General features: G+C 52.3%; 2 protein-coding genes across 2 annotated transcripts; one reads left to right on the plus strand and one right to left on the minus strand.

Moving 5' to 3' along the window:
- Positions 1 to 24,741: 24,741 nt before the first annotated feature.
- On the plus strand, positions 24,742 to 25,068 carry IUM83_19475 (Extracellular dioxygenase; the record flags this gene model as incomplete). Its single annotated transcript, XM_067944526.1, has 1 exon — positions 24,742 to 25,068. The coding sequence occupies one exon, from the start codon at positions 24,742 to 24,744 to the stop codon at positions 25,066 to 25,068; it is 327 nt and encodes a 108-aa protein (XP_067797799.1).
- Positions 25,069 to 32,474: 7,406 nt separating this feature from the next.
- Positions 32,475 to 49,611, minus strand: IUM83_19476 (Immunoglobulin-like fold; the record flags this gene model as incomplete). Its single annotated transcript, XM_067944527.1, has 2 exons — positions 32,475 to 32,624; positions 49,447 to 49,611. 2 exons carry the CDS (start codon positions 49,609 to 49,611, stop codon positions 32,475 to 32,477), a joined length of 315 nt encoding a protein of 104 aa, XP_067797803.1.
- Between the last annotated feature and the right edge of the window lie 8,021 nt (positions 49,612 to 57,632).

Below are 57,632 nucleotides of genomic sequence, written 5' to 3' on the forward strand. Positions count from 1 at the left end.
TTGTGATCAGCGTTGATGTATATGGGAAGTACCATGATTTGTTAAATTGGCGCATTTAGCGCCCTTTAATAAAAAAAACGGAACTCTGTATACTATAGCGAATCCCTGCGGCTCGCAAAAAGGTTAACCCTCTATTTACTATGCTATACGAATTTAAAGCATTCAATTTAAAAGGTCGTAAATTCGCCCTTCAACGAAATCACGATAATGCGGTCGCCTTGCGCACAGCCATCTATTCTGATTTGTGGGTTCCATAGTGTGGGAATCTACATCTTGCCATTTGCATTCAGCATGATTACATGATGATGGCACCCCGCACCGTTTCTAATTTGTCATAAAACGCTGGATTTTGTTAAGGTTCGTTGGAAGTGCGAAACATGCGCCATTTTGATGAGGGTAGTCGTACCTTATTTTGCAAAACGATTCGAATGGGTTATGTACCACTTTGATGTTTTTGCACCTAAACCAGTGAATATGTGGTTCTTAATAAGATTGATATCGTATTTACCGGAATTAAATCCTAAAAGAGAAACTTGCTTACATAAGTCATCTAATATATCTATATGGAACGGAAATGTAATGTCTTACCTACAAAGGCGTTTAGTTTTGGATTCTGCCTTTTCTTTTGTCTAACATTTTGTAGTGTAACACCCTGCGTGATGTCAGGGTTGGATTTAATTAGAGCTTCAATTTCGCACCAGGAAAATACCAACTCGGTTGGACTGCTTCCAACATAAACCAGTGTTGTAACGGTGTTTAGTTTTTTTGAGTAGCGTATCTAACCTCACGATCGGCACATATTCTCCGTTCGACGAACCGTTCAGAAGCTCCCAGGTGCGTGCGGCGAGTCGTGCTACCAATGATGCTGCTTGGGCTGATGCTGTGGTTGTAGTTGTTATCTCTCCGTCTATCGATGAGTTGCTGGCGTGTGACGTGTGGTGTGCGAGAGATGTCGGCGTGCAGCTCCTTTTGCAATATGTGCTAGCTGGCGATGACGAGCACCGTCCCGCGGCGCGCACTTGGTTGGTATATATATATGTATATATATATATGTGTGCGTGCTGGGCGGCGCCTGCTGGTGTGTGTGTGCTGGCTGTGCCCGCTTGGAGAGTGTGCTGGTCTGCGCCTACTGAGTGCGTGCATTGTGCCCGACTTCTGTGTGTGAGTGCTGCTTGCTCCTGTACAGGACTGCGAGCTGGGGTGAGTGTGCGGGCTGGGCGGCGACATTCTCACGTGCGGTGAAGCGTGCTAGTGGCGGCGGTGGTGTCCTACTATCGTGGCTGATGTCAGGTACCTGATGCGACTAACCCGCACCAATGGATTCTTCAGGTTGAGCACCACGCCTTCGGGTCTGGTGGGTCGAGTTCAAACCTCGACATGGCATTAAATATTGTGTTTTGTGTGCGTGTTGTTTTTACTCTTTTCAAGCAGGTTGGCTGGCTACGTACGCATACTTCGAATAGAATTGTACGTATTGCACATGCTGTTGACCATTTCGAGTATTGCGGGAGCATTCAGGTAAAGCGCAGGAAGGGTGGGAGGGCGGTATTGGGCGTCGGGTCGACGACTTCACCTTGATAGTAGCACTCGAGAAGGACGGAAAGATAGCCTGCCTTATGAAACGCACACATAGCTTTGACGATCGAGCTGACGGCTGCAGACAGACTGCAATCCTTGGCTCGCCAAGTATTCAAATTTTTTCTGATTCGTCTTCAGGTGTGAACTTCCGCCTTGTATGCTGGCGAAGACGCGTCCAGCTTGAACCCAGAAGGTAAACACAGCCCTATGTATGCTACAGCGTGTTACGACTCAAAAAGTGTGGTTTTGTTAACTGTCGCCAATTCGTACATGCGTGGTACAGCAGTGAACCACTGGAACCACACCGTCGATAGTGCCTTTTAGACACGTTTGCGCGCATTCATTGGCTGTGATTGTTCAGGTACGACCCGGTAGGGTTTGTTTGCCCGTCAATAGAACCTGTTTTCGCCCCCAAAGCTGTCAGTTTTCTGTTACGCGTGTGTGGCGGAGCAGTAGCTCATCGAGCTGCTGCGAAAGCTTTTCGAGGACGCGGATCACGGTTTGGGGAGATTTAGCGGCTGTTTCTTTTTATGCAGGTGGACTGAAGGTAGCGCGGAGCGTGATCGACCATACCCCCAGCTCCGACCGCTATGTAGAGAACACCAAGGGCGTCGCGGTCGCGGACAACGTACATGCTGTCGTTTCGATGGCGCTCCGTCTCGGGGAAGTTCAAGCTCAATGTCGCCATGAAGACTTCGATCACATCCTGGTACCCGAATACGCTTATCAACACACCGGACATGCTGCGCTGGTACGTGACATCGTTTGCCCAGTCCGCGTCAGAGAAGGCTTCGATCTGGTGTCTGCTTGCCTCGAACGTTAGGACGTAGTTCTGATGCCCTTGTAAATACTGTAGCTTTTTTTAGTAGCTTTACCCACTGCTCCGGCCGTTGGCCAGTGCATAGCTGCGCGGCTAGATTCACGGCGAAGGCTACGTCGGGTATTGTCATTCGACTGACGTAAAGTAGGGCACCGACGAGCTCTCGATACGACAGGCTCGCCATTGAATTTGCCTCGGACGACGTCGCTGGTCCCATCCTCTTCTCAAATATCCTTCCAACAGCAATTGGGAGGTTCGACGGCTTGCACTCCTCTGGAATCGATGTCGTATTTCGGCAACTTGGGCGGACTAAATCAGCAGGATGGCTCCGCTCCCGCTGTTGGTCACCTCCGTACCAAGCAACATGGTGGACGCGCTGAGCACCATGATATCGTACGGTTGCTCAAGTGTCTTAATGATTCGGTGCAGGTCTGCATCCTTCTCAGAAGCGATGAGAATATCGTCTACGTAGAGAGCCAGTATCAGCATGCCGTTACCTTGGCTTTTCTGACATAGATGCAGTTGCCGGTTTTTGTAGGTCCGAAGCCAATAGTGAGCAAGAAGGCATTTATCTCCGTGTACCACTCGGTGGCTGCCTGCCGCAATCCGTACAGCGCCTTCCTCAGCTTCCAGACAAGATTCTCTTTGCCAGGCTTTTCAAAGCCTCAAACTCGCGTCAGGTACACTGGCTGCTTCAAGGTGGCTTTCAGATAGGCGCTAGGAAAGTCAGCCTGGCATAGTTTGAGTACAAATGTTGCGGCGATGGCAAATACTAAGCGAATGGCACTGAGGGTACTGGCGCATAAACGTTTTAATAATAATGGACTGTCGATCTCCTCTTGCACAGCCTCTCACTTTGACGATTACCACGCCTCCTCCGCCAACCATAATACGGAACAGTAAAAGTGTAGTCCAGGGCTAGTTCTGCCGCATGAAGCTCCCCTAACGTGCCGATTGCATTGTCCTCCAGTGCTTCGATCTCGCGCTCGATCGCGTGTCACCACTGTGGCCACTGCTCGGAGCGTCTAGCCTCCGCCCCGTTGCGGGGCTCAATTAATATTTGAGTGGATGCTCGAGCTGCGGTGCCAATGGAGCGTGCAGAAAGCCGTTCCGATCGACGGCGTAAGGTCAAGTCATCGTATCCATTGATATCTGCGACAGCCTCCAGGGCTAGATAGTCCTCTAGACCATGAACACCTCGGTATTCAACTTCGCCTCGCTGGGGCACTTCGTCCTCACCCAACTCGTCTTCCGTTTCGGGGACGTCCACGTCTTCCCATCCATCTTGCTCCTCGAGTTGAGCCGTCGCGTAAAGCATATCCAGGAACCTGTAGTCGCGGGGAATGCGATCTGAGGAGTTGGTAACCTACTAGAAGCATTGATACCCTTACGTTCGTACTCATACCCAACAAAGGCAGCTTCGGACGCCCGAGGTTGGAACCGTAAGAGGTTGGATCTTTCCTTGGCAGGAATGTGGACCATGACGGCCTCTACGATTCGGTGCAAGTCGCTTACCGTTGGCTTGGACTCATGGACGCGCTCGAAAGGAGTCATGCCCGACGATTACTTGTGTATTACGCGATTGTGCAAGTAGACGGCGTGTTTTATGGAGTATTCCCACTGAAAGTGCGGCAGCGTTGATTCAATGAGCGTTGGTTTAGCCATGTCACACACAACTTCCGGTTTGCTTGCTGCGATCCCGTTCTCGAAAGTCGAGCATGCATGCGTTGTTTGCAGCCTCAGGCCATGTTTTATGCAGAGATGTCGGATGTCTTGACCAATTAATTCTCCGCCGCTATCAGTGCGCACTACCTTTAACTGTCTCTCGTCCACGTCGTGTTGCCGTTCGATGGGCACCAATAATTCCTTCATCGACAGCGACGTCTCGCTTTTGTGGCACAGGAAGAATCACCAGAGGGTCGATTTCGAATACAGGAGCATCATCTACCGCTTATCATCTATCGGGCGATATAATGGACCACATCTGTGCCAATTCATTAGTGCGTGTCTGAGAGGCAGCCCGTAAGATTGTGGGAGGCCCCCGAATCCACTAGGGAGCTCCACCGCTCTGCTGGCGCCTGGCGTCAATGATGCTTCTCCTCATTCGTTCCCGTGGCGATGACACTCATGCCTTCGACGCGTTCTGGGTGTCGCTTGTAGTACTTTGGGTTGTGGCACATCTCGTCCCAACTCCTTGCAGCTGCTGCAGGATACGTGCGCGAATCGTTCGGGATCGTAGTGATCAGGGTTTGTGGCCTTGCGTTTCATTGGTCTTTTCACTTCAACGTGTGCATGTGCTGGTCTCCTGACAGGGAGGTGGCGATTCTGCTGACTTCGCCGCCTGAGATCATCGACTACTCCATCTGAGTTGGCAATGGTGGTGAGTTGAGCGACGGCTTGCAGGAGTTCCTGCAGCGGGTTGGCAGCCTCAATGTTCACCATAAGTTCGAGCTTCTCTTGCTTTACTGGGTACGCGTGTACACAGAAGCATCGCTTGTCGTGCATTGGGTTACGCGACCCGACCACCTTTGACGAGGTCCGCCATTGTCTACAAGACTCTAAATCTGTTAGAAATCTGAACTACTGCGAAGCTTTTGCAGTGCCTGTATATATTTGAAAGTGAGTTGGACAACTAAGACTGTCGTGTCTTTGGCTGTATAGAGCTAGCTCGCTATGATACGCACTGGTTCCTACCTCATTGAAATTGCACATACGACCTCTACGCACACTGTATCGAGTCGACCAGAATTTTACTCAGCCTTGGTCGTTATGCGCCAACATCTTTTGCAGGTTCTGAGCTACGCATTGACACTGTGGCGGGTACAGATCCGCCAGACAATTCTTAAGATTGTCAAAGTAAGAGAGAACAGTGTTTTTGGAACGCACTACTCCTTGCCTTCCTACTTTTTTCACTAGTAACCACCCACATTTGTCCAGAATTATTAACAAACTCTTACCTGTACTGTTCGTTGCAAATGCGATCGTGGACTTCTGTGAGCGTCACCTCCTTCTTCACGAGAAAGGCTTCGAAGGACTTCACACCCGTCGCTCTGGTTCGCTGGCTATTGACTGGGGCGAGCGACGCCACCGACATGCATTTGTTTTTAGAATATGTTAGGAGGTCGCTAATTGGTCTATCCGATAGCCCAGGATTTTCGCTTTTTGAAACTACATTAACCAAATTTAGTTTTTGGTCGTCGGGTCTCGTTGTCTCGGGCTATCGGCCGTAACTGCTCTTCTACTTCGAATTTACATGTGATGAAGAGCGCTAGAGGAAATCAAGACGCCGCTGTTGCCCTGTGCTCGTCACTGAAAAATCCTCAGAAACTCGATTGGGATACTTTTGATAATATCTCTCTCATATGCTCACACTCATTATTGGGCTGTTTCTATTGGCTGGAACCACCTTACAAACGTACATATACTTTCCTGTCATTAGAATCATAACGTTATGCTACCATATCACTTAGCTTCTTGAAATTGGCCAAGTTATTAGAACTAATCATTTTCAGCATAATTAAACATACCTTGAAGAAGATCTTCTAGAAAGCTATTTACGAAGCATTTAGCGTTCATAGTTAAGCATGCATATATAAATTGTGTAAAGCTTAGGAAAATCAATGGCGAAATGGTTATTAGATATACAATCCATAAAATTATTTCTGAATCACCTAATTAATTATTTCTACAATAGCTGATGACTCTGGTTGCATTAGTACTCTTGATTTTTTACGGTATTTGAAAGCCAGTAAAATCCTTATCGTCCGTATACCTCATAACCTTAGCATCAACGTCACGTTTTGAAACCATTCTAACATGTGTAATAGCGGTCTTAGAAGAGCGGCTACAGTTGACTTGGTGGTTTTCAACAGATGGGAAATTGTGCAAGCTGCGCGTCTATTTTAAATGAACTAAAAAAAAATATCGCCAGCTGGCTGCCTTTAGCCTAGCTCACTTATGGATTTGCCCACTGATAGAATATGGATGCTTTTCCCTTCAAAGACACCTACGATAAGGAGCTAGTGAGCGAAGTTGCCGTTGCGAAGCCTTCCCGTACGAAATACGGTACCGTATGATCGGCATGGGAGCAAGTTGCATCAAGGGTGGCGTCTGCTATCTAGAATACCGTGACGGTTAAGCATGGTGCGCTTACTACTAAATAAATGGAGAAGTGGTGAGATGGTGGTTGCGACAGGGATTTGTATGGGGGTCTTCGACGCAATAAAGAACGGAGTCACTACAAGAGCCTGTATGGGCAGCAAGTGGTACTCGAGTAGGTGTACACTGTAGCACAAAAGGCCAACTCAGAGGCGAAGAAAGGTAACGACGCAAATTTGGAGATGTGTGCTTCAGAAATAAATGCCGAAAGTAATCGACATATCAGAAGTAAATACTAATCGTCCGTATTGAGATTGAATCCTAGTACGGAACTATGACCCCCAACTGATATGTGCAGACGCTTAGTTCCGTGAAGTTCGTATCACTGCATCATCGTTATCTATATGCGTTTGGCGATAAAGATTGTAGAAATATACTATATTTTATAAGTTGACCAAAACTAATTATTTAATTATTGAGAATAATTTAATATGGCCAATCTAATTGTTACTTTAGTTTTACTTTATATACCTATCCTAGCGATACTTTATTATGATACGTAGTAGGCTTTAGAATATTTTTGTGTTTCGTAACTATCGTAGGCCTTAAGATTATCCAGGTTTTTTGTTAATACTCTTGTGGCGGCTTCCTTTATATATGAGCGAGAGACAAGAAAATAATTGTCCAAACTTTCTGTCTAGGAAATGTAGGATGTTTACGATTTGGTGACCCGGGAATCAACCACGACCGCCAGATCGTAAACACCATGTTTCATAGCTATCGTAACCCCTTTAATCATCTTCCAAGACGTATCCTCTCGCATTAATCAAACCGTTCTAGGCAGCTTAAGCGGACTTCGGTGATCTCAATCTCGTCATCACGCAAGAAAAAACCCAGTAGGATAATGTCTCAATGCCACGGAGGTGTAATGACTCCTCAATCAATCATCCACACCGGTTACAGCAATCGTGCCACCGAGATCTACCGTAATAACGAAAGAGCAAATTAAAATGCTGCGCGAACTTGCAACTTCAATCCCGAACTCAAACGGCAAGTGGGTAAACATTCAAACCGTGTACCCGAAGCTCTATTTTCACCTTTCTTTCCCAAACAACGCACTGCGTCTGAAGGAGAGTGAGCAACTGCCCTATACGATGCGAGGCTCAACAAATCGGTGACACCATACGCCACCTTATCGTCAAGTTTCTGGCAGGTGTTACAGCCAACGTTATCTTCGTCAGGTCGCGAAGATATCGCGGCTGTCAGTACTCTTGGTATCCCCACCCTTCTTGTCTCGTAGATGGCCATGGACATCCGTAGAAAAGTGCAGTGTGCGTTCCCAGATATTTGTCTAAATTTGAAATATAGGGATCAACAGGGCCCAAAAAAACGGTGACATCCGGTCAAATCCAGTCGGACCTGTCCCGGATGATTCCCCGGAATAACGTATACCCCCCCCCCCCCCCCCCCCCCCCGCCCGCTATAGCTGGGTCGGTTTAATTTAAACGGATAGCTGGAGGTTGATGGTACCGCAATATTGTACATGATGGTTGTGACCATGGGGCACTTTGACGCAACGGCCATTTGCCTCTGCCGAATCGGTTGGAGTAGCGCGTCCTCCTTTTGCCCGAGCAACCAGCAGACGCTTCATAATCGAGTTCATCGAGACACTGTGAGTTGAAGAACGCAGATCGGGTTAGCCAACCACTCTTCGTGAAAGCAATCTGCTTCGACAAAAGCTCTTGTATTGTGGTGCTGTAATTCAGTGGGTTTTCCTTGGTCTTGAACATTGTCTAGAAGCTGGTTGATGGAGAATGCTGTGTCGAGGAGCGACACCCGAGCTTAATAGAGCAAGAAGACTGCTGACAACTTCCCGGTAAGGCATTCGCTTCATCTCCCCGGACTCGACCGTTCTAGGAAGATACGCACAGGTGGCCAGCCGGGTGTAGGGTATCATCAGCGTAGGGGCTGATCGAGGGGGTTTCATGACAATGGAGGGCCTCATCAATGGATGCTTCTTAAGATAGTCGGATTTCGTTTACTGTCGCTCCCCTCTGACCTTGTACTCGAGCTTCAGTGCAGCCATTAACCCCAGGACTTGGCTTTCGACTGGGAGAGTTACTTGAATGACATCGACATACAAGCATACTAATACCAGACCATTATCCACACCCATATAGTAAACACTTTTGTCATCTCCAGCTGAGCTAAGGCCACAGCTCTTGAGGAACCCGTCGATTGCTTGAATCCATTCGCGACCAGCTTGTTTAAGGCTGTGCAGTACGTTTTGAAGCTGTCAACCCTTCTTCTACTCTCCCTGTTCTACGAATCCCTTGGCTTCACGCACGCACACTGTCTCCTTGAGCTTAGTTATGAGATAGGCAGCTGGCGCGTCGCTCTGACGCACGTGCACTTCATTTTGATGATCAACACGAGGAAGAGATAAGGTCTCCAGCAGGCCCCAGACTGTCAACGTAGACGGTGTGTGAGCCCACTAAAACAAACGTTGCATTCTCCTTGAGAGCTGAGATCTCCTGGAATATGGCGTTTTCTTAGAACAGCAACTGATGTGAGAGCCGTGCTTCGGACATTGACAAACATTCTGGAATGATCTCTGTTCAGTAGATAAAAGCGCACCCGAAGCATCTTGCCGATATGTATGCGTTTGGAGCGACGTCGTCTGGACTACTCGAAAGTTTCGCTCACACGCTCGAAGGCATTCAGAGCTCATCTCGTATCTCTATGGCGTGCCGAAGCGTCAGCAGCTCTTGTCAGGCGGTGTCGTTATTCAGGCGGCTCCGTATCCATAGTTTCGTCTTCTGTATTGTTGCGTTGTCCGGTGTCTCGTCGTCGAGGTTAATTTCCACTACTAGCATGGAGTTCAGTGTGATCACATCCGTTGTTTTTTTTATGGGGCGATATTGTCCTGGTGCGTAGACTAGATCCTCGTGTCTCGTCGGTGAACGGATGAACGCTTGAATCTAGCGATGTTGCTACGCCCGCTGACTCGGAAGGTTTTGTGTCGTATCGGGTCTGGCGTGCTCACAACGAGTGCTTGCTCAGAGATGCGAAGACTAAGGCTTCGTATCAAACAATCGCTCATGTGTGGCGGTTGAGTCGCCAAGTCATGGAATGTGCCGTCGAATGTATGCGGCATGACTGAGGCCATCCTCCCACATATATTGAGAACGGCTACTGGCAATGGGTATTTCTGTAGCCATTTCAGGCACCATCCTGATGGCTCGTTCTGCGACGCCATTTTGGCTGCTGCGAAATCCCGTGTGTTGATGTCAAAGCCCTTCAGCAGCAATCCATTTCCGGAAATTGGAGTTGAGGAACTCCGTTTTTGCATCCGTTCGCACCGTTTTGATGACGTTTGCGGGAACATTGGTTTGCATCTCGAAAAGGTCAGGAATCGCTCACTTGCTTCACTGTTGTTGCGCGACTAGTATGCTTTAATGTAATTGTGCCAACGGTAATCACGAAGTATTTATTGTCATGGTAGAATCTTTTCACCGGTCCGCTAAGGTCCATCTGCCACACGCCCGTATCCATCGCATTACTGATGCTGCGGGTTTTCAGAGCCGGGGTAGTCGTTACTTTCGCTACGGAGTAAGCTCCGTAAGTTGGTAGGTTCTCTCAACCTTGACTACTACCTACGCCGCAGACGACGGGGTTGGATGATAAACGCGGGCGATGCGCAATGCTATGATGACCCAGACTCCGACGGCATGCCGAGAGCTGCATGCGCGTTCGTAAGGTGATCGTAAGGGTGCTTCTAGGGGTGCTGGGTAGTGAAGACGACATGGCAGTGATAACACTGTTGGTCTCCACAGCTCGAACATAGGGTTGTACTTCTTCCACGAATTACTAACCATATGTTGTCTTCGAAGCGGCCGACGTGTCCGGGGTGTACTAACTGATAAATGGAGATCAGCGTAGCAGAAAATGTCGTTACATTGTACACGTTGTTGACGGCAATCGTTTTGATCTCACGATACGAACCGTGCTTGGCCAACACAAGAGGTTGTCAATTTTCCCACCGTCATAATCCAAGTAACTCTCCCGTCCGTAACAGTGAGCTTCACAGGGGGTCAGCGTGCGCAGGGGGTTCATGTACGTTGTGTGGTCCGTTAAGCGGAACGCCGCACCCGAGTCAATTTCGGTTCGCTTTTACTTGACCCCATCTTTTTCAGGCGTGTTTCCTTTCAGGTCAGCCATTGCAGTCGAATCGATGCTGCACCCAATTCAGGGAAATCTCAGCAGTTATAGCAGCGCACATTGTCAACTCCATCACCTGATTGCTCATGCCATCAAAAAGCACTCGTTTTGCGATTTTGCGCGCTGTGAGTGACTTCGCGTTTGTACGCGATGACTTGCGTTGTGAAGCGGGATGGTATTCTGGTCAGGTAGCTGTCCTCGTACTTGACTACCTTGAAGTTAGTTTGGTCATGCGGTTTAGGGTGTATTTTGTGCCTTTGGAAGAGGTGGTCGTCACCGTCTGCTATATACGTTAAATGATCGACAAGTCGATGAAATTTCGTCACAGCTAAGATTGAGGTTGGTAGCTTTTCGGCGAATTACTTCAGCGCGTCTGCATACTTGAAGTAAGCCCGTTTGACGAAGGTGTGTATTACGTGACGTGTGGTGATCGCTTCCGCCAATCCTCCTGGCACGTGTTCAGCAAGCGCTGACGTACTGCTGATAGGTCTCAGCACGCATCTTCAGTTCTACCATGAGGGGAGTCTGCAGTTCTTGTCCGGGGAGTTTAGACAGGAATTTTTGCGCGAATAACTCCCCAGCCGCTGGAAATGTTAAATAGGGGTACGTTACTCTGAGATCCGAAAACCAATCTGCCGCGTCTCCAGTCGGTGACACGGTGAAGAGGCTGAGCCACGGGAGATCGGACCAACGATGGGGCGATTCTTTTTGGGTCAACGGCTGCGCAGGTCAAAATTGTATCAACTATGGACCAACACCTATTTTGGGGTCAACTATGCATCACCTTTGCCTAAATTTGATCTATTAAAAAACATGTAATTGTAGAACCTCGATATATATTATAATCTATCATTTATTATGTATAATATATATATATATATATAAATATATATATACCAAGAGTATGTATTAGTAGCATTTGTTTTTGTCGTTATAAGTTTTAGTATAGCGATAGGGCGTGTGCCTACATAGACAGGTGTCTATGAGGTGGTGTGAGTTCAAATCTGTAGAGGAGCGTGATGCTTGAGGTAAGTATCGCGTCAAAATCCTCCGTCAGGCCTGAAACATTACCAAGGATTTGGGTCGTCTGATAAGCTTTTCTTAGGAGGAGTGAGTCTCATACAAATCAGGCTGACTAAAGGTTCACACGTAATAACCCACCGTGAGAATTGGATCGTTAAGGCATTTGGCGGGTGATAATTAAGGTCCCTCCCTGGTCACAAACGTCTGGATTGGCAAGAAAACTCTACTTTACCATTTTTATTACAAATTACTAGTTTGCACTGATCAAGTCATTTTTTGCAGCAGTACAAAACAGTTAGTCTTACACTTTTTGAAGGTGCATTTTTTGTGAATTGACTAAATCATGAAAAATGAGAGTGAAAAATATAAAATAAAATGTTCTTATCCTAACTATTCTGCAAGTTTGGTTCCTAATATTCAGGTGATATGGACCTGGTTGAATAATTACCTGAGTCAGATGCATCGAAGGCAGAGTCATTGACTTCCAAATCAGTCAGAGTCAATTTCAAACTCGAATCAGATTCAAAACCTGGAGCACGCTGGGAATCGGCACGAATTGGGGCATGAGCTCTACGGTTCGAAATGTCTCCCTGCAGACGAACATTTTCGCGACTTTGCTTCTCGATCACATCGATGAATTGAGTGATGTAGGGATGAGCTCCAGAGAAGGGTGAATTAAGGGTGGGGCTGTAGCGTTCGAGTGTATTGCTAGTCCGATTTACGACATCCACGCTGACACGGTTAATGATCCACCACTTTGGGATAAACATGTGGATCCAGACTTTCTTGAAATATTTCCAAACCTTATTCCGGTTGGCCTTAGCGTAACTGATTCCCCTGTCGCGGCAGTCGCGTTTAATCATCGAGCGGATATCATGGACACCTCGAAGAGTGATATTCAAGCATGAGTGTCATCCTTTCCATACAACCTTCACGCAAAGCCAAATCAAATTCAGGCTCTGAAATTTTCAACTTCACCATCTTCCAACGGAGGGTTTGCTTCAAGTGATGCAAACATTCAACGATACTTGATTCTGGAAATTGGTTTTGAACGGCTTTAATCATTGCGAACTCGAAGTTGCACACACCATGTGCTGGAGCCATTTTTTTTTTACAAGATATAAATGTTGTAGAACAGCCAATCGTAGACTTGAGACTTTTTCCAGTCGTGAGGATGCACCAAACTGGTGAGTAGAGCTCGGGTATAGCGTCGTAAATCATCACGATAACCAAGTCGCTGGCACACACCAATACATTGCGTCGACAAAACTTGAATTCTTGTGCGGTTTTATGCGATCCATGAGCTGCGGGTGAGCCCAACCTATCAGTCGATGCTGCACTTTGTTTTATAATAAGTCACATGGAAGAGGAAGAACTTCAACTCAGCACTCCCTTTTACGTCCCAAAGTGGTTCTAGCTCCAACTGACCAAAAATGCTCCCAACCACAGAGCTTCGCACGGGTCCACCATAGCCTTGCGTTTAGGTCGCCCCGCGCACTGTTTCATTACAGTGCCGTAACATTGGTCGCGAACCCTGTGCAATACTTCCGTCGTAGACAATGTGGGATCTCGATCACAAATTTTATTCTAACAAGCAACATCCCCTCGATCGTTGATAGGTAGTGTCGGTCTAGTCGGTGTTTGCCAAACGTTAGGGACACAATCGGGCATGTGATCACCGTTCTGTGCGGTGCCCAAGCGTCCCACAAAGGCTTCGCTCCGCACTTGGTATGTCGGTAGGAGTTGCAACGATAGTGGTTGGTGTCCGTTCGGACGTTGAAATGGTACCAAGCCTAGGAATAGTCATTAAAATGGACCCCCCCCGTTTCCAATCCTGCGACGGTGCGATCAACTGGATAGGCGCAATTTGCAGAATGGGAATAAAAAATATTGTCCAATGATGGTCGTTGAGGATTTGGACATCATTGAACTGAAAAGCAAAATTTCTCCACCAACGCTTATTTTCGGATTGGAACGCGCATGGCAACACTAGACCTGAAAAAGGCTCGATGGGAATGGGTTTCGGCTCGGTTTGCCACCGAACAACAGATTCGTGATTTCTCTGCCAGGGGTCATGCGATCGGGAGTCTGAAGCGAGGGAAAGTCAAAGCACCGTCGCCGTCGTCAGAATAGGTTGCGTGTTAGTTTGAGTACGAGGACCTGGTGCGGTGCCGACTTGGTCTAGATGGCTCGTCCCCTCCGAACCTTCCGGGACTTGTTGGTTGCTCCTCGTGGTGCCGCTACTACGATCGCCTGCACGAGTTTCGGTTCGCGTAGAGGTGGTACCTCCCTGTAGAGCCGGGTTCCATAGGCTGATTGTGCTCCCCGTTGCGAAGTCGTCGCTCCGCCCGTTCTGAAGAGCCCTGGGGTCCACTAAAGCCTGGGCTCGAGCAAGCGTTGGCGTGCGGTGCCCATTGACCTTCCTTGGGGCTCTTGCTGATTCGCCCTGACGTGGCGTCCAGAAACCTCGCTGGGGTGGCTGGAGCGGCGGTGATGCTGGCGCTACCGGTCGGGGCTGTTGCGCCGCTGCTTAGAGCTTGTAAGGTTGGTTATCCAGGGCGAACAGCGAGAGATGACAACTCCTTTTTAGAGTCTCAGGACTCGTAACCTGTCGGAAAGAGAGAGTGAAATCCGTAATGAATTGGTGGTATTATCATCTCTCCTGGTGGGTACCTCCCTGTCTCTTAATGAGTACCGTCCCTTGCACGCGTCTAAACCCAACTTTATTTAACTCTAAAGTCTAAACCCAACTTTGTTCAAATCTAAAGTCGAGCGATGTCGCTGAACGGTATGCCGGCTGTTGTAGTGGCTTAAAGGTGATGCGGTTGACAAATGTAAGCCGCGGCAACTGGGCAACAACACCACGGCCTAGCATCACGGTTTGATCTAACGCCAAGATGTCGGCGTGGTGGAGCAGGGGATTTTGGCCATCGTTTGAGCCACTCTTAAGGTTATGCTGCGAAATGTACAAGTCGAGGACGCGTATTCCAACTTCTACCGACAGCGACCGAAGCGCAAATTTTTTAATGCGAAATTAACTTCTTACAACTGGCTGGTACTTACAATACGGGTACCCTTACCACTGCCTTCTCTGAAAATGCCACTTCCACGTACAAGTTGCCCCACTTGATCTGCTCCAAGCTGTTGCCCACGCTGCCTCGCGATTCGTGCTCACTGCAACTAATACCAATAAGGCCTACAACTCGAAGGGCTGAAGCAAACCTTACCTTCATTTCGGCTAGCTGACGAATGCTCCCTGTCAACACTATACATTTCATTGTGCAATTGCTTCGACAACAATTTATTTTCTACCTCGAATTTATTCTATCGGTGAAGCGCTGAACCACGTGAAACGGGTCTTGGTGAACCTTTGATGAGCTACCAAGCACATCTTCAGCAGACACCGAATTGTATTCGCATTGTCCCAACTTGCTACCAAGGGTGTGGCTATTAATCGAGCCCCTGACGTGCTGTTGCAGCCGACGTGTCTCGTCATGGTTTTCCGAGCGATCTAAGCGCCGGTCAATGATCTGACGACTCTCACTCTGAAGCAGCAGCAACATTTTTGCATCCGACAGACTCCCCCTCTTGCCTGTACCCCCAGACCAAACTTTCAGCTGCTTGCAGGATTTGACTACCAGATTGGATAAGTCTTTGTACCGACGCAAGTTCATCACAATCACAATCCTCGGTGAGGTGGGCTTGAAGAAAGGACATCACGCCTTTATGCATATTTCCATAAGCGGCGTCGAAATTCCAAAGTTCTTGGTAATCACATAGCGAAAATGAATAAGTATGCACACTTCACGCTGGATGTAAGCTGATGTCACCGTAGAAAAAAGCCCTTGTTTGTCCCCTGCACACTAATATTTATTGTAGAGTAGGTGACACTTGCTACCAATGTCCTCGACAGCTCTCTGTTTGTACACCTTGACCCGATGTGTACAAGAACACTGGGGCATGACACAGTATGACACCTGGACTGGGTTTGTGCACTCGTGTGTGCCGACGAACAGGGGTCACTTGAACAGGTGATAAAGCAACACCACACCTCCAATAGTCTCCGGATACTGGACTACAGGGGGAGGCCCCACTTGCTCAGTACGTCATGTATCAGACACTTGAACTCTTGCTGTACTAGGCGCGACTCCATACAGGGCGGCTCACCTACGCCTGCACCTACATTACTTCCATTGCTTCTCCACTGAACTTATAAACTATTAACAATACCCAGCGGATTATCTGATTTCGATGTCGGATATGTAGTGGCCTGTCGGCCCCAACAATGTTGGGCCACCATATCGTTTGAACCCTTTCGTAAGCGGCGTTATCGTATCACCAACCGTCTGTCAATTCGCTAGTCTATTTTATTTTGAACGGTTCTCAAGAATTGGACAGGATAAAATGGGTCTTTAAGACTCTGAGCTAAGGTTTATGTTCACAGCGGCAGGTTCTAACGCTAGGGTTTACTTCACCACGTCGTTTAAGACATCTGCGGTGTCTTATTTTAGGACCCCACTTCTAAAGGATTGTGTGGTATGCAAGGTATTTCAGCAACTGTGACGATGCTGGCTCCAAAATCGGGGAATAGCCTCGCGGCTAGACCTCGATCTCAGACCACTCAACTCAAAATCTGAGATTAGATCTCAGGTCCCAAGCTGGGTGAGGCGTGTGTTCCTCACTCTTGCAATCCCTTGACTTGGTTCTTCCTAAGGCTACGCTGTGGGCCCAGACTTGCGTCGGCCACACCAGCTGCATCCGAACTCGACAGTTCCCAGATGCCCCCAGACGAAGCTTGCTCCTTGCTTGGAAGGCCCTTGTACGCATGTGCTGAGTCCGCTGTGCCCCGTTTTCTTGAATATAAACACGTTCACTCCACACACACTTAGTCCACTTCTCTTCTCAGGCCCTTGGACTCTGGGCCTTAACAGCCTCCTCCTTGCTCAGCGACTCCGGCTTCGAGTCGCTTCCAGTCACGACACCTTCTCCGGCGGCTCAGATTAGAGCCGCACAACGGTCGTCACTCGCACCTCAGACCAGAGCGGCCCCGAGAGTTGGCTCGGTCTGAGCCTGCCTTGATCCAGGGTTCTCGCTCTGCACCCTGGGACTTCCGCGCACCACGCCTTGATGTAGGCGACACAGCGAAGCAGGGAACCACTATCCCAGACTATTCGCGCCACACGGATACCACTAGCAACCCCAGAAACCACTATCCCAGGTGTTGCTCTGCCGAAACCTCAGAGCGGAGTACCTTCCGCCCGAAAATATGAAGCACCGCCAGGAAACCAGCCAACCAGCACGAAAAACCAGCAAAATCAATATCCCGCGTGTGGAAATACAACAACGAAGGCAAACCGGGCCGAAACACGAAAAGGCTTGGTTGTTGAACTTGAATTTATTTGGAGTTAGCTGAGCTTGACCGTAGAACACTCGTAGCGACTCCACTTGACCTTGTGCGCGCCGCCGGGGACAGGGACTTGGTCCCTGTGTAGCAACACGCCCGTCGGCGCAAGACGAACTCCGCAGCTTGCTGTCTTCGGGGCAAAACAAACTCTGATTATTATCATGCACATGCACATACAAAGGGCCTATCAAGTAAGGGTGCAAACATCTCCTGGGTACACCTTGAACAAGGGTGAGACTCCCACTAAGCTACTGGCTTGGCGGCGCCCGAGAATGCGCGTCGCTGCCTTGGCGCCCTTCCATTGGTCTGTCTGGGTCAGTCATCACTTGATTACACTGATTACACCTGGGTGCAAATCAGTGATATCCTGATTACGCCAGGATCTTGTGGCCGGGATTGGGCGAACTTGGTCTGTCATCACCTGATTACACTGATTACTCTGGGTACAAATCAGGTGTAATCCGGATGACGCCAAGATTCTGCGGCTCCCGTTGGCCCAAATCCATAGGCGACTGGTCAGGCCGAATCTTGTGTGCCCGACACCAGGGGCCGAAACGCCACAACGGGGCGACCCTTCAGAGTGACCTTCCAAGCGGCAACCGCCAATTTGAAATAGCAACTACCGCAGCTCCCAGACCGGTAATGTAGCCATCGCTTGTGTACCCACTTCATATGTGAGACCACGAAGCCGCACTTCAGGCCCTGCAGGCACGCCGTAGGCTTTTAGTCACGTCCTAGGCTCGGAGCGTCAGCTGTCTTTCACCAGTTGCCACTTATCGTCACGAACATCGTGCACCCAGACACCAACTTGCGCCCACAATCACCGTGTCTCAGTTTTGGCACAAGTTGAGGGACTGCCGGGCTGAAAACCTGAGCTGGGGGCAAAAATACGATGTTGATTCCATACCCCGGCTGTCCGACCAATTTGACGTGTCTCAGTTTTGGTTCGAATTCTGGGACTCTGAGGCTGGGAATCTGAGCTGGGGGCAAAATTACGATGTTGACTCCATATCTCAGCGGTGGCACCCCAGAGCCGAGATGAAATCAGACGCCGCACGCCACGCCCTCTTCCGAGATCCCAGACTGCACATCTTAGGGTCTGGTCCACAGGCAAACCTCAGACCGAACTCCAAATCACCAAGTCTCAGACTTTTGCCACCACTCTCAGGTCTCAGAACTCCGGGCATTCCAAACTGTAAGGTCACCAATCTGAGACCTGGTGTCTGAGACTTCAGCAACCACGGGACTTCAAATCACAGACCCAGAAGGCCAGGGCTCCGTTCTCCGCCTAGAGTCCGATTCAAGGCCTGGAACCTCAGATCTGTGGCCATTAGAGCGATTCTCAGACCTCAGACCCCAGACCGAATTCAAATCTCAGACCTGGGGATCTGGGGTCGCTGCAACTCGACGTTCGCAGAGCTCAGTTTCCAGATATAGCCAGCACAACTTGAAGTATGTACAAAAACCAGACTTGGGTCAAGAAATATCCACGTTTGAAGTGACATGTCGCCGGTACGTGATAGGGTTTGGGCTTCTGACTGATGGGTCCTGGCCTAGAATTGGCTCGGACCTCGTCACACGACAGCGCGTTTCGGGTAGGCATGTCCGACAAGTATGCTGCCACCAGCTGTACTCCTCAATGCTCTCTGTCTCGAGCTCTGGGGAGATGGCACATCGAGCTCCGCGACTCAACTTTATTCCCGTTGAACGCCTCTGCTCTCTGTCGTCGTACAAAACCAGTGAGACCGCCAGTTGTGTATTGGTTGTGTAACTTGAGGGGGTTGTCACCTACGAGCCCCCCCCCCCCTCAATCGCAAACATTCTCCTTGGGAAAAAAGTGTTATTTCATTAGTTTTCTATACTCGTGTGCACTCACTCGCTCGGACCTACGTAGATAGCTGGATAGGTTATGAATCAAAGTCACGATAGGTCCACGAGCGAAGAGAGCAAGAGATCAAGAGCAGCACTGCCCCCACCGACGTTTCTGCCTGCTGGGTGTTGCAGCTGTTGCATCACCAGCAACTGCAAGTTTGGCAGCAGGGATATCGGTGGCTGGCCCAGCTACTCTGGGAACTGGTGGGGGATATTTTGCTGGAGCTAGCTCTGTTTCCACTAGTGGTGAGGCTTCACGTAGATACCCGTCTGTAGTTCCTGTGTATCCATTTGCTGGAGCAAGTGTGGCTGGACTTGGAACATTCGGTGAATGTGGATCTGGTGATGCGAGTAGTACATTGTCTGGTGGAGTGTATGTGCTGGCATTCCCAGCGTTGGTACACCGCGTGTTGGTGTAGTGCCATTGAAGCTGGACGTCCACTATAAAGCTTCAAAAATGAATGGAACCTTCGACTTGAATGAGGTTCAACATCGTGCATTTATAACTCGGTTGGGACGTTGGAGTTTTTTTGATGGCTCGTTTCGAAGAGAGCCTTGTATGAAGAGTGACTTTACAACGAGAGACAATGCAACTCGTGACGCGATCATGTATGAAGTGCCACATGCAGATGCAGAGATGATTTGGCAGGAGCAAACTGCTGAAACAATGTGGAATAACATCGTCAACAGGCAGACGAAGCGCAAATACTCGAACTACATCTTCACAAGGGACGAGTTCTACTTGAACCGCTTCACAGCTGACAAACACATGATTCAGTAGATGAGTGGTATGTAGTTGTTACGTCGCCAATTGCTTCATTTTTGTAAGGAAGTGTCTGGTGAAGATTACGCAGATATTCTTCTTAGTCACGTGTCGAAAACACACCTTGATGTGGTGTGCGTCAATCCTCTAAAATGTGGTGCAGGAGCTGTCCAACCTGTTCCTACTGCCACTCAAGTGATCCATGCGCTTCTGGCTGAGTTCACACATGAAGTGAGGGTGGCAAATGGAGGTGAAATGAAGCACTCACAGATCTGCCCGTGTGTGAAGCAGTCACGCGAAGAATCACAATCACCCAAGCCGAAGCAAAATCAAGACAGGGGTAATAAGTTCATAGAAAAGGGCAGATACTAAGCAAAGTCTAAACAAGTGCTCAGCATCAAGAAACTCATGAAGAGGCCTGCTTATATCATTCGTGTGGTGTGGTTGGTCGCCTGATGGCAAACTGTCCAAATAAGAAAGACGGTGGACCGGATAAGCCAGAGAACGCTGAATTCAAAAGGCGCCAAGCGCACAAACCGAGTGGTGGTGATAACAGCAAACGGGGCATAAGCGCGTTAGTGCTCGCGGTTGTCATGTGCGTGGTGCTCCTGATTCTGTTGTTGCTGTTGTGACTGATTGAACTCCAGCAGGCACCGAAGCGGAATGGGTGCTGAATTCCGCCAGTAATGTGCACTTGGAAATTAGCGTGCCGTTTCGTACAATGTCCGAACTGATTACGCGCATGTGTTTCAAGGGTATAATGGCGAAATACGAGAAAACAGACAAGTTGGCGATGTTGCTTTGCGAATGGAGAACAACAAATCGCCATGCTGAGGTGATGTTGCCGATCAAACGTGTACTACTTACACCTGCAACTCCCGACAATTTGCTGAGCATGGATAAATTATAGACTGATTGGCGGAATGTAAAGTTCGACATCCTAAATTCCAAGCGTGTGTGTTGAATCTGCAGAAAACACGTGGAGTTGCTGTTGGTGAAATCCAATCACCGCCATCGCCTGAAGGCAACTGCAGTTGCAGTGCACTCAGTGGTCGCATTGCAGAGTGAAGTGCAACAATCAGCGGCAGACAATGCAACGCAAGAAGCAAGCCACGACATCTTTGGAGTGCTGGCACCTACGCTCACCTCAACTGTACGACTTTATATCAGATGACTAGAAATGAATTTGCTGTTGGCATGGAAGGTGAGATGCGTACTCGCCGTGTTGTCCGCGCAAGGCCGCAAAATTGACATGCATGTCACACAAGAGCACGGGTTCTCTGCGGGCAACATGCCCATACCATAGAGTGATGAGTGATATACAGTCCTCTGTAATTATGGGAGTTTCCGCGCAAATCCCATATTTCCCGTATCTAAAAGTGCGATCGAGCCATATTGGAAGGTCGCTCCAGGCCGGCTTAATATACCTCGGGGTGCGCTGGAGCTCAGCGCTGTCATCTCATATTTCTCCTTATCCTAGCCGACATATAGATGGATGTTGAAAGCGTCTTACGGTCTCCGAAGGCCAAGTCAAAGAAGAATTTGCAGGCGTTCAAGGTTCAGCACGTGCACCAGTACGGCTTAAAGGTCTCGCGTCGAGATCCTGAGGCGAGTGCTGTACTCTCCTGTCAACGCTCTTACACAAGAAACTAACACAGTTATCATCAAGTTGCACAGCATGAGAACGCTTTTGTCTCAACAAAGCGCCTGTTTCGTTGAACTATTGTCTACTTTGGCACAACTGACTGGTATGATGAGTGATTTAACTAGCGAAAAAGTGCAGACGTTCAACGAGAACGAGCGTAAAAAAATGGAAATATGTGATGGCTACATGCTACGCCATTCTTTGGCTGCAGCCTACCTTGTTGAGCTCGATCCGTGGATTGAATCTGCACTAGCAAGTTTGGGACCGGAGTCCAAACTAGAGTTGGTCAGCGCTGTATCAAAGCTGTTTGTGACAACAGCAAGCGCAATGGACCCAATCGTGGTCGAAAGAGACTCGGACAACACTGAAGGGAGGGGCTACACTACCGATTCTGCCGCACCGTCTTGTCCACATGATCATGTCAGAATTTAACGGTCAATTGGAACGACACCGTCCCCGCCTCCAGCTTCGACTCGACCCCGCTGGTGTCCATAAAATTGGGCAAGAGTTTGCAAGACTTCGGAGGATGTACCGATCTGACGAACAGGTGCGATCAACGCTCGACAGCATCCCAGACACAAAGACTACGTTCGAAGTGAGTTGGACCACACTCGGCCCGCAACTACCGCGGTTGCAGAAATATTGTGGCGACCTCGCTTCAGCGTTTCCAAACACGGCCATAGTCGATAGTGACTTCTACGTGCTTGGGTGGGAGAAGGACGAGTATCGCCACTCGTTGACCGACTTCTCTTTCCAGGGAATAGTTCACGCGAAGCAGTACCGCAATCTACAGCGTCTCGATTGACTTGCCCAACCCGGCACGACACCAAGCTCTGTAGTATGAGGCCATATTTGTAACGATCCATATATCCCATATTCATATCTCTATCTCACCCATATTGAAAATCTATATGGGATATACGGGAATTCCCATAATTAAAGAGGCATGTTGATATATGTTACGTGGGGATTCTCACTACGACCGTTTGAAGTATTATAGTTGGTACAGGACGAAGCGAGTAGATATTTGTGTGGATTATTATTGCAGCGCAAACGTGAAGCGACCGAGACTGTGTTTACTCATTTTAAGCGGCTAGTGGGGCAAGGTCATCGCATTGAAGTGCAAGGGTCTGACCAAGGCCGCGAATTGCTGAATCATGTGATGCTAGCGTTCCTGAAGTCGAACGGAATCTAGTATGGCTGGACCAATGGATACAGTTCCGAAGAAAATGGGGTCATAAAAAAATGAGTGGAATTGTATTGAGCCGACGACGCAGGCCCACATCCGCAATATTCGACACATCTGACCTCGAGCCAAACCGACGCAAGGACGGTGTGTTTCCGTCGCACGCATTGCTCACGCCGATGTTGAGTACATCAAGCGGAAAGCGAAATGCCTCGCCTAACAGAGCACTGGGCGTATTTGCTGCAACCAGCAGGCATCGAACAGTTCGTGTTCGTGTTCACACCGAACGTATTGCGCAAGAACAATCGCGAAAACCCTGGTAAGCCCGGCTGTGGGTTACGCTCAGCTTTCGGAGAGTCACCAAGTGTTGAGTATGGTTACTGGCGACGTTCAAGAAGTCCGCTGGGGGGAGTTCTGCGACGACTGGATCGTGGACCACAGCTACGTGGTAGAATAGCTGTCTAATCGAGACGGCTAAAGCCGGTACGTGCTGTCAATAATTGCTCCGTTCGTTCGATTGCCTTTACTGCATCCTGTGACGCATGGGATCGAACGGTGTGCTAATGGAATTGGTACACATTCCTCAACAACGGGTTGAGATGGTATTATTACTTTTTACGTTCCATTCGAAGTAAGCTGAGAACCTAGTCAGGCGCGCCTGGGGAAGGACTGGTTATTGACTACAAAGTCCCGCAGCTGTGCTATCCGATACCGTATATGAGATCTCCTACTTCAGAGAGATCTCCTAATTCCTAGCGGTCGATAGCCAATCAAATACATGACAGCTTCCACGTCGACAGTAGAGATCTCCTAGTTCAGAGTCTAAAAACGGTGCAGAGCGTACAAACAGTGCCCCTTCGCGCACAAACAGTGCCCCTTCATTCCAAGAAAAGCGCCATGGTCCGCACTCCGGGGCAGCAACAAGGGCGGACCAGGACAAACGGAACTGGGAAGCTACCCAAGCAGTTCAAGCCGGTGGCAATAACTTACCACCACAAGCGCGACGTCATTGAATATTACGACGCTGTAGTCTCCAAAGATAAAATGCACGTGACTGTGAAGAACTTCTATCCCTCTCTTGCACCCGCTCAAGTTCCACCTAAGAAACGGCAAATTTACAACTGGTTAGACCAGCGCGAGCTTATTGTGGAGAAGTGTGAGACAGGGTGCGGATCCCATTGCAACGACCGCAAGCTTGGCGCATCGACAACTCTGTCTCGTGGGCTGGAACAACAAATTGTCCTGGGGATCAACTCTTTGCGGAAAGAAGGTGCTCCTGTCACGGGCTCGATGGTAAAAATGCAGGTTAAAGACTGTTACGATAGCGCAGGTCTCCCAGCTGGGAAATTTTCTGCCTCTCAAACTTGGCTGCACTCATTTCTTCGGCGCAACACGCTGAGCATCCGTAGACGCACACGCCAAAGCCAAAAGACGCCTGAAGACGCAGCCGAAGTTGCCAAAAACTTTGGTCTCGACGTGCAAAAGAAAATGGCAGAGCTCGGCGTCGATAAAGCATATAATGCTGACCAAACCGGTAAGATGACTATTATTTATTGCACCCTTGATCCCAAACTAATCTCACATTTATATTTTAGCCATCAATTATGAATATTTACCAGCACAAACTGTGGCTCAGAGTGGGGCAAAGACTGTTTGGATGAAAAGTGCAGGAAAAGATAAAGATCGAGTGACATTAATGCTACTTGGAGATAGCCATGGCCAGAAGTACGACCCCTTTTTGGTTTTTAAAACCAAACCATCAGTTGACACACAGCGTGCCTGGGAAAATACGGCTTTCCAGCACGGGTTTGGCGCGACGCTGTGGAGACAGCTTCGAGGAGAGCAGAATGGAGTGCAAATTTTTGGTAACCGCGCTGGCTGGTGGAACAGCGAGCTCACTATTCAGTTTTTGATTTATCATTTCCTGCCGAGAGCCAACATGCATGTACCAATACTGCTGCTGCTTGATGATTTTTCCGGCCACTGGCGCGCGGACGTGAAAATCTTTGCCCGGCTGATAAATGTAGAGCTGATGCCCATTCCTGCTGGCTACACATTCGCGTGCCAGCCAGCGGATATCTCCTGGAATAAGCCCCTAAAAGATGCTATGCGAAAAAATTGGGTTGGAAATATGCTACAGCAGCTTCGAAGTTCAACTGCAACCATCCCGTTCAAGCTGAAGCCACCCTCGCGGCAGCAGTTAATCAGTTGGACTAAATCAGCGTGGGACTCGCTGTCGGCCCAGATTGTTATGAGCGGCTTTGAGAAGGCAATGATCATTCCTAAACAGGTTAGAAGTGCTCATCTTACCAACCAGAATGCGTTCGACGCCGAGCCACATTGGGCCCTGCTCGATCGGCTGCTAGATGAGGTTCCCGTGATTCGCCACTTCGTAGACCCGAATCGAGACATCGATACGCTGGTGCTGGAGGAAGACAATGTAGACAACGAGGCTTAATACATGTATATGCATACTGGTAGGAATCTGCACTCTACTTTCAACATCGTTTTGCTTGACATTCATGGTACATAAATTCGTCGGTACTTGTACATCTCGTGTACCATTTACAACAGTACAACTTCAATATTCTGGGGTCTGAAGTAGGAGATCTCATATACGGTAGTGGGGCTTCGACTTCAGTGGGGATGGTGATTTCGCACGGGATACAATTTTTGGTGCACGCGCGAAAGCCAGTGAGATCGAGGAACGCAACATTGCATTTGGTGATCCGATGGGTCTCACTGATTAAATGGCTGTATATGATGAGCTGATGGATGATGGTAGTGACAATGAAGACGACAAGAACGATGGGTGGGGAGGCGAAAGACCTGCTGCTTCGCCTCGGACATGACCGTTTCGGTGTTCAACGAGGGTTCGCCGACCTAATGTTCGATTCCAAGACTACGAGGTCAAGATTCCTGCCAGTTTAGTGATCCAAGCGCTGTTGACGCTACTAACTGGAGACGAAGCACAGCAAGCCCCAGGTGTGGAGAAATGGGTTGAAGCTCTACAGCAAGCGTTTGACGACATAATGCGCAACAACACTTGGGTGCCCGTCGAGCGACCTAATGGACATAAGATCCTGATCAGCAAGTGGGTCCTTGTGAGGATGAGGAACCCCGAGGGTAAGGTAATTCGTCACCGACTCCGTCTTACCATCAACGACTGCCAATAATAATTCGGAGTGAACTTCTGGGATATATTTTTATCGATAACGTCGACCTTTACATGGAGATGCCGGCGGGCTTCAGTGGTGGTTCAGATCAAATGTGCAAACTATTGCGTATGTATTTTGGCTTGAAACAAGCGCCACTGATTTGGTACACAATGTTGGACAAGCACTTGCAGTTGTGTGGCTTCAGACGCTTCAAGATCGGCAACGGAGTATATTGGCGCATAGTGGGTAGGCGGTCTTTCTTACTGTGTGCGTGGATGATATGACATCGCTGCGACCGCAGCCAACGTCAAGCACGTCATGAGCAGAAGTTAAAGATAAAGGACTCGGGGTCCGTGAACCTGTGGATGGTCATGGATATCGTGTGTATCTCGGAGAGGCGTTGTGGGTCTCACAGCGAGGTCACGTTAAGAAGATTCTCTCCAGGTTGAAGATGTATCAGTGCCGTGCAGTACCGACGCCACAAGCTTTGGGGAAGCTTCCGTTGCCAACTACTTCTGATAATGAAGATCTGAATGATCCTTAAGTACCTTACCGTGCTATTGTGAGTTGTCTTCAATATTTAGTGCCGTACACTCGTCAGGGGGTTACGAATGCGGTTCGAACGCTGGACGAGCAAAACGTCACGAATGAGAGCGACGTGACGGCGAACAGGGTGCTGCGATATCTGCTAGGGACCATCAACTGTGGGCTAGTGGGGGGGGGGGAGAAGGAGACGCCTGGCCTGCATTTTGTGATATGCGCTGATGCAGACCTTCGTAACGAGATGAATGGTTGCCATTCAATTCCAGGCTACGTGCTACAGCTGAATTGGTGCCCGTAAGTTGCGCAGGCAGATGATTGTGACTAATGATACCTGTAGCGCCGAGTTTGTCGCTGCGAGCGTATGATCGTGTGGATGCACAACTTGTGCAAGGAGCTGAACTTCCCGCGACACCAGCCTACAATTTTATACAAAGACAACCAGGCTGCTATCATTGTTCTGGCCGAGACCAAGGGTAGCTACAAAACCAAGAGCGTGGACTTGAGGTACCACAAGGTATGAAATCACGAGCATGGGAGTTCGAAGTATGCTACTATCCTTCGAAGGACATGTTGGCTGACGTATTCACGAAGCCTTTGCATCCTATTTTGTTCAGCAAGTTTGGGAACAGCTCAATGTGATACCAGTGCCAATTGCCATTGCGAGTATCAGCTCAGCTCCTTTGCCATTGAACGCCCCTTTGCACCTTATCACCATGCAAACCCAGTGAGACCGCTAGTTGTGTATTGATTGTGTAACCAGAGGGGGCTGTCACCGAAGAGCCCCCCCCCCCATCACAAACATTCTCCGCAGGAAACAAAGGATGTCTCGTTAGTTTTATGTGTTCGTGTGTACTCACTCGCTCCGATCTGCCTGGATAGCTTGACAAGCTCTGTCCGTTTCCTTCCCCTCTGTCGATCCCCCGTGCTTATGCTCTGTCTTCTTCTACGCTGGGAACACGTGGGCGAGCTGAAAAGCTTCCGTTAACAGCATCCCGCGGGCCGGGACACATCGAGAGGTCTTCAATGTTCCCTCGGGAGGATCGTCCGCAACTGATTGGGCAAAACCATGGCTTAAGACTTGTAGTAAAACTTTCCGCTGCTGGACGCCAACGGACATCTGTCGAATATACCGTACACGCGCGCATAATGAGGTTTAAGAAATCTTACACTTACTCAGCTGTTGTTTAGGTCTGAGTAAACGAAAGGTCTCCTTACACTCTGATTTAGCAATTGCATACGTTTAATTTTAACTTGAGTATAGTGAACTCTTTTGAAGCGACTCAACGGACATATCATGCGTACAGCGACCTCTGCAGAAATTATAGTTAGACACAAATGTAGGGAATCACGACAAACCGCTTTTACGCTATATCGGTTTTGGCAGACTCCAATGAAATGCCAGATCTTCTGTAAAGCAGGTCTTAACAGAGAGTCATTTTGGGTGAAATGGTAATTCGTGAGTAGCAGAATACATATTTCCGCCGACAAAGGAGTGATACGACAGAGAGCAACCAGTGTGTAAGAACCCGAGGACAAGGGTCGGGGAGACTGGCGGGTTGTGCTGCCGCGCGTGCTCGGAGCGCTCACACGACGGCAGTTCGGTCAGTCTGCAAGTTTCCTCCGACCAAGCACGCAACCACATCTCCTAACGCCGACCTTTCCCGCGATCATGTCGCCGCCTCGTTCGTCCGCATCTGCACTGCGTAGCCATGCTAGCGAACCGTTTGAGTCCGTGACGGACACCGGTCATGCCCGAGGTACCGAAACAGCACATGCGGCCACGCGGGCTGCGTTGACCTCGGCCGACGCCACGGGCGGCGAGCAAGCAGTGATTGCGGATACCATTCTGGACACCAGTGGGTGGGTCATCATCGTTGGCGACACCGTGGCGGACCTTCTGCCTCACCATCACGGTCCAGCACCCACATCGCCACTCGTCGGGCGTCAACAGCGCGAACGAAATCGAAGCGCGGTGTCGCGACCTGCGCGTCTGCGAATGCCGGGAAAAAGACACGGAAAGCTGTTACCGAGTCACTCAAGGCATCGGCACCCAATGATCCACCGGTCGATACGTCCACGTCGGGTGCAACTGCACTCGCAAGCACTGCATAGTACGAAGCCGGATCTGGTGCAACGTCGATCGCTCGTGGGCCGCTAGGGGCTGCGCCCGTGCTGCCATAGGCGAGCTTCAGCGAGCGAACTCCTAGCCAATCCATCGCATGGCTATGCGACAACGACAGTGCACCCCCTGGCGCCTCAGTAGGCAACTCAACGAAACTTTTGACGGTCGCACACATCATACCGCTACAGAGCCAACTTATGGCTCGGTACCGTGCGTGCTGTGCCGGCAGCTTTCAGCCTCGACACGTTCTTGGAGGAGTTCAGTGGGGGGCGGCCAGGGCCGCCCTCACAGCCTCAGGTTACACCACTGTATCCGCCAGCACAAGCAACGGCGCCTGCCTTGTCACTGGAGATCAAGGTGGATCAGCTTTTTGCAATGTTGAATGCGCCACGGGAACAACTACATGTGTCAACCGGGTCGGCGCGAACATTCCTCCGACGCCACAGGAGCTTGGCAATAACGCTGGTGTTGACGCCGGCATCACCTTCGGGTCCGATCGGGGCCCTGTTGCTACGATTTCACTGTGGACTCTGCCTCCGCGAGGACACCCTAACGGTATGCCACCGGCTTCACTTCAACACCTACGGTGCGCAAGCTTTCCAGCGCCACGGATGCGGGTGAAAGGCGAACATTATCCGCCTCAAGCGCACCACTTCGCAGCGCACTGACTGTGCAAGGCACTGAGCAACGAGGTAGGTGCGTACGCCTCCGCTATATTCTATGCCTTGTAGTTGCGTGAGTTCGAGTGCGTGAGCTTCGAGATACCTCCCCCCATGTTGATGGCTCTGTACAGCACCCGGCTAGGCAACCGCGGGCTAACAGTCATGCACTTCAGGCCGATGACGGAAATGGAGCAGAGCTGTCGTGGTTCAACAAACGCCAATTTCGCGCTGGACTTTGGGGATGGCGCCGTGTTACCAGTGACAACACCACAGTGCGCGACCTACGAAGATCAGCTGACGGCAATCGGTCTTTCGGCGACGCCCTCTTCTATGACCACGACCGACATTTAACGTCGCGACTTAAGCGTTTCGTCTTGGCCAACATGGAAAGGGGTACGAACCTACCAGCACATCTCGCTCTTACACTCCCGTGAACAACAACCTCAGCCGGGCAATGGACCGTCTCGTGGAGGATGGTGGTGAAACTACTGCGAGGCTGTCCGCGCGATGAATTCTCATGCGGTGGTCTAGCAAGTGGCGCTTCGCCCTGCCGCCCATCCATCAGCTCCAACGGCTCCGATGCGCCAACTCCCGCGTAATGTTACAGCAGCAGCGCCACGGCCGCCCCCAGCAGGTTGCGCTCCTGCCATTCCGGACCACGTTCGCCGCTGGATCTCTCGCGACACTAACGGTCGCGAGCCTTACTTCAGCGGCGGCATGTGCTGCGGCAGCGGCGCCGAGCACTGCGCGCATTCAAGACGCCCGCGGGTTGCCACGTGACGTCCAAGCCTTCATTGATCGTCATTATGGTCCTAGCGCGGGCTCTCACGCTGACGCCCGCACCAAGAACCGTTCCGACTCCCGCACTAACTCTCGAGCGGACGACCGTCATGGGTGTCCGTGAGGGTGCCGAGGTGCCACGTGTTCGCCGTCACTCCGGATGCACTGAAGGCTACGTTTTGTGGCATTATCTATGCTAGTGAGCAGTTATCTACTGCAACCGCGTCCAGCACTACGCTGACCGAACATTCTAAAGCCCCAGGTGCGGATTCGCCCTATGGTATGTCGGTACATTCAGACGGCACGCACGACACTTAGTCGTGTCAGTCACTATGCTCGCTACACGGTAGTGCACTCTCCATGAGGTCGCCCAACGGCATCTCAGACGTAGCGCCCCCTAGCCTGTCATCGGTCAACTCCGTGACGGATCGCCTATAAACGACTTTAACGTTGCGCGTATAGACACAGGGCATCAGTACCACCCACGCAGCGACATGGTAAATCCTACAACTCGTCCGTCACGACCGCGGTTTCGCCGCGCCCCAACCATTGCCGAGACGCGGCAGTATGCCCGCACGACCGCTCAGCGAACAACGTTGTGGGAAGCCACGCGGCTTCACCGCATCCGCACTCACGCTCCCCCACCCCACCCCACCCTCGGCGCCGTCCATCGTTCAGGAAGGGGCGTGCCGTCTCAACAAACCACTACAAGCTTTGTTATCCGAATTTGTCTACCGCAACCCGCATCGGGCTACCGGAGTTCACCGTACGCCTGCGGGGCCAAATGTCCGATGACTGAGGCCCAACCGGAACATGATTCCGGCCGTGGTCCTAAAAACCTGCCGAGACTACAAATACCTACCACGTTTGCTCGACATCGCGCGATTCGGTGCATGGGTTCCTTTAGCGAGCCCACCCCCACATCAAACCGCGCGCCCACCTAACCACCGGTCCGCTGATGAAAGATACAATGTGCTTGTCAAGAATATTCGTCAGGGACAAGATGCCTGGCGATGCATCGTCGTTGAAGACGACATGCTAGGGCTATTGTCAGAAGTACACATTAACGCTTTTGGAGTCGTCGATAAAGGCAACGGTGACCCGCAAACTACTGGCCGGATCATTCACGACTTGTCCTGCCCGGTATATAAGTTTCTCAATCATCACACTGACCGGGAGGCTATCGGCCAGCCAAAATACCAATACTGCAATCCGCAATCATGTAAAAAAATCAACACTACCCCGGTGCAGACGTCAAGATCATCAAGCCGAGAACGTGTCCTCAGCCTACCGCCACATTTGCATACACAGCCAATGCGTCCAACGGTTCGGCGGACGGCTCCACCGGGACGCCGCTCTCGAGATTGCCATGTCGGTGGGTTTTGGCTGATCTGGGTCCCCGGACAACTATGGTGTCGTGGGAGTGCAATCCCCTTCATCCACGGACACAATGAACACACTCAACCCGCATGGCTTCTTCCGTTACCACTGCGTCGACGACCACATCAATGTTGCCGCGGACGTTGGTTCCAATTGCCAAGGCATGGAGTTATCCCTATGCCATTCAACGCTGATGGTGCTCGACCCCGCCGCTATTAACGTGGGAAGATCTCAACCTGGAGCACGAAACAAAATGCACTTGGTCTGATTCTCGACTTCAAATGCCAGCGTTGTATCTATGTCGGCCGACAAAGTCACAAAATCGTGCGGGCTGCAATTGAGTCCACTAGATTGAGTCGGTCTACTTACCTCCCGCTGCTATGTAGTTTCCGCCACGTAGCGAGATGCATCCGGCCGACTCGTGCGTTCCTACAAACACGAACGACACCTACACCGTTGGCAGATGGTCCTGGTTAACGATGAAATGCGCGGCGACCTATACTTGTGGCTTCGCGTTATGGATACGACATCACTCAACGGTGTTCCGTTAGAGTACTTCGACACGCTGACTAAAGCTGATGAAATAGACGAAATGGACGCTTTGCTATGCGCCATCATCCGTGCGGAGGAGTACTCGCTGACATACAGGTTCAATGAGCTCGAGCGGCGGCCCATCGCGAATCCAAATTTGAGCCCACTGTTGGATTCGACATTAACTATCGGGAGATTATATCGTGCGAATTCGCGATAGACACACCTGGGGTTCGTTATGGGCTGCATAAACTCGGATCAGCAGCACCTGCCTCCCGTTCTACGTACATTTTCAAATTGACAATACGTCCGTGGAAAGCTGGCAATCCAAGCTGGCTGTGAGCAACTATCGCGCCCAGACAGTCGTTCGGCTGCTCTGCCTATGGGAAGTTGGGCGCAACTTGAGGTTGTCGTTATCACACATCGCCGGGGTGGATAACATAGTCACGGACGCCGGCTCACGCATGTCTACCAATTTATATAGTGCTAACCTGTTTGCGTCTCTCACACGTGGCTGATGGCAGATTCAACCCACCATTACATCGACCGATCTGGAGACGATCTGGCATTTCATATCCGAGAGTATTTGGTCGCTGTAACTACTGACAATCAGTACCTTAACTCGCGGCACAAATGGTTCACATGGTGCCAGCGCCTCGACATATCCCCGATCTTCCAGAACGAAAATCTACCCATCGTCGTCCAGCATATCACCGACTTCGTCGTACGGGCTTTTCGAGAAGGCAAACGGTGCGGGTGACCCAATACGCAGCTCGACCATTCCAGCCACATTGTCGGGCATTCGACACTTCTTCGTCGCGGCCGGTTCCGACTTCCCCTGCGGCCATCCACAAATTGGCATTCTTCTGAAAGTTATCGGCCGCCTTAACACTCCCGTCCAACACAAGGCATCCGTCTCCATCCGCCAGCTTAAACGATACACTCAGGCGCTCAACCTAGAGCAACCGTGTAGTGGGTCTACCTTGGCTCACTATTTAAACTTACACGCTATGTGTATGAGGAAGCGATAGGTCAGATTTAATAAGAATAAAATATACTTGAGTCCTCAAGTATAATTTAAACTAATAAAGACACCGAACTTATTGGATTGGGGTAAAATGAGAACTGTATTGTTTGTAAATTGATCTTCCACCTAAATCTGCCAAAACTGTTTTATCATCTATGAAAAGGATTGGCAGCGGCTGGCTGACAGAGCCCCGTCGACATGCACGTCTCTGATTGGTAGACATATGTTGCTTTCTACCAATATGATTATTGGATATATACAGACCACTCATTCTGGTGGCCGAAAGTGTAGTCATTGGTGCACCTTACACCAATGTGAGGAAGTATATATCTTCTAACAGATACAAGTCTGTTTGAACCACTAGTGACTATTGTCACGCACAAGTAACAGTTATCACTTGTGACCGTTGTCATGCACAAGTGAGTGTTGTCAACTGTGTGTGTAACCCCGTTACAAACCTTCAGAGCAAGCTCTCTGGGTGGTCCTATGACTGGCCTTCTTCTTCTTGCTCCGCCGATCAGATCTCTTCGCTCGACAAGAGTAACTTTGCGTGGTTTGCCCTGAAAGCTGAGGACATCGCCATTTTCGACTACAGTGACGCACCAACGGCAACATCGACTACAGCAGCGTCAGTCCACATCCGGCGCATGGTTCCAAAACCAATCAGCGCGGCGAGCCAACCCTACGGATGCTGAACCGCTCCGCGCCCCGATTCATATGCACTGTACCTTCTACAACCAAGGAGGTCGCTGCCGCACAACATCCGAGCCGCCATGTGTGGCGAGGTGCGGGCAAATTCCCGGCTTTCCAGATCGAACCTTGAATAAACATAGACCGCCGAACGTCGGACTAGAGTACAGAAGGCTCAGAGTCTTGGGGTCTCAGCTGAAATACCTCAGCTGAGCCCAACAAGGACTCGGATAACTTCCCAGCTCTGGTACTTGGTCACGCGCGGCGTGTGCACCTCCCTTGCGATCCCCTTGACGGTTCTTCCTAGGGCTACGCTTTGGGCCCAGACGTCAGCCAGCCACAGCAACCTTGTTCCCACTTCAGATGTCTCCAGCGCTCTCCAAACGAAACCTGCTCCCCACTCAACAGGTCTCAGCTCGCACGTGTCCAACCCAATCTGCCCCGGGTTTTCTCCAATACAAAACACGAAACTCCACACGTAACTTGTCCACCTCTTCCGAGACCTTGGACCTGGTCTCCGTAGCTTCTTCACTTCCTCCGGCGGCTCCAGCTGAGAGCCGCTTCCACAGGTCTTCACTCGCCCCTCAGACCTAGAGTGGCCCCGAGAAAATTGGGCTCGGTTTGAGCCTGTCCGTAGTCTGGGTTCTCGCTCTGCACCCAGGGACGCCCGCGCACCACGCTCCCAAATGAGCGAAATCCAGCAAATGCACTGAAGACTTGAGCCTATCTCAGCCCCCGCGTAGTCGCTCCGCCGAAACCTCAGGAGAGTCACTTACTCCCCGAAAATATAAAATACGTGTCGGTAATGTCGTCCAGACTACGTAATAATATAAAATAGCTAATTAACCTCCTCCCCACACCGAGGCAAAAAGACTATATGGAACTGGAGTTTTGATGGAACCGTCCTCGGCACCCTTTTACACAAGGAAACACTCCCACATGCGTCCTTGGGGGAAAATTCGATTCTGATTCAATTATGCAACCAAAGACCTATCAAGTGGGGGCACACAGCGCCATTCGGAGAGCATCCACAAAGGGTGCTAAGATCATCCTGAGAGCTGCCAATGTGCCTAAGGCATTCGGCGCTTCAACATGAGATTTAGCCAATAATGGGCTGAACTCAGCAAAATCCAGCGTGGTCAGGCATGGGTTCAGCAGATCTTCAACGAATCTTCAGTGATGAGTAGCTGATCCCCGGTGACTCATTGGCCGAAAGTGTGTCGTAATCTGGGTACAGCTGGTCCTATCCCGGCTGATATTTGAGTCCGTCATCATTGATGACGCGACCCTCCAGCAGCGCATTCACCGTGTACCCATCGGCCACTCTGAGACCCCATAGTTTCAGGCGAGATTCCAACTGAGACCCCCGGCATAAGGGTCCACCAGTGTCCGCATCATCTGAGACCTGGGGCGCCAAACAGAGACTCCGGAGCGTCCGCTGAGGCCAAGCACATCCCGCAGAAACGTCTGCACCGAGACATACAGATTCCAGCTGTTCCGGCAGAGACCACCCAAGCTGAGCGTAGTGCGATCTGAAACCAACTGGCTTCAGCTGAACCCAGCTAGCCTCAGTGATCCAAGCTGAGACGCTGGGACTTCCGTTTTTCCAACTGAGACTTGGAAACTTCACCGCCTTCACCGCCAAAGCTGACCGACTGTAACGGGGTTACACGCACAAGTGGCTACAAGCCACTTGTGATTTTAACAGATAAGATATCTGTTGAAAGTTTTAGATATTTCCTCACCTTGGTGTAAGTCACACCAATGAATACATTGAAGTGGGCCACCACAATGAGTGGTCCACACATACCCAAAGATCTTATTGGTAGAAAGCAGCATCTTTCTACCAATTAGAGACATGCATATTGGCGGCGCTCTGACAGCCAGCCGCTGTCAACCCCTTTCATAGATGATAAACATTTTTATCAGATTTAGGAGGAAGATCAATTTACAAACAATACAGTTCTCATTTTACCTAATCCAAGTCACTTGGAATCCCTTCTTATTTAACTTATATTTGTGTATTCAAATATAATTAACCGAAGTAATTGCTAAGTACTTACGCTTCCTCATACACGTTGCGCAACGTGTAAGCAAAAGTAGTGAGTCAAGTTAGACCCACTACACCTAGTAGCACTTTGTAGTCCGTCCATCGACCGACTGCTTGACGTTCGTACGCGGTGTACGAACGCGGAGCCGAGAACCCCATGAGCACGGAGGTGCCCATGGAGAGCTCCAATACGCCTGCAACGCGTGTTGCACGCGCTGACTGCCCCCACCTGTCTGACCCAGAGTGGGAAGCCCTTCAACGACTGTCAACAGTCTTTGGAGAAGCGGCGATAGCTACGATGCTGCGTACGCTATCGCCGACAGAGCAACATGGTGTTGCTCTGGGGTTCATCATGAAGGAGCAGTGTGATGCTGCTTCCTCAGGGACGGCGTCGTCAGGGACGACACCGCGTGCTCAATCATTAAAATTGAGCGTAAGCAATTATGTAGGAAGAGAGGGAGAGCCTCTCCTCCGATGGCTTGTCGAACTCGACACAGCCATAGCGGCTCGACGTATCGTCGACCCGTTGTCAATGGTTGCGTTCGCCATGTCGTGTCTTGGCGGACGAGCGAGGAGTTGGGCGTACGGACGCCCCCTCTCAGATCCTACGTGCTTTAGCACGTACGAGATATTCAAAGAGGAGCTCAGACAAGCGTTTGAGCCCCCGCAAAATGAATTCCGGTCGAGGGCGGAATTCCTCGACCTGCAGCAGGGTAAGCATGACGTCCATGCTTACGCGTAGCGTGCACGGTACTTGGTCTCGAACATCGTGACCAACCCGATAGACGAGGCGACTAAAGTCGTCACGTTCATGAAGGGACTGAGAGATGGGCCTGTGAAGACCTATCTCTTCCGAGAGTACCCGAGTACTCTCGAAGCTGCAATTACTCTCGCAATGCAAGAAGAGTTTAGCCTGCGGCAGGCTAAACTGCATACGAACGTGCCGAGGCCGCAACCGCGCCCGGTAGTGAGAACGGGAGGTCCGGAACCAATGGACCTCTCGAATGCAACGGCTGTTGGTTACCAGCAGCACGGAAGTAATGTGCGATGCTTCCGTTGCGGAAGGATCGGGCACTTTGCCAGGAAGTGCACAGCTCCCATGCCCCCTGGAGGTGGTCGTCGTGGCGATGCCAGGCATCGCCGCGGACCAACAAAAAACGTGAACATCCAGTAGGCGCGGGGCGCCCTACTGGTAATGCAGTCACGTGTGCCGACATTGGGCACGCGACACTGAGGACTGCAGCCCCCAGTGAGACTAGCTCTCGCTGCAAGAAATAAGATGACAGGCCGAACCTAGTCATCCTGAAGGTTTACTCGAAGAGAGCGAGTGACTCTCTTCGAGCTTTGGTAGATTCAGGCGCGTCGAACAGCTTTGATCGACTACGGAGCCTGCCGAGACTTGACTTCGAGGAGGTAAATGTACCTCGAAGTCTTCTGGAAGTTCGATTGGCAACAGGTGCCATCGTGAAGACCGAGAAGCGCGTCGTGAACGTGCGCTTCTCGTACAAACAGCAAGTGTTTGTCGAACACTTTATCGTCCTGGACCTGGATGATAAGTTCGACGTTGTTATGGGCATGCCGTGACTTGCACGGCATGACCCGGTAATAGACTGGAAGAAGCGCACGCTCGTGCGCTTCGGTCGCGACTGCGGAACAGAGAGCGATGGCCCTGTTACCGCAGCGCACGCACCAGCAGGTGCGCGCGACTCGCCAGTCGAGACAGCGCTTAATGTCGCTGTCCCGAGTGCCCAAAGGGTGCGCGAGGATGCGCACAAGTGGGACCCACGTCGGCGGTGCTGCCGACGTCGGAAGATGAGGATGTGTCGGTTCCGGGAACCAACACTCGCGTTCAAGTACGCATGGGACAGTCCCTGACCCGAAGAGGTCAGGTCGACGACGACGCGTCGACTCCGGGAGCCGACGCACCCTCGGTCATGAGGGGCTCCGCCAATAACTGGCGTCGAGGTGACAAAGGCGTGTCAACTCCGGGAGTTGACGCTGCAAACAGTGCGGACGGTTGCAAACGTCCCGTACTGGCGCAATTTGTATGCTGTCGTGCAGCCGGGCTGCACGACGAAGCGCCATGCGATCAAGCCGGGCTTGATATCGCGCGCCCGCAGACAGGGTCTGCCGGCGAAGGAACGAATTACCGTGCAGCCGGGCCGCACGAAGAAACATGCGGTCAAGCCGGGCTTGATACCGCGCGCCCGCGGACATGGTCCGCCTGCGAACAACCGTCCATGGCCGGGCCTGGACAAGAAGAACAACTGTGCGGAGCCCGGCTCCGCACAACAAGAAGACGGCGCAAGCGGAGAATGCTGCGCAAGTCTCGGTCCGGGACCGAGACGCAACGAGAACCGTCTGCTGGGCAGACTGATGCGGTGACGCAGGGCATCGAGACGATAAGCGTCTTGACGCGCACCGATACTGGATTCCAGTATCGTGAAATGGAGCTCGCTAATCCTCCGACGACGACGTCGGAGTTGACTTCGCTTCCAGTCATGAGCAGGAAGCGCTTCATGCGCGACTTGCACGATGGACGCATCGAGCAGGTCTGCGTCCTTTCGAACAGCGAAAGAACGGAGAGCGAGAGCGAAGAGCTGAGACAGCTCTTCATGGGAAGTACCACTGAGAGTGAAGACACTCTCAGTGCGAAGACGAAGCGAGAGCGCTTCGAGGAACAAGGTTGGGACTCGCTGAAGTCGAGTCCCTATTACGAATGGGAGTGAGGAAGTACAAAGACGTACTCCCGGAAGAAACCCCTGCAGAGCTTCTGCAGGATAAGGGCATCCCGCACGAGATTGATCTCGTGCCAGGCACGAAGTACTGTGTCGCGAACCTGATGGAGTGTATCTTCGGGGCGAGCGAGATACCCGTCCTCGGGTGTCTCGTATGGAAAAATGGCGTTCGCCCTGACCCGGAAAAGGTCAGAGTGATAAATGAATGGCCAACGCCTTCAAGTGTCAAGGAACTGAGGCAGTTCCTTGGCTGGGCCACGTACTTGCACAAGTACGTGGAGGATTACGCGGGCAAGATCCGCCCGCTGTCACAGCTTCTTAAGAAGGAAGCTGTGTGGAATTGGACAACCGATTGCCAAAAGGCATTCGATGCAGTCAAGCGGGGCTTGACTGAGGCGCCGATCTTGGCAGTGGCTGACCAAGATCGCCCATTTCACGTAGTGTGTGACGGATCCGATTTCGCGATCGGATGCGCTTTGATGCAGCACGATCACGAGGGTCGTGATCGTGTCGTCTACTACCAATCGCGTCAGCTGAAGCCAGCTGAGCGCAACTATCCGGTGCATGACAAGGAACTCCTTGCCATGAAATACGCACTCGCAAAGTTCCGAGTGTATCTACTTGGAAGTAGACCATTTGTGGTCTACACCGACCATGCATCACTGCGCACCGCAGTGAAGTCGCCACACATATCACAAAGAATGGCGAGATGGATCTCATTCTTTGCAGAATATAACTTCCGGGTCGAATACAAATCCGGAAGATTAAACGTAGTGGCCGACGCGTTATCACGTCGGCCGGACTACGCAGAAGCTGCTGACGTCAATGCCATTGACATCATGCGATCGAGCAAACCCACATCGTCCCTGTTGGATGATGTGAAGGCCGCGTACGCGCACGACGCGGACACGAAACTCTTGCTGGCCTATGGCACAGTACCTTCCGACGAGGCTCGTCAGAAGCTGCCCAAGCACCTTCGTGCGCGTGTACACCGCTTTCGAGTGCACGACGGACTGCTTCTTTATAATGCAGTCGACGACAACGCGGACCGCGTTGTCGTGCCAAATGACCATGACCTGCGACTCAGGATCATGTACGAGTATCATGATGCCCCGTCTGCGGGACATCTCGGACGTGAGAAGACATACGTCCTTCTCACGCGTGACTTCGACTGGCACCACCAGTATAAGTGGGTGCGCAAGTACATCCGTGCTTGCGAGGTACGCCAACGCGTAAAGCCTGCGCCATTCGCGCAGGCCCCGTTACAATCACTACCGACTCCGTCGGAGTGTTGGAAGTCCATGTCTTTGGACTTCATCTTTGGTCTTCCCCCGGACAGCGGAGGGAATACCGGTGTTGTGGTCTTCGTCAACCGCTTCAGCAAGATGTACCATCTTGCTGCGGTGCCGGCAGAGGTGACCGCGAAGCAGACGGCCCGTCTGTTCGTCGACATGGTGTTCAAACACCATGGCATACCGACCGACATCGTGTCGGAGACCCGCGCTTCACAGCGCACCTGTGGCAAGAAGTGTTTACACTTCTTGGGAGCCAGTTTTCAATGTCGACTGCGGATCATCCGCAGACGGACGGCCAAACTGAGCGCGTGAATTGCGTGCTCGTCGATATTTTGAAGAGCTACGCTCACTCGTTCCAATACTGGAGCGAGTGTTTGTTGATGGCGGAATTCGCCATCAACAACTCGGTGCATGCCTCGACCGGGCATACACCGTTCTACGTGAATGCCATGCGGCATCCACGTCTACCGAGTTTACTCGGAGTGATGGCTCCCACTTTAAGTGGGGGAGGATCTACGACTGCAATACAGCAGCCGCAGAAAACCGCTGACACTTGCACAGTGTCAGCTGCAACAACGAACAAAATGCATGAGTCTGCGCAGGGCGCACACTTCTCCAACAACAAGGACGAAGACCAGGGGTCTGCACAGGGCGCAGACACCGCGAAGAACCACGCAGAGGATGGACCTCTAGCGGAGAGCGAGCTGAATGACTTCAGCTCGGATTCAACTTCCTTACCAAAAGACAAACCGTAATTCGGTTTGTCCAGGATGCAATAGCAGCTTCTGTTGATCAACAGAAGCTGAACGCAGACAATGTGGGCAGAGGCAACACAAATGAATTTAAAGTTAGTTCATTGGTTTTGTTAGCTGCTCAAAACCTGCCTAAACATGCAGTTTCGGATTTCGGAGCAAGTAGGTTTGCTCCGCGATTCATCGGGCCGTTCACTGTGTTGGCACGGCACGGCAACGCATACACGCTAGACATACCGTCTAGCATGTGCCTCCATCCGACCTTTTACGTCGGGCGACTGAAGCCGTACCTGCAGCACGAGCCATCTAGCTCGGCTGACCCGAAGCCTCGGCAGGAGCCGAGGCAGAAGCGGAAGCCTCGGCCTCGGCGACGAGCAGCCTCTCCTCCAGTGCGTCCGCGCGCTGGAGCAACTCCTTCATCCGGGCCCCCAACTCGACCTGGATATTCGAGGCGGTCTGCGAGACCGCCGCGACATCTGGTGCGCCAGCTCCTGCTTCAGGGCGGCGAACTCAGCGCCCTGCAGACGCTCCACGGCGGTCACCCGGTCGTGGAGAGACGCGTACTGTAATGGGCCCTCCATTTACATAAGTAGCTAGACATTTTTCCGATAATGCATAGGTAGGCATGGTCGGCACACGACTAGCTTGTGCTGACTCGTCATCCTCTGATTGGCTGAAAGGTGGGGAAGCCAGTCCCCATCTTCAGCCAATCAGCTGTCGACCTTTGTTTGAGTGGTTCACATTAGTCGTAAGGGCTCGCGCCCCGGTCTAATAATAAATCAGAGTTGAATTTACATCGGACTTAATACTTAGTTCTCAGTCTTACTGAGAACAAGACGCTTCCTCAACACCTAGTTGTAAGCCAGTGACGGGATACACCAGGCCCGTTACACCTGGTAGCACTTTGTAGTCCTTCCCATGACCAAGTTCGAGATGAGTGAGAACCAGCCCGCCGGACCTCCAGACATGACGCTGGAGCATGCAGGCTTCCCCCACCTCACGTCCATCGAGTGGCAGGCGCTCCACCGCCTTGCGGTGATGTCAGGAGAAGTGGTCGTCACGTCGCTGCTGAGCTCAGCGACCCCCGACCAGCATCGCCGAGCCATCCAAGAGTTCATGGTCCACGAGCTCACCGAAGCAAAGCGGCGAGTATCAACTCCCTCGCAACCCTCGCGGAACGACGCCGTGAAGATGGAGACCTCTTCGTATTCTGGGACGGGCCCAGATCGTCTTCCTCTGAACCGCTGGTTCAGAGAGATTGATATCGCAATCGCCTCGAGGTTAATCGAAGCACCGTCGGCCAAAGTGAATTTCCTACTATCCCGCCTCTCCGGCAAGGCCAAGGAATGGGCCCTCGGCAAGCTCGTCGTCGACCAACACGCGTTCCCGACTCTGGAGACACTCCAGAGTGACCTTCGTCTCGCATTTGAACCACCACAAGACGCGTCACGTGTTCGGACGACGTTCTTCGCCCTCAAGCAAGGCAAGATGTCCATGCGCGACTATGTCCAGAAAACGCATCATCTCGCTTCTTGCATCGTCACGAAGCCGATCGACATGGCGTCCCAAGTCCATGTCTTCGTATCCGGGATGTGCGAAGGGATGACGCGATACTGTCTTACGCGGGCCGAACCCGCGACCCTGGAAGAAGCTTTCGCCCTCGCGTTACGCGAGGACTATGTGGTGACATCGTCGTATGCAAGGACAACCCCCACAGAGACTAGTCAGCCGGGTCCTGAACCCATGGAGATCGACGCCGTTGAGGCGTCGCAGCGTCAGCAGTGGCCGTCCTCGAGGCGAGGACGAAGCAGCCGAGACGACCGTCCGATGGTTTGCTTCCGGCTCCCGTCACTACCTACGTGGAACATTCCACGTCCGGCGAGGCAACCCCGGCCGCACAACCAAAACACGGTCGGGACCAGTAGGGGCGGGGTGCCCTACTGGTTGGAACGGAGGTCCGGGTCCACCGGTGGCAGACCGACCTCCTAGCCCCCCCCCCCCCCCGTGCTTCACGCACACTTCAGTGCCACCACTGCCAGCGGCGACTCAAGACTGATCATCGTCAGTCTGCTTGTTGCCGGCACCCGGCGACCTCTCCGCGCTCCTGGATTCAGGCGCGACGAATGACTTCTTCCGCGCGTCGTGCCTGTCGGTGCTCCCCGATAGTCTTCGCGTCCGGAATGGTCCGGGCGAAGTGGTAATCAAGCTTGCTGACGGAAAGGCTCGCCGCGTTGCGCGGCGCGAGGTCTCGTTGCCGTACACGTTCGACGGCTTTCGCAGCAACGACGATTTTCTCGTGATCGAAATGAATTACGCGTTTGACTGTATCCTGGGCATCCCATGGTTGACCCGGTACCAGCCCCAGATCGACTGGCTGGATCGTTCATTCAAGCGTCCCCAAGACTTCGACGTGAGCGAGGTATTCACAGATTTCGTGGTTGCACCAAGAGATTGGCCCCACGTCACAGTCGTGGACGGAGAGTCCACGACGCACATTGTGCACAGAGCGATCGATGGCCCTCTCTGCACGACCTGCGCAGTGCTGTTGACTGGCGAAGACGAAAAAGAACGCGCGCGGGAGGGCGCACGTGAGAGACAAGCAAACGAGCATCCGCGCTTCTCGCGGATGAAGAACGAGGCGGTCGAGCAGCGGCTCCCGCAAGACGATGCTGCGGTTGGTTCGCATTTACCACCGCGCACGACCGGCGCGGTCGAGGACAAGCTCTCGCGCCTAGAGGAGGGTGCATCATCGTCCAGCGGGAGTGACACCTCAGCTCGAGCAGGGGCTCGAGACGCACAACGACCTCCCGTAGGTCGCGGCGACGATTGAAGCCTCGCCGGAGTTTCGCTGACCCACCTCCAGGACCGACTGAATCGGTCTGCGCAATCGAGTATGCGGACGGCGCTCCCAGCCAGACGCGCGTCATAGAAGTCGTGAGCCCACCTCGCGACGCCACGTCCATCATCAGCCTCCCAGGCCTCTCCTGGAAGAAGTTCCTCGGAGACCTGAAGGCCGGGGACATCCAGTAAGTCTGTCTAATCACCGACGCTAACTCGGTGCCTCACGAGATTGACTCTGTTGAGTTCGACGACGCGTCATCAAGACCAAAGAGCGCTGAACCAAAATCAGCGCGCGAGGAGCGCTTCGCCGCGCAGTCTTGGGAAACCCTGAAGGCGTCTGGTAACCCGGTCTACGAGACAGCCCGCGAGTTTGCCGACGTCTTCCCAGACAAGGTCCCTGCGGCTCTGCCAGTGGATCGTGGCGTTCGCCACGAGATAGACCTCGCACCCGGCGCGAAGTATTGCGTGACACGGCAGTGGCCACTGCCGCGCGATCAAGTCAAGGCCATCGACGACTTCTTCGAAGGTCGCCGGCAAGCCGGTCACGTCCGCGAGAGTATCTCCCCACATTCGAGTCCGACCTTCTGTGTGAAGAAGGCCACGGGTGGTTGGCGCATCGTCCACGCTTTCAACAAGCTCAACGACGCCACCATTCTGGCACAGACCCCGATCCCCCACAAGGACATGGTACTGGATTCCATGTCGGGCAGTGTCATCTTCAGTGCCATCGACCTGGCCGATGGCTTGTATCAGATACTGATGCGCGAGAGTGACATCCCTCTCACGACCGTCAGTACTCCCAGCGGAATGCTCTGGGAGTGGCTCGTCATGCCCCAAGGTCTGAAGAATGCACCCGCCACGTTCAATCGCATGGTTTCCCACGTGCTTCGCCCACTCCGCGACTTCGCGCCGAGTTACTACGACGATATCTTCGTCCACAGTAGCGCTGAGGATGGTCTCAGTGCGCTCGAAGTCCATATCCGGTACTTGAGGCAAGTCTTTCAAGTGATGAGAGAGAACAAACTGTACGCCAACCTCAAGAAGTGTGTATTTTGTGCACCGGAGATTCCGGTGCACGGCTGTTACGTGAGAAAGAAGGGAGTACGAGCTGACCCGGAGAAGGTTTCGTCCATTTGCTCATGGCCTACGCCCACAAGGCCCACTGAGCTCCGTCAGTGGCTGGGTCTCGCGAACTACCTGCACAATTACACGAAAGACTACGTCGGACTGATCCAGCCTCTACCATCCCTGTTGAAGAAAGACGCCACGTGGTCTTGGCGTCCCGAGCACCAAGCCGCATTCGACTCGGTGAAGAAGAGCTTGGCGTCTGCACCAATACTGATACTCCCGGACGATTCGAAGCCTTTCCACGTTGTGTGCGACGCTAGCGATTTCGCTATCGGGTGCGCGCTCATGCAGTTCGACAATGAAGGTCATGAGCGAGTCGTGAGTTACCAGTCACGACAGATGAAGCCGGCTGAGCGCAACTACCCCGTACACGACAAGGAGCTCCTTGCGATGCGGTATGCCCTGATAAAATTCAGAGTGTACCTGCTGGGCGAACAGGCATTCGCCGTATACACAGATTATGCATCGCTGCGGACAGCGATGAAGGCGCCGCATCTCTCCCAGCGCATGGCGCGCTGGTTGTCGTTCTTCGCCGAGTACAACTTCGTCGTGCACTACAAGACGGGCAAGAACAATATCCTCGCCGACGCGCTGTCTCGGCGACCCGATTACCATCTTCGTGTCGTGTTGGGTCGTCAAGTGCTTGGCGACGATGAAGGTGATGATTACTGCGCAGTGTGCGCAGCGTCAGGTATCAACCTGACCTCTGTGTCCCCCGAGATGGATTTACGCGATGAGATCGTCGCGGCGTACGCAGACGATGCGGTCTACGCCAACATCTTGGCGTACCTCCGCTCTCCCAGTGACGAGACACTGGGAGCCCTCTCGTGCAATACGCGCAATCAGATCGACCGCTACCATCTTGAAAATTATCTGCTGCACTACAACATCGATCGTTTCGATGCTCCGCGAGTCGTCGTACCCAACGACGACGATCTGCGAGCTCGCATCATTCACGAGTTCCACGATAGTCCCATGGGCGCACACTTGGGCCGCGAGAAGACCTTCGCGGCAGTATCCCGCGACTTTTACTGGCCCCGCATGTACAAATGGGTGCGTAAGTGGGTCCGCACTTGTAAGACCTGCCAACGAGTGAAGCCGTCCAAGTCGTCACAAGCGCCCCTGCACCCACTGCCGATCGCAACTGAGGCCTGACGCTCAGTTTCCATGGACTTTGTCCTTGGGCTCCCTCCCGATATCGACGGTCGGAACGGTGTCTTGGTTTTCGTGGATCGATTCACGAAGATGGTGCATCTCCCCCCGTGAGTGATACGGTCACCGCGGCTGAGACCGCGGCGCATTTCGTCGATTGCGTATTTCGCCACCACGGTTTACCTGAGTCGATCATCTCCGATCGTGATCCGCGGTTCACGTCCGCGTTCTGATCCGCCCTCTTCCAGCTTCTGGGGACGAAGCTGTCGATGTCGACGACGGCCCATCCGGAGACGGATGGCCAGACAGAGCGGGTCAACAGGGTCCTCGAAGATGTTCTTCGGAGTTACGCAACTTCTTTCGCGAGTTGGAGCAAGTTCTTACCCCTTGCCGAGTTTGCACTCAACAACGCTGAGCACGCCTCGACGGGGCTGACCCCGTTCTTCGCGAACAACGCTCGGCACCCGCGCGTCCCAGCTCTCCTCGCCGTGGGCCATCCCACGGTGTCTGGTGCCTCCACTCTGGGTGGGGAAGATGATGGTGGCAATGATAAATATGTTGTGACGAGTGGGGCTCACGACCCCGAGTCACTGAACGCGGTCACCCGCTCCAAGGCGAAACAGGCTCTCGCGACGCCGAGCCCGCGGCGTCTCCTCTCGCAGCATGGACTGCGCGAACCCTGATTGACCCCGGTAATACCGGTACTCAAGTCGCGGCCAACTACGCGCCGAAGTCCCCGGCGCGCCAGGTCGATAACGCCGCCGTTTCGGCGTTCGTACAGCGACGCGCGTCAATCGCCCGTTTTGTGCGCGATGCACTTCAAGATGCAGTGGATAAACAAAAAGAGAACGCGGACAGGCGCGGACAGGCGCGGACGCAAGAATATGGCTACCTTCCGGATAGGAGAGCAAGTGTTCCTGTCGACCGACAGCATTCGCTCTTCCGCAGTTACCAATCTCGGTGCGAGCAAACTCGCGCCTCGTTTTATTGGACCCTTCAGAGTCGTGAAGGTTAACGCTGAAGCCTACACGTTGGATATTCCCACGTCATTACGGTTACACCCGACGTTCTACGTCGGGCGGCTCAAGAAGTATCACCCCGCCGTTATCCCGTCGACACTGGATCCTCCGGCGCCGGCGCCGGAGCGTAAAGCGAACGCCCCTCTCGGCGCGCCGTCCGCGCCGCCGACTGCCGCGGCTGTGCCCCCGTCCGCGGCGCTCCAAAGACGCGCATCTCCAACTCCCGAGTCCGCGCCAGTAACTCCCGGTTCGACTGGCGCGCCGTTTCAAGCTCCCTCCGTGTCTGCACGATCTGCACAGTCGCCTCCTCAGCCTCCACGTGAGCGTCCAGAGCACGATTTGCTGCAGCCTCCACATCCCCCTGGAACACCCAGGCGTACGACCTATCGCCGTGAACCCCCTCCGCCGATTGTTGACTGGGCTGGCCAAAAGTGCTGGATCGTGGATCACCTCGTGGCGCACGAGGACCCCCCTCGTGCGACGCCTCGTACCCGCGCTCGTACGAGTAGAACATCCACCCGCGGGATTCCCCCCGCGCGGCGCTATCGAGTCCGCTGGCTTGGTTACCCGCCGGACGAGGATACGTGGGAATCACGTTCATCTCTCCTCCGGGATGTCCCGAACGTGGTCCTCGAGTACGAGAGCGAGGTCGCGAACGAGAGACCGAGAACTCCATCGACGGCGACCCTGCAGCGACCGAGATCGCGAACGACCACGAACCGACGGGGATGCACCCCGCCGAGAACGAGCGCGGCGGTCTCCGCCGCGAATAGAAGCCACCGATACCTCATTGAGCGCGCGCCGATATTTGGCGATCCACGACTGCTCCGCTTCACCGAGCGGCCGCTCGGCGACCTCCCGCGTCCAGTCCACCTCGGAGTAATGCTCCGAGCTGCCGCAGACGACACAACCCTCGCAGACTTGCACGTAACAGATCCGATCCTCATTCCACGCGTTGGTACACACGCGCGTACGAAGCTCCCGCAGCGAATGCTCACCAATGACTTCCTCGCGACCCGCGAGCCACGCCACGAAGTTGTCGCCCTCGCGAAGCATCCGATTCCATCGGACGATCATGGCACACCACGAGCGCTGGAGCGAATCATGCGCGACGCCATCAATACCTTTCCCCCGCAGCGCTCGAAATCGACGGAAGTAATCTTGCATCGTCGCCAGCGGCTCTGGCGACTCCGCGCCGGACAAGTCATACAAGTCCCACGGCTTCAGCTCTCAGTCCATCACGCGCAACGACGATGGAGCTCGCAGCGCGGGCGTGCCCGCGCTGAGCACCGCCGTCGAAGCTTGTGTCGTCGCTGTCGTCCTCGCGGAGCTCGTCCGCGTGTCTGCCGTCGTCCCCGTTGTCGTTGCCGTCTCCGCAGGCGTCATCCCCGATCTTTCCACCGTCTCACTCGCACTTCGCTGCGTCCTGCCCCTCACCGCGCTAGTCTGGTTGTGCTCGTGCGGTGCGCAGGAGCTGTGGTCCGCACGCATCGTGATCACTCAGTTAACGCCGCGCCAACTGACGTCTCAATTTCCAAGAATTCCCCGCTTATACTCACGTCTCGTGAGTGGTGCCTTGAGAGGAGGGTGATGTAATGGGCCCTCCATTTACATAAGTAGCTAGACATCTTTCCGATATTGCATAAGTAGGCATGGTCGGCACACGACTAGCGTGTGCTGACTCGTCATCCTCTGATTGGCTGAAAGGTGGGGAAGCCAGTCCCCATCTTCAGCCAATCAGCTGTCGACCTTTGTTTGAGTGGTTCACATGAGTCCTAAGGGCTTGCGCCCCGGTCTAATAATAAATCAGAGTTGAATTTACATCGGACTTAATACTTGGCTCTCAGTCTTACTGAGAACAAGACGCTTCCTCAACACCTAGGTATAAGCCAGTGACGGGCATACACCAGGCTCGTTACACTGCTCACTCAGCCAGCCCTCCGTGTAGGGGTTTGGCGCGCTCGAGGTCGCACCCGGATCTGAGTCCAGCAACTCCAGCGATGGGAGCTCCTCGACTTCCAGCTCCAGCTCCACCTCTAGTGTCAGCACCCCGGCGAGGACTTCCCCCGCTGCGCCATTCTTTTCGCCGGTGATTTCACTCCTAGAGAGTCCGTCGCGGTGGATGCAGCGTCGTTATCGTCTGTGGTCCAGATCCGTACGGGGAATCCAGTTTCAACGGGTCACGAAGGCAAGGAAAGGCGCCCAACACACACAAGGCACCCCTATGGCCGGACTCAGATCCAGGCCGGCAGATCCAAGTACACGGGTATTGGATTTGGAGTATATACCGCGAGCAAAGTGAGGATTTCCACACTGCTCCACCCGGATCCCCGCGTCTCGCCAAGACAATCATTCTCCACCGCTTGAATTCATCGGAAGACATCATATGAGCTTAAAGCCAGCCCTACCGACGGGTACACAAGGTGAGAAATTCAGCACATATCACGGATCATTATGAGCCCCCTCCGTTAGTCGGTGTTCGGGCGCTGTTGGGAAGTTGGACCCTGCGATATCGCAGATTTTGCTGATCTCGCTACACCACACGTATATATGTTTTTTTCTTGTCGAGCCTCTCGCGTGGGGCTATGAGGCACTTAAGCGGAGTAGAGTAATTTGTGAACTGAGAATTGATTTGAGCAGTTAGTGCCAGCAACTTCCTAAACGACATGTGAAGCTCCCTGGAGGCACCATGGCGGTCCTGCGTGTAGCAGGCTGTTGACTCGACAATTTGCACTTGCACGTGCTTCAGCAATTCGAGCGTGTGCTGGGTGCGTGCAATCACCAGGCAGGATATGACATCGCGTGATTGCACACGTGCATCGGCTTCCGAAATCGACGCCCTGTGCTGACTCGATGGCCACAGACTGACACGTCGAACGTGCCTGCGAGGCTTGCAATGCCAGTACCTACACGTTGGAGCCGGTGGGCATAACCTCCCCCACCTCCGGGGAGAAGAAGGGGCGCCCACCGTGAAGTGCGAGCCCTCGAACGACAGCGCGCGATTGGACGGGTGTCCCTCACGAGCGTTGGCGCCGTCGAACACGAAGCCGTTCATGGCTGCGCTGTAGGGCGATCGCGCGACGCCGACGCTGTCCACGTTGAGCAGCTGCTCCAGCGCCATCTCCAGCTTCATGGCACTCGCGATCCACGCAACGCACGACGTCGTCGCCGACCCACGTCCGTTGGCGAAAGTCACGCGGTAACCACCGGTCAGCACGAGCCCATCCGCTGCCACCGCACTTCGTCCACGCGGCGCGGCAGCTCTACTACAACGGAGAGCACGCTCCGTTGTAGACGATTACGTTCTAGACTACTTCTAGTCTAGGTAGATGACGCCGTGTTTACTTACTAAACTACTAGCTGCTAAAGCGCAGCAACAGCGAGGTTAAACCTTAACTAAGTAAGAAAACATATTCACGTTTCAACTTGTTTTCAAGATATAAAGCATCCGACGTTACATCTACGCGGTAGCCCAGCTTACGTTGGAGAAACGTGAAGTTATTCATTCCCAAGTGTTGTTACAACGCAGTCTAGGCTTGGCTTGTACCTATTACTGTATGTTGCGTAGCACCTGCTGCACAAGTCATATCATTCAGCGTGGGTCAAGCTGGATGTTCGAGCACTTCCCCAGTTGCGCTGAGCACACGTACGACCAACGCATGTCAAAGATCCTTGAATCTTGTCGTAGAAAATGCCTTTGTGAGTGTATCAGCCAACATGAGGTTGGCGGTGCACTACATCAGGGTGCGTTCTCTCCATTACTAACCGCTTCTCGGATTGAGAAGAACTTGCAGTCCACGGTCTTCTGTACTTCCGATTTAGTCCCGTTTGTGAGTCGCTTAACGGTGAACTTGTTGTCTATCATGGTTAGTATCGGAATGGTGCTGGTAAGTTTCGTAAACCGAGCGGGCGCATCATTTGAGAACGAATTGGGCGGACGAAGGGGAACAAACGCAATACTACTATTAATCCTCGCACGGCACCAGTTTTGGATAGAAACGCCAATTTTTGGATAGAAATGAAAAAGTGGGCAGCTTTAGCAACGATGTACCACCTAGATGGTACAGTCAAGTGCCGAAAGGTGAGATGGCATTCGCCTCGTGCGCAACTTGGAGAAGCAATCTCACCTTCGTGTGAGAAATCCACTACTCAGATGCACTGGAGCAGGAACTCGACCAACCAGCACCCACTTGATCGAGGTCCGCACCCGACGAACCACTAAAGCCGCCTAGTTGGAAACCGTCGGGTGCGCAAACTGTTCCGGTCTTGGTCGTGGTGGTACCACCAGCAATCGATCTGCCACCGGTAGTGGTGATCTTGATGTAGAAGATGCGCGTACGGCCTTTGTATTTACCCCAGTGGGCCTCCAAACACTGGAAGCGTTCACCAGAGTTCAGAGTGAGAGTCTGCGGGCTGCCGCCGTTGCCGCCGTGGAACGGATTGTTCCTCTTCCCGTCCGGGCTTGTAACGTCAATTCCAACGCCATTTACACGTTCGCCCGTGCGGATCGTGACGGAGTGCACGCTATGTCTAGCGATGGCAAAGGTCGTATCCGTAAAAGGTTGCCGTGGGGTTCGCCGAAGTCCTGGGTCACTCGATAAATTTCCCAAGCAGCGTCAGTGCCGCTTGTCAGTAGCATAACCGCCGCCGCCACGGCCTGAAAGAAGAACTTCATCGTTGTAACTCGAGTTTCTTGATGGTAGGTTGGAAAACTAAGAATGAGGGAAAACCGTCGCACTGCTTCCTGAACGAACGCCATTTCTAGCTCCCCGAGAGCCTGGGAGCTGTCGTTGACTCGATTGTACCGATACTATACCTAATTCATGGCATCAAGCTTCGCTTCGCACTGCGTGCGAAGTTGACATACAGTACCTTGCCAACTTTGCAGCCAAGGTGCTCCAGCATCCGGCACTACGGCAAGATAAACGATGGGATCGGTTGATCGGGAGACATTGCTTCTGCCACGTACTGAACACACCTGTCGCACACATCCCTACATATTAGAGCGCGTTCGCTATTATTAAACCGATGCGTAAATCAGGTGGTGTGGTTTTGACCCCGATTTACTTTAATTGAGAGTGTGCGAATGAGACTTGGTAGTCGAGTGAGTAGTTGGAAGGAAATCCGAAAGTGAGCTCGATTTAGGTTAGTGTGTTTGTCAGCTAGCAGTCCCTACTGTATGCAATGTTCCCTAGTAGGTGAGGCTTGTAGATGTGGTCCAAATCATCTCGGCTGCGGTCCAAACGAAGTTGCCAGTCGTAAGACTGATCCGCCTAGTCACGGCTGCGGCTCAAAACGGTTGACTCAACACATGCAAATCATAAGCACCCAAATTGAAGTTGTCGTCCAATCACATTCCAGTATCAGAGATAGTCCAGCCAATCAGGTTGCGAGATCTTCCCATCTTCAATCACAGACCCCGGTGGCACGTGCCAGCACGCGCAGTCCGTCTGCCTCGCGGTAGGGATCCAGTCGATCAGACAGCGAAGTGCAACCTCAACACCCCCACTCAATTCGATGTCTCGAGCTTGGGTCCAACGTTGCTACACATCATCAAGTAGCGGAGCGTCTTCGACGATAGACCCTTTGTCATGAAGTCAGCGAGCTGGTTCTTGGTCTCCACATACTCCAGCGCGACTTCGTTGCTCACCACCTTCTCGCGAATGAAGTGGTAGCGTATGTCGATGTGTTTCGTGCGAGCTTGGTATCCAACATTCTTCGCCAATGCCATCGCGCCTTGGTTGTCTTCATAGATCACCGTAGCCCCCACTTGTTCAGTGCCAATGTCCTTCAATAGACGGCGCATCCAGACGCACTCCTTCACGCATTCGCTCAGCGCCATATACTCGGCCTCTGTAGAACTTAACGCGATAGTCTTCTGATACGTCGAACGCCACACCACAGGAGCACCGCACATCATTAACATCGTCCCGCTTACGGAACGACGGTCGTCGCGGCTGCCGGCCCAGTCCGCATCCGAGTAGGCGACGAGCTCGGTTCCACATAACCCATCGTACGTGATGCCCACGTCCTTGGTCTTCAGTAGGTAGCGCACTACCTTGATTCCGGCGTCCCAGTGCTTCTGGCCAGGGTTCTCCAGGAAACGACTCAACTTGGCAACCACGACCGAAATGTCAGGTCGTGTTCCACATGCCAGGTACATCAGGCTGCCCACCAGCGATCGGTAGGGCTTCGACTTCATCTTGGTCTTCTCTTCTTCCGCCTGCGGTTCGTCGGCCTTGGTCAGATGAACTCCAGCTTCCATAGGCGATGTGCACGGCTTCGCGTTCTCTTGCCCAAACTTCTTGATGATCGACTCGGTGTACACTTGTTGAGAGATCCTCAGTGTCTTGTGATCCATGTTGTAGTCGATCTCAATTCCAAGAATGAAACGTGCGCGCCCGAGGTCCTTGATTCGAAACTTCTCCGCGATTCCAGCCTTCACCGATGTAATCACCGCATTGTCCCGCGATGCGATCAGCATGTCGTCCACGTAGAGACACACAATGCAGTGGTCGTCTCCATCCCCTCTTGTGTACACACACGGGTCGGCGTCAGCAGGCTTGAATCCCATCACCTTGAGGTGCGCGTCAATCGTTTCGTTCCATATTCGTGACGCCTGCTTGAGTCCGTACAAACTTTGCAGCAACATGCAAACGACGTCCTCTTCACCATCTTCTTCGGCAAGTGTCAAGAGATCTCGGAGTCCCTCTGGCAAGTCCATGTAGATCTCTTCTTCCAGCTTGCCGTACAGGAACGCGGTGTCGACGTCGCATTGCTCGATGTCGTATCCATCTGCGACACACTTCGCCAGTTTGGCGCGAATCGAGTTGAGATAAGCCACCGGGGCGTACGTCTCTTCGTAGTCCACGCCGTGACGTTGCGAGTAACCCTTGGCTACGAGACGGGCCTTGCGACGAATGACTTGTCCCTTCTCGTTGCGTTTCAATGCGAATACCCAACGACAGCCGATCGGTCGTTGGTGAGCTGGTCTCGGCACCAGCTTCCATGTCTTGTTTGCTACGAGCGACTTCAACTCGCTCTGCATAGCCCTCTTCCATTCCACTTGGTCCGCACTCGCCATAGCTTCTTCATATGACGTCGGGACCTCTTCCGTTGTAGCCATTGCTTGGCCACCTTCAATTGCATATTGGTCCTCGTTAACCTGAACTCTGCCTTGAATCATCTTCTGGCGCTTCGTGCCAGTAGTCGAGGGTGCCACGACTTGCTTCTTGCCAGCGCCTGCCTCTTCAGGATCCGTTGTCTCGTCAATGTGGCGAGCACGCGATCGGGTAATCATATGATGTGTCGATCCGTATGGCACGATCGCATCGTTTACGCCCATGTCACGTTGAAGTGGGATAACGTCCCCAACTTCAGAATCCATTGGCACGACTTGTCCTGACTCGTCCGGTTGATACCCACCATGGCTGGGCTGCTCCACCTTGACTTCATCGTCATCCAGCTCCATTTTCTCCACCAAGTCATCCAGACTTGTTGTTTCCACGAACTTCACGGTGCGCACAATTTGCACCTTTCCCGTCGCCACGTTGAGAACTCGGTATCCCTTGACACCATCCTCGTAGCCCACGAATCGACACTTGAAGGCCTTAGCATCCAACTTGCGGCGCTTCTCGTCGGGAATGTGCGCGTAGCCAACTGAACCAAATACTTTCACGTTCTTGAGCTGCGGCTTGGTTCCATGCACAATTTCGTAGGGCGTCTTGACGTTCACCGAGTTTGGGAGCCGATTGATGATCCACGCGGCCGTGTTTACGGCTTCGGCCCACCATTTCTTCTCGATGGCTTCGTGGTAGAGCATACAGCGCGCCATCTCCACCAGACTTCGGTTCATGCGCTCAGCCCGTCCATTCTGCTGAGGCGTGTATGGCACCGTCTTTTCATGCTTGATGCCACTGCGGTCGAGGTAGGCCTTGAACTGCTTGCCCGTTTACTCGCCACCATTGTCAGAACGTAGGCGCTTGATCGCCTTGCCTGTTGCGTTCTCCATTGCCGCCTTGAAGATCTTGAACTTCGACAGCACTTCCGATTTGGCCTTCATGAAGTAGATGGTCACGTGACGTGAGTAGTCATCAATGAAGGTTACCACATACGTGCAGCCACCGGGTGTCTTGGTCTGCATCGGACCCATCACGTCCGTGTGGACCAGATCCAGTACGCCTGCACTCTTGACGAGCTTCTCCGGGTGGCGCGGATAGTCGTCCGCTCTCATCTTGCCCATGCAGCAGCCTGCGCAGACGGTACCACTTGTGATACCATCCGAAACGCAAGGCACTCCGTCTGCCATGGTCAACAGCTGTTCGTAACGTTTGAACGGGATGTGGCCGAGACGGGCGTGCACAACGGCCCATGGCTCCTTACGAGATGCCGTCGCCGCACGACACACCTCGCCCCCCACTGTCTTCAACTTGTAGACGTTTCCAAAACGCTTGGCCTCCATGACGGTAGCATCGCCATAGCGAAAGACACACTTGTCCTTGCTGAACTGCGCGACGACGTCCTTCTCGGCCAGCTTCGCAACCGAGATGAGGCTTCCATCAACTTCAGGGATGTATAGCACATCCGACAGCGTGACAGACGTTCCGTCCATCAGCTTCATTCCGACGGTGCCCTTTGCAACTGCGTCGATCTTCGTGCCATCCGCGATCGTGATGCGGACTGGCGTCTTCAGCTCCTTCATGGACACGAACTTGTCCCGGACGCTGGTCATGTGCGAGCTGGCACCGGAGTCCACGAGCCACTCCGACTTGTCCATCGCACCCGTTGCCGTAAACGCGAAGTCGGACGCAGCTTGCGCGACTTGCCCACGTTCGTTGTCGACCTTCTTCTTGCGGCACTCGAATTCCTTGTGGCCAGTCTTCTTGCAGTAGAAGCACTTGCCGTTGAACCGATGCTTGAAATTCTCCTTCTTCTTCGTAGCAAACGCCTTCTCTTGAGCCGGTGACGATTCATCCGAGGCTTCAACACCAGCGAGCGCTTGGATTGCGTACGAGAGCGTCATGTTCGGCGTGTTCTCGAGCACGGTACTGATCATCCGGTACTCATCGGTCAAACTGCCGAGCAGCAGCACGAGTTGGCGGGTCTCGTCGAGAGGCTCACCAATCGTCTCCATTTGGAGCACGATTTCCTTGAATCGGTCCACGTGCGTCGTGAACCGCGTACCGGGCTCCATCTTGAAGTTATGCAGCTTCTTGGTGACGAGGAGTCGGTTCTTGAGCGTGCTCCGGTTGAACTGCTCCTGGAGCATGGTCCATGCATCCATCGCAGTCATCGCACCACGGATGTAGACTTGGAATGTGAGGCTGACGTCGCCAGCGATCACTCCAAGGGCTTTCAGATCGTCGGTCTTCCATGCATCCGTGGTGCGGGTGCTCACCGGGTCGAACTCTGCCTTGATGATGTGGGGCAGCAGTCCCTTGCGCGAGAGCTTCATCCGCATGTTGAACTCCCAGTGGAAGTAGTTATCTTCCACGAGCTTGACGGTGTCCGCGTAGCTTGGGCTCATAACCAATTGAGAGTGTGCGAATGAGGCTTGGTAGTCGAGTGAGTAGTTGGAAGGAAATCCGAAAGTGAGCTCGATTTAGGTTAGTGTGTTTGTCAGCTAGCAGTCCCTACTGTATGCAATGTTCCCTAGTAGGTGAGGCTTGTAGATGTGGTCCAAATCATCTCGGCTGCGGTCCAAACGAAGTTGCCAGTCGTAAGACTGATCCGCCTAGTCACGGCTGCGGCTCAAAACGGTTGACTCAACACATGCAAATCATAAGCACCCAAATTGAAGTTGTCGTCCAATCACATTCCAGTATCAGAGATAGTCCAGCCAATCAGGTTGCGAGATCTTCCCATCTTCAATCACAGACCCCGGTGGCACGTGCCAGCACGCGCAGTCCGTCTGCCTCGCGGTAGGGATCCAGTCGATCAGACAGCGAAGTGCAACCTCAACAACTTTACTGTATTAGCCTTGATGTGCCTCTTGGAAATGCAAAATGAATCGTTGAGATCGATCTCGAACTCACTAGGAAACTGATCACTAAAATAATAGCATCTAATAATAACGACGGGAGAAAACAACAAACCGTTGCAGAACACAATATAGTATGTGTACTCTGCCATATAGAAGCATATCAAATAGTGTCCGGGTACAACTTCGGGCACCTATCTAAACGAGACTGATCGTTGGCATGTGAATGGAGCGACATGAACACGAGCCGAACCACACGCTACCATTTAGATTGAGTAGACTCTGCCTCCTGATACACGCACACCAAGTTATTGATAGATCGAATAACCTAACTGGCAATCAGTGATGGCGGTGATCATAGCGTAGGCGCTGTCATCACCAGTAAAGCAAGTGTAAATAATTCAATCATACATAATACTGTCTGCAGCAGCCTTGCAATGTAGAATATACATGTACAGTCTGCAAGTACTGTGTAACAGAAGAGCCAGAGAGCAGGAACCGATAAGTCAGCAGTGTTGACTTCGACCACATCCCATTGATAATACCAGATGTTTCCTGGCAAGACACGCCGCAAGTGGTGACTGCGGCAAACGCACGTACCATAGGTGCATGTGCGTACAGTAATAGTCTTGGCCAGATATTTTCCAAAGGTCTGTCGAAATTATCATCAGTGGGCTGAGGCAAAGTCACATCCACGCCTGTCATAATCCCTTCAACCACGACACTCGCTTCTGTCCCTTTCACCCGCATTTGCCGTTTGTTGCCAGTAGCTACAGTACATCCAGTACCAGCAGGTTTTTCCAGACTCGATAGAAAGGAGTTCACGTCTGCTCATCCGCGGAACCGTAGAGAGACTCTGATTCAGAGTCTGAATAGTAGGTCATCTAGGGAGTTGGTCGGCACCACGGCAAGATCCTCCCGAGAACATGTCGAATCGCATGAGGGACCTATTAACCTGCAAAAGACTAGGTAATTCGGGATAACCTATGGGTTTTCGTGTGCAAATCAATCGCTCAAGCGAGGCAATGCAATTATTTGAATATCGCGCTTTTCACGAATTCCTGCACTTGTGCACTCCCATGTCAACTGTAAAGCGCTTACGCTCGCTACCCTTCGATCTTATCCAAGTGCATCGACTCGAGCATGCACTGGTTCGATCGGGAGTGAGATCAACA

The sequence above is a fragment of the Phytophthora cinnamomi genome (genome assembly GCF_018691715.1).
Source record: "Phytophthora cinnamomi strain GKB4 chromosome Unknown Contig13, whole genome shotgun sequence".
NCBI lineage: Eukaryota > Oomycota > Peronosporomycetes > Peronosporales > Peronosporaceae > Phytophthora > Phytophthora cinnamomi.